General features: G+C 34.8%; 1 protein-coding gene and 1 non-coding gene across 2 annotated transcripts; one reads left to right on the forward strand and one right to left on the reverse strand.

Moving 5' to 3' along the window:
- Nucleotides 1-14,342: 14,342 nt before the first annotated feature.
- On the reverse strand, nucleotides 14,343-56,906 carry GC (GC vitamin D binding protein). Its single transcript, XM_049789916.1, has 13 exons — nucleotides 56,796-56,906; nucleotides 45,045-45,114; nucleotides 44,190-44,322; nucleotides 38,240-38,451; nucleotides 36,463-36,595; nucleotides 35,934-36,028; nucleotides 27,023-27,152; nucleotides 25,424-25,626; nucleotides 24,813-24,942; nucleotides 24,335-24,432; nucleotides 22,038-22,170; nucleotides 19,982-20,035; nucleotides 14,343-14,518 (listed from the first exon to the last, which is right to left on the reverse strand). Exons 1-12 carry the CDS (start codon nucleotides 56,851-56,853, stop codon nucleotides 20,000-20,002), a joined length of 1,431 nt encoding a protein of 476 aa, XP_049645873.1. The 5' UTR covers nucleotides 56,854-56,906; the 3' UTR covers nucleotides 14,343-14,518; nucleotides 19,982-19,999.
- Nucleotides 53,903-54,035, forward strand: LOC126032734 (small nucleolar RNA SNORA51). Its single transcript, XR_007503952.1, has one exon. It is a non-coding gene; the product is annotated as a small nucleolar RNA SNORA51 (small nucleolar RNA).
- Nucleotides 56,907-72,089: the final 15,183 nt, after the last annotated feature.

Consider the following 72,089-nt stretch of genomic DNA (forward strand, 5'->3'; position numbering starts at 1 on the left):
AGAAAAAGAATAGAACCCTCAAAAGTTAACAGTATAGGTTTAATAAAGCTAGACTTTGGGGTGCCAACAATCATTTTACATTTGTCATTGGTAGTGAGTGACTGTAATTTTTTAATTATGATCTACATTGAGAACAGAGAGAGGGGGCTCCTCCAAGAGCAGCTTGCTGGGGTGCAGTAATTAATAGGACAGCTAGAGGGAAACAGAGCTCCTCCTCTGTGTCCCGTAAAAGCTGAATAGAGGACTGAGAACCAGAAAGCTGCATACCAGGTGGTTGGATGGGATGCAGTGCTTGGTAACTCAACTCCTCTGTGTGCCCTAAAAGCTGAATCAGGACTGAGCAATGATGCCTGGAAGCTAAATGGGATGCGAAGTAAGAGGGGGGCAGATCACTCATCCCTGAAGCTGGAATAAGTTTCAGCATGCCGTATACTGGTGTATAAGAGGACCCCCACTTTTTTTTTAATATAATTTTTATTTGGATCATAGTGGTTTACATATTGTTGACAATAATATTTTAGGTACATATTTACATAAAATCAGGGGGGATTCCCATCACCAAATTGTCCTCCCTACACCTCCGTTTTTGTCCTACCTCCCATATCCTCTTCCCTCACCCCCAGGGTTGCTAGAATATGTGGTCTCCTCTGTATCTAGCCTTCTACTTAGTAGTCTTGCATCTGTTTGGGAGGACCCCCACTTTTAAGAAGTTTTTTATGGGTTAAAAAGTTGAACAGACAGGATCCAAACTTGCGTGGGAAGTCAGGGAGGAAGCTCACAGAAGAGGCCATCTAGGATGGCCCCTCGGTCTCTCAGCTCTGGGGAGAGGGTGAGTGTGGAACCAGGGAACAGACAGGACTGGGAAGCCAGGGACGGAGTTCACTGGAAATTCCATCTCGGTGCCTCAGTCTTAGTGGTTCTGGGGACACAGTGAGTAGTGCGGGAACCAGGGAATAGACAGAAAAAATCCGACCTAGCCAGGATAGGCACACGAAGGAACATTCAGATGCCACCATCACCGTGCCTCTGCCACTGCTCAGATGTACATACACACCTGGTCATTACGTGTCTGCCCCACAAACCCCGTTAACACTTAAGACTACACCAGACAGTCCTAGGCAGAGCAGGCCCAACTATTTTTTCCCTTTGAAAATATATACCCCAAAACCTAACTAACTAGACTCTAACATCTCTACCATATTGAGTTAACACGTATGCCCCAAGAAAATAAACCCTAAAATAGACCTACCTCCAACCACCTCCTACACAACATAAATGGACCATTTAAAAAAAAATCAAGCCTGAAAACCCAGTACCCTAACCCATCCTCTGAAAAGGACAGTAGGTAAACTAAGGAAGACACCAGCAGCTGGGGATATAGAGAGAAATCCTAATAGATTCCCAAGTCCTCCAAAACATATGAACTCTATCAGTATTTAATGTCCTGGCAATGGAATTCAAAGAATCACTAACTAAAGAATTTAAGAAATACATAGACAAACAGTTCATTCAAATCAAAGAAGAACTCTTATCAGAAAATGAGAGTCCATACAAACAGAACTGTGGTAACTAAAAAAACAAGCTAGCAAGACACAGTAGCAGAATTATACCCAGAGAATCATATGGAAGAACTTGAAGACAAAATACAAGCCAGAAACAATAAAGAAGTCAACAAAAAAAATAAGAGACAAAACATTGGAAAATAAAGTGACGTACTTATTGAACAAAGACTAAAGAAATAACTAACGAATTGTAGGAATACCAGAAGGGGAGGAAAAAGGGATAGGTGAAGAACAAGTAGTGAGGGGAATAATAGCAGAAAATTTTCCAACCCTCTGGAAAGAAACACTGGTAGAAATCCAGGAGGCAAAAAGAGTTCCCAATAAAATAGACTCTAATAGACCAACACTATGACATATAATAATCCGAATGGCTAAAAACAAGAGAAAGATGAATTCTTTAAAGCAATAAGGGAGAAAAATGACCTCAAGTACAAAGGAACATAAAAATCAAACCAGATCTCCCATTTGAAACAATTCAAGCAAGAAGACAGTGGAATGATATATTTAAACTATTGAATGAAAGGAACTTCCAACCTAGAGTCCACTACCCAGTAAAACTCTCATTCATGTGGGAGGGAAGACTAAAAACCTTCTCAGACAAAAAAGAACTCACATTATTTGTGCTAACCGAACTGTCTCTAAATGAACTATTCAGTGATAAATTACACAATTCAAACACCCAATGGTAATAACGATAACCCTAATCGATACAATTACACATCAACCCTTCTATCAATAATCTCATTAATGTCAGTGTGCTAATCTCCCCTATTAAAAGACACATAGTAGAGGGTTGGATCAGAAAACAAAAACTGAATTTCTGCTGCCTGCATGGAACATACCTAAAAGTACAGGATAGACACTGGCTTAGAATAAAAGGATGGAAATCAATTAATCAAGCCAATGGAAAACAATAAAAAGGGGGAGCCATCCTTATATCAGACCAAATTTCATTCAAACTCAAGAAAGTGATCAGAGACAAAGAGGGTCATTAATTACTGATCAGGGGAACAATAGATCAAGAAGTACTAACTCTAATCAACATTTATGCACCAAATGCGAGCCAGCAAAATATGTAAGGCATTTGCTTGCAAACCTGGAGAAACATATGAAAGGAAATGTGATAGTAATAGGAGAATTCAATACATCATTATCACCATTAGACAGATCCACTAGGCAGAAAACTAGCAAAGACATAGGAGCCCTAAGGAGAAACTAGAAGAACTAGGACTAATGGACTTATCGGGCCTTCCACCCCCATAAAGCAGAATACACATTCTTCTCAAGTGCACATGGAACCTTCTCTAGAATAGACCATACCTTAGTATATAAATCTAACTTGCACAAAGTCACAAATATAATGATTATTAGAAGCACCCTATCAGATCATTATGCAACAGAGATAAAATTGACTGTAAAAAGAAGCTGTGGAGGAAATCCAACACCTAGGGACTGAACAACATGCTGCTCAACAACAGCTGTATCAAAGAGGAAATCAAGGAAGAAATAAAAAGATTTCATGAGACGAATGATAATGACGAGACAAACTGTCAGAATCTGTGGGACACAGAAAAAGCAGTAATGAGGGGGAAACTCATAGCAATACAGGCCCATGTTAGGAAAGAGGAAAATGACAAAAATAACAATTTAAAGGGACACCTTAAGATTCTAGAAAAACAGTTGCAAATAAACCCAAACACAACCAGAAGACAAGAAATAATAAAAACCAGAGAAGAAATAAACAGTATAGTAACTAAGAAAACAATACCAAAAAAATCAATGAGATCAGGAGTTGGTTCTTTGAAAGAATAGACAAACTTCTGGCAAGACTCATAAAAAAAAAACAAAAACAACAACAACAAAAAACAAACAAAAACACACTGAAATAAATAGAATCACAAATGAATGGGGAAAGATTACAACAGAACCTCAAGAAATTAAAGATATCATGAAAACTTATTATGAACAAATGTACTCAGTTAGGCTAGAAAACCCAGAGCAAACTGACAGATTTCTGGAAAAATAACATCTTCCAAGACTCCATAAGGAGGACATAAAAAGCCTAAGTAGGCCAATCACATCTAAAGAAATTGAAACAGTAATTAAGAAACTCCCCAAGAACAAAAGTCCAGGTCCAGATTCTACAGGTGAACTCTATAAAAAATTCTGAGAATAATTACTACCATTGATCCTCAGGCTCTACCAAAGCATTAAAAAGGTGGGAATCCTTCATCATTCCTTTTATGAGACCAATATTACACTCATTCCCAAAGATGACAAAGACACCACCAAGAAAAAAAAAACTACATAATAATCTAACTAATGAACATAGATGCATAAATCCTCAACAAAATCTTAGCAAAGTGAATCCAATAATACATCAAAAATATTATACACCATGACCAAGTGGGTTTCATCCCGGGGATGCAAGGATGGTTCAACATATGCAAATCAGTCAACATCATACATCACATCAACAACAAGAAAAACAAAAATCACATGATTATATCAATCAATGCAGAGAAAGCATCCGACAAAATCCAACATCCATTTATGATGAAAACACTCAGCAAAATAGGGCTGGAAGATAGTTACAGCAATCTATAAAAAGCCCACAGCCAACATTATCCTTAATGGTGAAAAGCTGAAAGCATTTCCACTAAGGTCAGGAACTAGGTCAGGGTGTCTGTCTCCACTCTTATTCAACATAGTTTTAGAAGTTCTAGCAATAGCAATCAAACAAAAGAAGAAAATCCAAAGGAAATTCCAAAGGAATCCAAATAGGGAAAGAGGAAGTCAAACTATCTGATGATATACATTGAAAATCCTAAAGATTTCGCAGTAAAACTCCTAGAAACAATGACAAATACAGCAAAGTAGCCAACTACAAAGTCAATACACAAAAGACAGTAGCGCTCCTTTATACAAATAATGAAGTAGAGAAGAAAGAGATTAAGCAGTCAATTCCATTTAAAATAGCATCCAATGTGTATGGAATCTATTATGCTGAGTGAAATAAGTCAGAGGGAGAGACATAGATGCAAATAGTCTTCCTCATCTATGGGTTTTAAGAAAAATAAAAGAAATTCTTGCAATAATTCTCAGAGACAAAGAGAGGAGGGCTGGAAGGTTCAGCTCACAACAAGAAACTCACTGCAAAGAGTGGTGAGTGCATTTAGAGAAATAACTACACTGAGAACTATAATAACAATGCAAATGAATGAGGGAAGTAGAAAGCCTATCTAGAGTACAGGCAGGGGTGGGGTAGGGAGGAGGGAGATTTGGGACATTGGTGTTGGGAATGTTGCACTGGTGAAGGGTGGTATTCTTTACATGACTGAGATTCAACTACAATCATATTTGTAATCAAGGTGTTTAAATAAAGATATTAATAAAAGTATTCATGAAAAAATAATATCCAAAAATATTAAGTACCTAGGAATCACTCTTATAAGAGAAGTGAAAGACCTATACCATGAAAACCTCAAATAGCTTCAGAAAGAAATTGAAGAGGACCTGAGGAAATGGAAGAACATCCCATGCTCATGGGTAGGTGTGGCCTCCCTGCCCCTGCAGGAACACCACAAACATGGGTTAATTTCTTGGAGGGAGTATGGGTTTAAAACATACAGACAAAGAACACACAAGACACACAGACAAAGAAAATGGGAAAAGTAGTGAGAGCCAGTTAGCTTCCGTTTATTGCAAAGACGGCAGGTATATATTATACATGGCGGGGTGTGACAAAGAGCAGTAAAAAGAAGTGTAGAGCAAACACTTTGTCTGAGCAACTTCTCAAGGCCTTTGGTTACACAGATAACAGTCCAATTTTTCCCCCCTAAAATTCCTCAAGTCGTCTAGCTACATAATTAACAATGATCCCCTAACATAACTCCCACTAGCACCTGGCTATATAGATATCAAAAATTGCTTCTCCCAACCCATGGGATATGTCTGGAATATGTTCTTTCTATAATATGTTTTTCTCCCAAGGTAATTGGCATCAGTGTTTCCTTTGGCTTGGATATGTCTAGAATATGCCCTGTCTAAACTATATTTTTCTCCCAAGTTTACTGGCATCAGTGTTCCTTTTGGCTTGTCACAATAAGCTTTTAGATTTACCTTAATAAAGGCAGGCTGCATCCTTGTTCAGGCCTCTTGAGACTGCTAGAGACTGTTAGGCCTCAGGCATCTGCTAGAGACTTACTAGGCTTCAGCTTCCCACAGGTAGGTAGAATCAACATTGTCAAAATGTCTATCTTACCTAAGCTTCTATGTATAGATTCAACACAATCCTTATCCAAATTCAGACATCATTTTTTAAGGACTTAGAACAATCATTTATAAAATTCATCTGGAACCACAAAAGACCCACATTAGCCAAATACATACTGAAAAACAAAAAGCTGGGTGGCATCTCTTTACCTTACCTGAAGCTTTACTATAAAGCCATAATGATCAAAACAGTATGGTATTGGAACAAAGACAGAGTCTCAGACCAGTGGGTGAGAATAGAATATCCAAGAATATACCCCCAAAAATACTGACATTCAATATTTGACAAAAGAGCCAAGAACTTTAAATGGCACAAAGACAGTCTCTTTAACAAATGGGTTTGGAACAACTGAATAACCACCTGTAAGAAAATAAAGATTGATCTATAGCTCACACCTTACACAAAAGTCAACTCAAAATGAATTAAAGACCTTGAAATCAGACTCTAATCTATAAAGTTCATTGAGGAAAAACTGGCAGAAGACTTCAATATCTATATATCAAAAAGTCTTTGAGAATAGAATGTCAATGGCAATAATTTCAGCATCAAACCTAAATAAATGAAACTACATCAAACTAAAAAGTTTCTGCATCTTGAAAGAAACCCGGGTTAAAGCTAGAAGACAATGGAATAGGAAAAATTTTTTTTCACTCAATATATGAGATAAAGGGTTGATATCTAGGATATACAAAGCACTCAGAAAAGTGAGCTCCTAAAAATCTAATAAAGCTACAGTGAAATGAGGAGAAGAAATGAATAAACACTTCTCAGAAGACCAAAAGATGGCCAATAGACACATGAAAACATTGCTCACCATCACTCAGTGTTAGAGAAATCCAAATAAAGACAACAACGAGGTACCACCTTATACCAGTGAGAATGGCACACATCAAAAATAACAGGACCAATCTCTGTTGGCTGGGATGTGATAAGAAAGGAATTTCTCATCCATTGCTGGTGGAAATGCTGCCTGATCCAACCCTATGGTAAACAGTATGGATAGTGCTCAGTAAACTCAGAATTAAGCTGCCATATGACCCAGAAATTGAATTACTGGGAATCTATCCCCAAGACACAAAGTATGTATGCTCTCCACGATTTATCGCAGCACTCAGCACAATAGCCAAGGTTTGGAACCCACCTTTGTGCCCAAAAACAGATGAGTAGATCATGAAGATGTGGTACCTATACTACATAGCAGTTAGAAATTATACAATCATGAATTTTGTAGCAATATGGATGAATCTAGAACATATTATGTTGAATGAAGTAAGCCAGAAGAAGAAAAAATACAGAATGATGTCATTGCTCTGCGGGATCTAGAATATATACTATATATACATATAATACTCATGAACAAATACAATGGCCTAATAGGGTAGAAATTCCAAACACCATAGTTGCCAGCATTTAGAGAGGAGGCACGTACAAATCAAGTGGAATAGGAGCAACACAAAGTCTCGACTATCCATTATATCATAAAGATACCAACAACAATGGAAGCAGCCATTTAGAGTGAACAGGTATGTTATCATCCTCTAAATACAAAGGTCTATAATAATGGCTTAAGGTATTTATCTACAGAACCAGGTGAAGAATAGAATAAAAAGCCAGAGACTCTAGCTGCAGTGATTACTAACAATATGTTTTAATGCCCTAATTTTTCCAAGTATAAAATAACCCTTTAGCTTCTGAGTCCACAGTCATTCTTGGAAATGAAAGGTGAACATCCTAATCTTACACCTTGGTGCTCAATCATACCAGATACCATATACAGTGTTCATTATGATAATGTCTTGATAAAATAATTTACCCATTTCTTTTTGTTTATGTCTTCTAGTAGGATCTAAATCATATGATCTTTCAGACTATTGAAACAGTCAACAGTGTACCATAGACTTATGTTACAGGTCCTATTCATCAAATACATCTTTACAAATCACCATTTCCTCTCTCTCTCTCTCTCTCTCTCTCTCTCTCTCTCCCTACTTCTTTTTCTCTTGTCCCCTTTTTTCTTCTTATTCTATATTAACTCAATTTAGGTTAAATAAAACCCACGCTGCCAGTTTCTCTTTAAGAAAGGAACCACTATACCTAAGATGCCTGAACAATCCTACATAGGGTAGCCACCTCTTATAGTCTGCACTACCACATTGCTTAGTATTCTAGATATGAAAACTATGCATATCCTAAAATGCTTTAGCCACTATCTAACCCTGAAACCTTCATTTAGCAATGAAGTGCCTAGCAACTGAAAACCTTCCAACTCCAATGCAACGGCCAACTTTTTTAAATTTTAACTTATTTCTACTGTATCTACTCATTTTTTTCTCTTCTCTCTTATCTTTTGTTCTTCCTTTCTTTCTCTTCTAAACTATATCTAAACTAATTATTTATATTTACTTAATTCAATTATTTCTTTTAAAAAAGATAATATTTTCACTTATCTGTGACATATGGAATGAAATGACAAAGGAAAGGAAAATATCAAAGGTGGGAACAATTCTTGTCATAGATTACAGAATGTATAGAAGAAAAACTTAAAGCTAGAAGTTGAGGATCTGAGAAATCATGTTCAGTTTCCTTCCCAAGTACCCCCCCCCCCCCGAGCAAAAAAAAACAAACAAAAAAACTCAAAAGCAAAGGAAAGGGCAAAAAAGTAATGCTTTACAAAACATAGTCCAGATAAGTCTGGTATTTTATTTAAAAACAGAATAAAAGAAATATAAATATTTACTCTTCTGTTTTTAATTTGATATTTATGTTAATATCAAAATACTCATTAAATTTTAAATTATATTAAGTTACTAATTTTAATAGAAAATAAATAAATATAGAGGTAAAGAACATACAGTATAGAAATTTGTTTGTTTTGGGGTCACATCAGGCAGCGCTCAGAGGTTACTCCTGGCTCTACACTCAGAAATCGCTTCTGGCAAGCTTGGAGACCATATGAAATGCCGGGATTCAAACCACCATCCTTCTGCATGCAAGACAAATGCCCTACCTTCATGCTATCTCACCGGCCCACAGTATAGAAATTTTTAAAAGTAACATGTAGTAGAGAGTCTAGAATTAAACCATCTAAATTCAAATTATAACACTATACACTAGTTGTGTTTATAGGTTATAACATTATAAACTAGTTTATTTTACTACACGCTCCCTCAATTTCCCAACTGGAAAATGTGGATAATAGTACATGAAAGTTAACATTTAAAAGATGATGGTTTTAAGATATCTATAAATCTTTTTTATTCATTTAATCCAAAAGTTTATCTAACCTTGAACCTAGGTGAATCTTTTAGTAATTTGTTCAGCAGAATATGTTGGAAAAGATGTGTTCTGCCCTATAAGGATTGATTAGAAGGAATACCTTCTGCTATTATAGCTTGGGAATCTCACTTTGTCAGCTTTTTTTTTTAATATCTTTATTTAAACACCTGATTACAAACATGATTGTGGTTGGGTTTCAATCATGTAAAGAACACCCCCTTCACCAGTGCAACATTCCCATCACAAATGTCCCAAATCTCCCTCCTCCCCACCCCACGCCTGCCTGTACTCTACTTCCCTCACTCATTCACATTGTTAGGATAGTTCTCAATGTAGTTATTTCTCTAACTTCACTCATCACTCTTTGTGGTGAGCTTCATGAAGTGAGCTGGAACTTCCAGCCCTCCTCTCTTTTGTCTCTGAAAATTATTGCAAGAATGTCTTTCGTTTTTCTTAAAGCCCATAGATGAGTGAGACTATTCTGCATCTTTCTCTGTCCCTCTGACCACCACAGGCAAAATCTGGCTGTTCTGAGGCTTCCTTTTGGAACCTTCTTTTGTTTGTTTGTTTTTGGGCCACACCTGACAGTGATCCTGGTTCTCCACTCACTCAGAATACTTTAAGGGTTGCTAAGGATTGAGCCTAGGTCAGCTGCCTGTAAGGTAAGCACATTACCTACTGTACTATCATTCTGGCCCCAATACATCTTTAATTGACTTCTGATAGATGCTGTGTGTGTGTGTGTGTGTGTGTGTGTGTGTGTGTGTGTTTCTGTTCAGCTCAGATGCCAGCTCTGGGATCAGTTTTCAAGATCTCCCCACCCTTAGCAGCAGTCTAACACATCTTTTTTTTTTTTTTTTTTTTGGGCCACACCCATTTGACGCTCAGGGGTTACTCCTGGCTATGTGCTCAGAAGTTGCTCCTGGCTTGGGGGACCATATGGGACACCGGGGGATCGAACCGCGGTCCGTCCAAGGCTAGCGCAGGCAAGGCAGGCACCTTACCAAACAAGTTTTTTTTTTTTTTGGGGGGGGGGTTTGGTTTTTGGGTCACACCCAGTGGTGCTCAGGGGTTCCTCCTGGCAGTCTAACACATCTTCATGAGAAACATTAGATCCATTTAACTCTCCGGTTCTTGACTAATTTGCATGTTCATACTGTTTTCAATAATCTTATCAGCAATGTTATCAGTCTTGCAGTTAGCTTTTATTTAGTGTGGTTATCTTAATGAGCTTATTTTATCTGCCAATTAGATAAAATAGAGCCTCAGTTATCATTCATATGTAATTTTGGTGGGGCCTTCCCAAGATGTTCTTTAGTTCAGCCTCTCCAGCCCATGTTTCTGGGCCAACTGGACCAGTGACTCAAAGCATAATCAAAAGGATCTGGGTGACTACAAGAAAGCACTCAACAGTGCTTGGAGGAACCATATGGTGTTGAAAATTGAGCTTGGTTAGGTGCATACTGAATATGCTCTCTAAGCTCTGTACCATCTCCCAGCTCCCTACCTGTGATTTAGAAGCAAGCTAGATGCAGGCTATCACTTTTAAAAAAGTGATAAAGTTCATTAAAGATGTAGTATTTTATTTTTATTAGTTTGCATCATTTATTAATATTATCAGGAATTTATTACTTGAAGCAATTACAGTGTTAATTATTTTTGTTGATGTTGATTATTTTTTCTGATCATTTGGCCTTTGTATAAAAAATTAGAAAATGAACATGATTAAAAATGTTCTGCCTTGGGCCCGGAGAGATAGCACAGTGGTGTTTGCCTTGCAAGCAGCCGATCCAGGACCAAAGGTGGTTGGTTCGAACCCGGTGTCCCATATGGTCCCCCGTGCCTGCCAGGAGCTATTTCTGAGCAGACATCCAGGAGTAACCCCTGAGCATTGCTGGGTGTGGCCCAAAAACCAAAAACCAAAAAAAATAAATAAATTTTCTGCCTTGCTTATTTACCTCCAAAATTTTTGTGTTGTTCTCACCAGAAAATAAGCATAGTCATATCAATAAATATTCTATCAACAAAATAAGCATAATATTATCAATTTTATAAAGATCTGATTTCAGTATCATCATCTGCATATAGACTTAATAGCCACCAGATGGAGACAAAGACTTTTAATTGAAATAGTAGGCCTTGGGGTGCAGATTGAAGAGACTATTTCTAATATTGAAGAGTGAGGACATCAACCTAATTTATTGATGAAACTTTCTTATTAGAGTTGAAGCAATTTAGTAATCCTAAATTCTTTCATTAAGTAAGTAAAGTAGGTACTATCCATTATATATGAATGATTAATTATGCCATAATTTATGCCATGATTCATAAATTATAAAACTGGGAGCCATCAGATGTTATGTGGGTGGCAGAAGAAATGATTACAATTTGTTACTTAATTACATGACATACTTAAAACACTCTTGATGGGTTTAAGTTAAAAATAATGGGGCTATAGTGGGTAAGATACTTGCATCGCATATAGCCAATTAATTATGCTGTAATTAATTATGCTGTAATAAATTATTACTCCTACATCTCATATAGTTTTCTGAACACTTTTAAGAGTTATTCCTGAGTGTAGAGCCAAGATTATCCCCTGATCTGCTGAGTATTGCCCAACTCCCCATAAATACATAAAAAGTTTGGTTTTCAAGAATTTTTAATCAGGTATAACATGAAAATACTATGAAAACTGCCATAGGATTCTAAAATCATTTAGATTGTAGGTATGATTTTGAAATTGCTTGTTGAATGTCTTAGCAAACAGAAAGATATGGGAAATTAGTAATGTAATTTGACAGATTTTATTTTTATTTGGGGGGGTGTAGGGCCACACCTGGCTGCACTCAGGGTTTACTCCTGGCTCTGCATTCAGAAATAACTTCAGGAAGGCTCAGAAGACCATATCGGATGCCAGGAATTGAACCGGAGTCTGTTTGGAGTTGGTTGTATACAAGGCAAATGCATATGCTATCACTGTGCTATTGCTCAGGCTCCAATTCGAAAGATTTTAAACTTGCAAAAGGCAACCAACTTGATAAAAGGACTAGGAGATGACTAAATGTTATGTTTTACTTTGGTTGCCTATAAATGCCCAGTGGTTTAGTCATACATTACTTTATAATATCTTGTAGATGTACTTAATATCTACCACTATTCAGCTTAGTTCTACTACAGAAGAGTAACCCTATTGATATGCATAGATTTCAACCATGAGTGGAAGGCCTTAAAAACAGGTTTTCCAGAGAAAACTTAGAAAATTCTGTCTCCATTACAGCATAGAAGCTGCTCTAGGCTATTGGTCTGTTTTATAAAACTGAAACCTGACAGCTCCATAATTATAATATTATTGGGTTCATCATTTTCTTTTCTTATTTTTTTGGTTTTTCGGGCCACACCCATTTGATGCTCAGGGGTTACTCCTGGCTAAGTGCTCAGAAATTGCCCCTGGCTTGGGGGAACCATATGGGATGCCGGGGGATCGAACCGCGATCGCGATCTTTCCTTGGCCAGCGCTTGCAAGGCAGACACCTTACCTCTAGTGCCACCTCGCCAGCCCCGGGTTTATTATTTTCTTAAAAACTATATATATAAAATATATTATATATATTGAAGAAATATTATATATAATATATATAATATATACATGAATGCTAGAATTATGAAATATTTCAGCCCAAAAAAATACCACAAAGAAGTGGTAAAAGTGGAACTGGAGTGATAGCATAAAAGGTAGGGTGCTTGCCTTACACACAATCAATTCTTGATCTCAGCATTCCATATGGTCTCCTGAGCACTGTTAGGAGTAATAACTGAGCAGAGATCTGGGAGTAACACCTGAGCATTGATTACTGGTTAAAATGATTCAGTTTATTATAAAATATAATATATAATAATATATAATATAATAATAACAGAGATCACTGAAATGATGCCATTCATGGAATATATATTTGATTATGTAGTATTAATAAATGCCTGATCCTCTATGGTCAGGGTTAAAAATACCTGACTGAATTGAACCAGTTTGTAGTACTGTGTAAATATAATTTGTGAATGTATTTTTTTAAATACTTTTGTGAATGTATTTTTGAGATAAATATATTTTTGAGAAACAGGCAATTGTTTAAACAAAAATTTAAAGTAATTTAAAAAAATAAACGAGAATCAAAGAATTTTAAATGGTGTGTGTGTGTGTGTGCGTGTGCGTGCGTGGTGCGTGCGCGCGCGCGCGAGCGCCAGTCACTGAATATGTTGTTACTTATTTCTTTTACTTCAGAGTATCTGAAGATTTTATTTGAGGGTCATTTTCCATTGTGGGTCTTTGTAGGAGACAGAACTCCATCTTTTATTACAGAAGTTGAGAGAGAACAGGACTTTTCTTTTTTTCCCTGTTCTGAGCAGCCTTGTTACTTCCTTATTATTTCTCAGCCATGTTCCCAGAAGTCTTGTTAGTTCCTTGACTTGAATATTGAAATGTTCCAGATGGTATTTCTCTTGAGAAATGACCAGAAGTGATTTTAATTCACATGACTCTATTTAGATTTTACATAAAATATGCTCCATTTCAATCATGTAATTTTATATATACTGAGGTAATTTAATTTTCTTGAAGCAACTAATAATTTAGTATGTCTTCCTTGATTTGTATTTATTTCAGAGGTATTTATTTTGAAAATATCTTTTTAGGGAAAAAAAGATTGTTAGTATACTTTCACATTTCATGAGAATTGAAAGTTTATAGAATATTGTATAGGATGAACACATGGTAAATTAAATTAAGCTAAAATCATAAAAATTTTAGGAATAAATTAATAACTTGTTGTGAGAAGCCATTTTTAGCAAAAGTAAATTGTTTGGGCTACAGAAACTTTTTTTTGCAAGATAGGTGCTACTTAATTAATGTTATATTATTCGTAGCTGTTAGCAAGAACATATTTTGATGTGTTTTGTTTCTCTTCAAGTGTGCTTTCACAAGCTATTTACAGAAGACTGGCTGACCTTTTCCTCAATGGTGTCTATAAAGAATGAGAAGCAATTAAGGAATAGAAATTAGTGTAGGGGTATTGTAACATGAAAATGTATTTTTAGGAATCATTAAATTCACAAAAAAAATCTAGAAAAATAGATGGAGCATGAAGGTTGTGGTTACCTACTGTGGCATCTTTGTAAAATTAAAGAAATAATGTTGAAAAATCAGTAAGATAATATCATCTGAAATAGCATTTATGGTTTTTATTGTATTTGTTTATTTCTATCACAAATCACCATCCTTATCATTGTGTGAAAATATTGTAGTAGAAAAAAAAGCAGGGATTATTCTAGTTGTCTATACAGAAGTTCTGGTTTGGCTTTGGCTAGGCCATAAGATGTCATTCGTAGGGTGGTTCCAACTTTAGATCTATGAGAATAATAAAAACAAGTGTTAGAAAAGCACAACAGAGGAAATAGGTAATAACCATAAAACTGTCTAATAAATATGTTTAATATTGTTTTTTTTTTCTGTTTATGCCAAAGAAGCTTATCTACCATGACAATAACTTCATATATCAACTTTTGGAGTCATTCACATATCTAACAAATGAAAAAAAAATCACAAGGCATGATAGTCTTTCTGAGTCCAAGTTTACAAATACAAACAATTATGTAAAATTTAGAAATGAAAGAGAATCAAAAAATTTCCTATTTCCTATTCCTATTTACTTCTTCCCTTTCTTTCTCCCTCCAATTTTTCCCTCTCTTCTCTCCTTTCCCTCTCTCTTCCCACACTCTTTCTTCTTATACCCCCATTACCTCCTCTACTCTTTTTTTTTTATAATTTTAAAACAATTTTTAGTAAGTTGACATGTATAAAATAATATTAAAGTTATGGTCTTGATGACACCTCTCCAGCACAGAAGTACCTAACATTCAGCATCATCGTCCTTATGTTTCTTCTAGTTCACCGCTTAATTCCTTTCTCCTCTACCTCCTGCTTAGAAATCTCAGCTTCATAATAAATGGCCAAAGTTTTGCAATTTCACTGCTCAATTCTTCACATCCTCTGGTTTTGTAAAACACTGAGATTTACAAAATTACCTTCTACTTTGTTTCATGGCAAATGAGAATCTCACTAGATATTTTTCTTCTTAAGATACTATGATTCTCAATAAATTTGTACGAGATTGGAATAAAATGGAAGATATAACTGTGTTTCCCTCACTCAGATTTCTGTTTTTCCTTCATACTATAATCACCTGGCTATGTTGAATATGATTTTAGTATTTAAAGTTCTTTTTTTTGATTTGCTTGTTTTTGTGTTGGGGCCACATCTAGCAGTGTTCAGGATTTATTCCTAATTCTGCACTCAGGAATTACTCCTGGGAAGCTTGTAGCATAAAGAATGCTGGAAATCCAACCTGGGTCAGCCACATGCAAGACAAATGCCCTACCCACTGTACAATCACTCCAGCCCCCCTTTTAATATACTCTTATTCTATAATATAATTTAATTCCTATCTAAGTTGACAATTCAGGAAACTTTGTTTCCAAAGCTTTTTTGCTTTTGTAGAGTTTATATAGACATTAATTCTCTTTCCCAGGGGGACATTCAAGTTAGCCTCTCTCAATTTGGGACTTGGATAAATTGGTTAATGGAACCAGGAATTATTAAGATGAAACTCAAAATTTTAATTAAGAATGAAGTGTCTTCAAAATGTTCCATAGCAAAGAGAATTGTAGATATAGCTAAGGATAAGAACAGTTGAAAGTTTTTATCTCAAAAAGGTCTTGTAACTATGCATGATCAACATATTATTAGCTAGATTTGATGTAATGGTCATTCATAATTCAAACAAATGGATCATTGTGCGCTACATCTAAACTATTTGAAACTAATATTATGCAAATTACACCTCTATAAAACAGTTTAGAAACTTCTTCACATTAAAATATTCCATTTATTATTTTTCTTTTGGGGGACAATTTGGGGTGCTGAGTATCTTATCTATGTCAACCATGTACAAAGCAAGGGTCTTAGCCACTGTACTACTAGTCTAGCCCTACACGTTATTTTCCTCAGTAAAAGAAAAAGTAGGAGAACATGAATAGCACCTAAAGCAATTTAAAATACGATGGAAAGATGGATGGGGAGTAGGAGAGATGGTATATTCAGTACTTAGTTTAAAATTAAGTCGTAGGTCCAGAGAAGTCTTTGTCCATTACTTGAACTAGGGCAGTTCTACTGAGAATTGAAAGAATCCAGAATTATTTTACAGAGTGTAAGAAAATTCTCCATGAAATCCAAAACTATAATCTTCTGGAAGTATTCTGATAAACTATTGAAACATTAGGTTAAAATATCATTTCTGCATAGATAGGTGCTCAGGTTACATGGGCAAGGTATAATTTATTCTTTCAGAGTCATAACTATTTCTAAAACAATATTATTTTAATCTTAATTTGCCTTAATGAATAGCACATAAAATAAAATCGAGTCAAAAAGCACGTTTTTAGAGAAGCACGTTGTTAATTCACATTAATATGTAAATAAACTTACAACTTGGTTCCAGATAAATATATTTGGGGGGATACAGAAAATGAATTTTTAAATAATGCTTAATAAAATTAGTATGGGATAAATAACTAAAAATTTACAGGAGACAAATACTATTTGTGAACCAGAATAATCATTACATATATTGAATACTTATTAAGTAGATATTGAAAAAAGTTAGTTCATCTGTTGACTTAGTACTTTTATTGAGGGGGTCTCAGGGGTTACTCCTGGCTCTGTACTCAAAAATCACTCCTGGAAAGCATGGGGACCTTATGGGATGCTGAGAGGTTGGTGCTGTACATGACAAACGCCCTACCACTGTGCTATTGCTCCAGCCCCTGTTGACTTGGTATTAAAAATATTTATGAACATTGTTAAATTTTAAATAAGTCTCTTTATTTCTACAAAATTTAGTGTTGCCTACCTTTCCTAGAATATTTTCTTTTATTTCAAGTTATTTTCTAAGAACTTGAAAGATTATAGATGAATGCCCATCCCACAAGATCCCTTCTGAGTTTCTAATTAACATAGAAAAACACAGTCAAAATGACCATACAGCTTTTCAAATGGTTCTAAATATTTTTCTTAAATTTTCTTAAAATTTCTTAAATTTTCTTAAATATTGAATCTTAAGATATATTAAAAGATGGGAGTCAGTTAACCCTGGTTAAATGGGATTTTATTTATTTATTTTGGGAGGTTTGGGGCCACACCTGGTGGTACTCAAGGATTACACCTGGTTCTGCAGTTAGGGATCATTCCTGGCAGGCTCAGTGGACCATATGGGCTGAGTGCAAAACAATTGCCCTACCTCTATACTGTCACTCTGGCCCTGATATATTGGGATTTTAGCTCTAAAGTTTGCATTTTTAATTATGATAAATGTATATTTAATTAATTTAAGAATTATATTGGAGCAGAGATTACAATAAAAGACAGAAAGTACTTTACCTGTAGAATATTTACAGTAAAAGAAATAATTTAGTATTTTTCTCAGAAATGTTTCAAAGAATTTTTTGTATTTGACACAGCAACTCTGATAAAGTATAAAAGTACATTGGCAGAGAAACGTTTTCTAGCTTAGATTCATTTATCAGTAGAAGTAGCAGCAGTATTAAGAAATTTGTCAACATTTTTGCTTTCCATTTAAAAACAAAACAACAGTTTAATATACGTTTTCTATGCTGCACAATTTCCCTCATCACAGCAGTGATGGGAGGTATATTGTGTGGTTATTTTACAAAAAATCTTAACCTTAGTGGAATAGAAATAATTTTCTCAAGTTCAAAAAGCTATCTGAAGTAGGATTTTAATTCATATTAGGTAATTCAAAATGAGTTTCTATTACTACTTCATTTGTACTGCATCTTAGACTAAATTTCTTTCATTTTTCTCTTTTAGTGTCACAGATGATTGAACTAGTTGCTAGCTGAAAACATGAATAAAAACGGTCTTGTTTCCATATAATTTCAGAAAAAATTTCAGTAAATCAATAAAATTTAGTTTCTTTTTTGTTTTATTGGGTTTTTTTTTCTTGTTTGTTTGTTTTGGGCCACACCTGGTGGCACTCAAAGGTGAAAATTGGCTCTGCGCTCAGAAATCCCACCTGCCAGGCTTGGAGGACTATATAGGATGCCAAGGATTGAATCTTGGGCAGCCGCATGCAAAGCAACTGCCCTACCCAATCCAGTCCCTCAAAATATTTTTTTTTCTTTTTTGGAATTTGAGCTATACCCAATGGTACTCAGGGCTTACTCCTGACTCTGTGCTCAGGAATCATTCTTGGTGTTTCTCAGGGGACGATTAAAGGTCCTAGGAATCAAACCTCAATCAGCTTTGCAAGAGGCAAACACCATACCCACTGAAGATATTTATCATTAAAAATATCAAGTTTCCGCGGTTCGATCCCCCGGTGTCCCATATGGTCCCCCAAGCCAGGGGTGATTTCTGAGCGCGTAGCCAGGAGTAACCCCTGAGCGTCAAATGGGTGTGGCCCAAAAACTAAAAAAAAAAAAATATCAAGTTTAATTAGGCTCTTAAAGAAAAAAATAATTGTTTTCATTATCTATTTTAATATCATAAGTAATATCTTTAAAATTAATGTAGTTATATGTAGATGAAAATAATTTTGTTGAAATGTGTAGAGTTAATGTCACCTCCAGCTTAAGGTAAAGTGTAAAATTATTGTTACTAATATTTTCATAGAATTTTAATGAGTCAAAATGGCTAAATGAAAGAAGCAAGTGAAATTTTATGTGTTATTTTAATTTGATAAAGAATGCTTTTTCTAAGGACTATGCTGATTTTTCTTTATTGTCATTTTTTATTTATTAAAGTCAGTCAGAAGGAAAGGAATGTGTATATATATATACATACACACACACATACACACATATATATATATAATGATATCTTTCAAAAAAGCGTCTGCCATAGAGGCAGGCAAGGGGAAGACCAGGAGGAGGGTGGGAAGTAAACTGGGAACTTTGGTGGTGGAAAATGTGCACTGGTGAAGGGATGGATGTTGGACATTGCATTACTGAAAATCAATCATAAACAACTTTGTAAGGGTAAAAGAATTCCAAATGAAAAAAATTATTTTAAAGTTAAAAAAAATGATCTCTCTCCTATATGGAACCCAAAGACATATAGAAAGGTAGTAATAAAGGGCCAATAGCAACATAGATATACTTATGTTTTGTGTGTGTTTTTGTGACTTTTGGGTTACATCAGGCAATGCTCAGGGTTTATGCATGGTTGAGCACTCAGGAATTACTCCTAGAGGGGCATAGGGAACCATATGAGAAGCAGGGATCCAGCCCAGGTTGGCCACATGAAAGGCAAACAACTTACCCATTGTTTTATTTCTCCAGCCACCAATATTTAATTATTTATTTTTTAAATAATTTTATTTAGTCACTGTGAAATTACAAAGTTATTCATGAAGGGTTTCAGGCATATGATGTTTTTAATAATTGACAGTCCCTGTGTATAAACTCATATTATTTTATTGAATTTATTAGAATGCCTCTAGTGATTTTTGTGCATTCTGTTTGTTTATATATATATATTGTCTTAGATGTGAGATTACAATTTACAATGTACCAGTGGCGAACTGGATTCTATTCTAAATATATCAGATATTTATTATGTATATTTCTATAAGCTCTTTAGTTTTATTCAAATGCTTCAATTTAATGTTCTTTTATCTTTAAAATAAATTTGAGTTAGTTATAGAATAAGTAATGTGTGCAATGATCTCAATCTCTGATTTGTATAGTATAATGTAAGAGCCAATTTTTTTCTGCTTTTAAAAACAATACTTACTAAGCCAACATACATGCATCAAGAACTCTGGAATAATTTCATCTCAGCATCAATCTAAAACAAATAAAATGTTATTTATTGACTATTAGATTATATATAGACAAAATTAAAATCTTGAGAGGAAAAGATTCTTGTCAAAATGCGGGTATTATTTTTATTTTTTGTCTGTTTTTTGGGTCACACCCGGTAGTGCTCAGGGGTTACTCCTGGCTCTATGCTCAGAAATGGCTCGTGGCAGGCTTGGGGAATCATATGGGATGTCGGGATTGGAACTACTGTCCTTCTGCATGTAAGGCAAATGTCCTACTTCCATGCTGCCTCTTCGCCCCTCCCCTGTGGTTTTTATTTTAAACTTTTTATTGACTTCTTTACATTTATTTTGTATTATACTCTTTCTTTTCTTGAAAAATTTATTGTGATGTGGTAAAGGAAAAAGAAAAATGACAATAGAATGTAGTAAGTATTCATTGTTGTACATGAGTTAGATGCTAATTGACAACAAAAGAGCATGAATGCCATGGGAGAATTCCCACAGAAATTTTTTCTAAATTAGAAACATTTCCAGATTTTAGAGTGAGAATAGAGCATTCTAGAATAAGTCACTATGTGCAGAAATTCTACGATTAAAGTTATTTTAATGTACTTGGAAAAAATACAAGTTGCTTAGTAGGTATTTGCTCTATGCAAAAACCAAAATAGCTAACTACAGGAGACTGACTTAGACAAACAAGGTCTGAACAGAACTTATCATGGGACCAATGAGAAAGGTCCTAGCTTAGGCCTCTATTCATACAAAAACCAAGATCTCTAATGCCAGACATCTGACTTTGACAACTGCGACTGAGCAGAACTTCTGGAACAGCATTGAAAGACTCTGTCCGAAGCTCTGTCCAAGAATCTGAGCAAAAACCAAGACCACTAATTGAAGAAGACCAATTACAACAATTAATGATGGAACAGAACCTCTACGACGGTAAAGAAAATCTCTCTCCTAGCCTTTGTCCTATGACCTACACAAATACCATGATCTCTGGCTACAGAGACCTGATGTTTTCCCTTAAGTAGGATTTCGAAAATGATAATTTCTTTTTACTATGAAGAAGTTTAATAGAATCCCATTGAATGGTATCTCTAAAGATACATTAAAACTAATAATATAGAATATTTTGCCTATTTTTTCTTCAGTTTCACTCTAGAACCAAATCCTCAATCCATTTATGTTAACTTTTGAGAGTCTTATTATATAATGCTTCAGTTTCATTCCTTGCATATAGTTACTACTTACTTTTTTTCTACAACATTTATTGAAGAAATGGTTTTTCATTTTGTGTTGTGGCTCCTTTATTATGTTACCTGGCAACATATGTGAGGGTTTATATCTTGTACTATAAATTCTATTTAATTGAACTGTGTGCCTATTTTTATTTTAATACCATACTTTTTATTAACAGCACTTTGGAATAGTATAGTTTGAAATTGAAGAATGTGGTTCTCAATGTTTCCTTGATTCTTTGGCACTTTTAAGTAATAGACTGAAACTTCTGGCTTTAAAGATTGCTCCCCTATAATTTGTTGCCAGTGTTCATAAACTATTTTGTTAACAAAACTTTCACAAGTTTTTTTTTTTATAAAATTTACAATGACTTTAGTCTGCTTTTAAATTGATATGGCTTTTAAATTGTTTTTAAATTGGTATGGCTCATAGGCTGAAGACATTCACATTTTACTTTTGTTGGAAAAACAATGAAGTTATATATTATCAGGAAAAGTTTGCACATATCACAGTTCAATTTAAAAAAAGTCAAAATGAGAGCTGGAGCAAAAGCACAGAGTGTAGTGCATTTGCCTTATATTTGATCAACTCAGGTTCAATTCCTACTATCCCATATGGTCCCCTGGGCCTACCAGGAATAATTGGCTGAGTACAGAACCAGGAATAACTGCTGAGCACTGCCAGGTATGACCCCCAAACAAAAAAATTAAAAAGTAAATTAATATGAGTGAATATGTGCTTAAAGTAAGGTACATTCACATATCAAGAGTTAAATTTTCTTACCTCTGAATCACAGTAGAGAGGAGGTGAATTCATGGAACAGCATTTGCTGGCAAAATCTGAATGTTTATCAACCAATTCTTCAAGTTCTGAATCGGTGACATCAGGCAATTTTGCCCTTAATCTCTCAGACAATCTGAAAGACCATTTTTAAATAGTTTTACTAGATGAATTTTAAACATGTTTTCCAGTGAAAAATAACAGCTACTTTAGCTCTTTTATAAATACAATGACATTAAAAGTACTAGTCCTTTACAAGAAGAACCTATATGTGTGGAATGATTGTTGTGTGTGTGTTTGTAAGATTCAGTTTAAGATAAAGAAGTTACATACTTTTATAATTTAACTTTAGTTTATAATTTAGTTTATAATTTATAAATAAAATGTTAGATACTTTTATAATTTAATCTTAGTTTATAATTTAGGTTATAATTTAACTTTTAAAAAGTTAAATTGCTGCTGAATTTGAGTTCTTAACTTTCCTATTAATTCACTTACTCAATTATTTCAATGTAGTAAGTACATCTTTATTTTTTTATTTTGTTTTTGAGCCATTTGCAGAGGTGCTTAGGAGTTACTCCTGGCTCTACACTCAGAAATTGCTCCTGGCAGACTCAGGGGACCACAAGTGATGCGGGGATCGAACCTGGATCTATCCCTGATCAGCTGTGTACAAGGCAAATGCACTACCTCTGTGCTATCACTCTAGCCCCAATTTTGAGAACTTCTTTTTGCCTGGACTTTCCAGCTTTCCTCTAGCTCTAGAGTCAAAGCTTTTTAAATAATATTTATACTTTATGGAACTTAATGTCATGTTAATGCTTTTCTCTCTATCATATTATATATTTTCCCTCAACTGTGCTAGTTCTTACCTATTTATGATTAAGGGCATTAAATTAATTAAAATAATTATTAGAAAATTCTTAGCACTAGCATTTACTATTAATTTTTCATCTCACTTTTTTTTTTCTTTGGTTTTTGGGCTACACCCGGCGGTGCTCAGGGGTTACTCCTGGCTGTCTGCTCAGAAATAGCTCCTGGCAGGTACAGGGAACCATATGGGACACGGGGATTTGAACCAACCACCTTTGGTCCTGGATTGGCTGCTTGCAAGGCAAACGCCACTGTGCTATCTCTCCAGGCCCGTCATCTCACTTTCAAAATGGCACTATAGCTTGATTTCTTTTAAATCTTATCATTTGACTTAGTAACTGTTTCTTTTGAATCTTTTATAATTTGAATTAGTAACATTATGCTCAATTAGATTTTACTGTATTTAAGAAATAATTTCCAGAACAGTCATAAATAATGGGAGATAGAGGAGACCCAAATGTATCTTGATTTGACATTGACCTTCTGAAGGTGGAATTCTAAGAAAGGAGTTTATGGGGACTTATCTTGCTTTAAAGCATTATGGAATTGTTTCAGGTCCTAGTTAAAAGGGGAGGAAAGTCAGAAGTAACAGACTAGAGGTAACTCAGAGAATAAGGGGCAAGGGGAATAAATAGGTATGTAAATTCCTAGATAAAGTCGTCTGTCGTCTCCATTTTCTGTAATTTCATTAACCTAAACGCCAATTTTAATATATATTCTTCTCAATTGATTTTTTTGTGGGGCCACACCCATTGACGCTCAGATATTGCTCCTGGCCTGCGGGGACCATATGGGATGTGGGGGGATCTAACCGCTGTGTGTCCTAGGCTAGCGCTTGCAAGGCAGATGCCTTAACTCTAGCGCCACCGCTCCGGCCCCTCGATTGAGATTATTTTAAATTTTACTAATACATATAAATGACTTTCCTATTTGAGAAAAATGACAAGTATAGAACATTGATTATTTAGACAAATCACATATAATGTTGAGTGAAATTACTCATTGATGATAGGCAATACTATACTTAAAAGTTTGAGTCTTTTAATGAAACTATATGTAATGAGGTTAGACATCATATCTTAGTAGTTTGATAGTAAATCATTTATAGCAATATTTACATAGTTAGGCCAAGAAGATGAATAATTGTGTAATATTTTAATCTTTTTAAAGTCAAGTCTCTGAGATTTTGTAACATATACATGTGATTATGACTTAGTAGATCTTAGATACATATTTTACTTCAGAAGATAACCCAATTTCTCTTTAGAGATATTAAATTCTTAAATGAAATACTCTTGCTAAAATCTTTTGTTGGCCCCTTATCTATTTTATTGTTCACTTAGCACATTTAAAATTCTCAAATGATTTCAAATCACATTCTACTAATATTGATAAAATTGGATGATACAGAATAAACGGACCCTTACTTTTTCTTGTACTCAGTAAATGTGTTTTCTGAATAATCTGCACATAATGCTTGTCCCTTATCGATGAAAGAAGATAGTTCTCTCTTAAGTTGAGGACTCTGTAAGAAAATAATTACATAGTAGATTTATAACTTAAAATACAATTTAAGCATTCCTTAAATGAGCATTCCACACACCAGCATTAAAGCTTGTTATTCTTATCAGACATGGGCAAACATTTTCTGCAAAATATGATAATTTAACAATTTTAGACCTTCTTGGTTATTTGACCTGTACTGAAACTACCAGACTCTACCATAATGGCATAAAAGCAGATGTAAACAAACCAATACGGCTTGTTCTAAATGAAAATTTTAGAATACTAAAATGTAGGCGAAACAATCTTTTTGTTGTGAATTATATTAATATTTATAAAGGTATGAACCTTGTATAAATAATAAAAAAGACTGGTAAGGAAAATGTAATAGATAGATCTTACCTTTGTTTTAAAACAGGAAGCAGAGTCTTCAGAGTAGCAACATTCACCAAGATTTTTCAGGGTTGGAGCAAGTATTTTAGTGAGAAATACTTCTGGAATCTGAGTCTTTCTACTTACTTCAAAGGTGTACCTGGCATGGGAAAAATAAAGAAGATAATATGATTTTATGTGCCCTGAGTAGTCTACATATCATATTTTAAAATTAAATATTTATTTACAAGACAGTGTATATAAAATTGCATCTGGCAGTGTGCTAAGTATTTTTTAATCCATATTTGGAACTACTCAGGACCTACTCCTGACAATTTTTTCATATGAAGCAGTAATGTTGGTCACTACTGTGGTACTCAGGATTGAGTCTGAGCCCACTGCTTGCAAAACATGCATATTAGTTCTTTGAACTCTCTCCAATTGTGAAATATTTTTATGTCACATAGTCTGCATGTGCTCATGGAGTGTGTCACTGATGCTGCATTCAACCATACATAGTATATTTAATTTTTAGTTGGATAAAAATAAAAAGGGTCATTATTTTTCTCAATTTAATTTTCTTTTAATGCTAGTGATACTAATACTGCTAAAAAAAAGTTACTGATATGAATGCTACTTACTGGTCCATGGCTTTAGTGTTTCCTTTACCACAAATATCTTTCTCTGTGGGCATCTGAACATCTGACAGTTCTGGTGGTTGGGCAGCTGGCATGAAGTAAACACACACAAACACATCTGTAGGTGTTTTTTCTTGACAACAGTCTTGAAACTTAGAATTCTTGTTGGATAAATAGTTGCATAATTTTACAGTGTATTCAGGTAACTGTAAGAGTAATTTGAGATTGCATAGTGTTAGCTTTTTGGTTGGAATAATTAAAAATAAGAAAAAGACACTTAGGTTTATGAGTCTTATGTTATATATAAAAATTAAATGAATACTCATTAAATGGGTAAAATGATTTAAATATATTATTTGATTTTTCAAGAATTTACCCTCAAGAACAAATCTTAGTAACAAAGAATTTAGTTTTAAGGTTTATTACAGCAGCATTCTTAAGTCATTAAAAAATAGAAATTAAATCCAATGATAGCAGCTTAAAATTTTTTGTATGGCTATATAGTAAATATAATAGACATAATAAATAATAATAATTTATTGTATAATAGATTCTTAAAAAATCTATTCTTAAAAAATCTATATATATGTTAGATATATATTAGTGAATAAAATACCAGTAACTTTAGTCCTAAGTAAAACTTAGAGACTTTGAGTAGAAAAACTTAGAGACTTTGAGTAGATATTATCTAAAGCAACTGATGAAATTGATTTCTAATTGAAAAATTATGTATGTAAAAATATGTGAAGACAATTGAGGTTATCATCAAATTATAATTATAATAGCTATAATAAAAGAATATGTTTATTTTTTTATTTTTTTATTTTTTGGTTTTTGGGCCAACCCGGTCAAGCTCAAGAGTTACTCCTGGCTATGTGCTCAGAAATTGCTCCTGGCTTGGGGGACCATATGGGATGCCGGGAGATCAAACTGATGTCCATCCTAGGTCAGCTGCGTGCAAGGCAAATGCCCTTCTACTGTGCCACTGTTCTGGCCCCTAGGAGTCTGTTTCTAGAGTACATACATTTTATTGTCTACGTAAGTTGTATGTAATGATGATGATGATGATGATTCCTATCTATACTATTCAGTACTATTGAACATTTGAAATATAGTTAATATGACTAAACTAAATAGCTTTTTGGGGAAGGGGCACTATATTTGACATTGTTTTGGGGCTACTCCTGACTCTGCTCATCAGTTCCCAGTAGTGCTTAGGCAAACATTTGTAGTCCAAGGATGGAACCACAACTAACCACATGCAAGGCAAGCAATTTAGTCTCTGTGCTTTCTCTCAGGCAGAAATATTAGTAATTTTAGTTATATTAAACTTAGATAGTCAAAGTATTACAATTGTATTGGAGAATGCAGATAAAATCAAGTCTTTAAAATCAGAACCTTGTCTTTAAGTGTGTACTTTGCGCTTTGCTAATTAGTGATTTTTAAATTATTAATCGTTGGTTATTTGTTTCACATCTGCAAAATATAATTAATATATTTAATCTTTAAAAACAATGTGAGATTACATTGAGATAATGCATGTTAGAAACAAAATGCCAGTTAATACTGGCTGCTGCTGCTCAGAAGGACATTGAGTTTTACCTCCTTGGCCAAACAGTCCTCAGATGTAGAATCACAGCATTTGGAGAGGATTGTGGTAATGTCTTCGGCAATTGGCAAAACATCCTTCAGCTCAGCAGTTGGAGCCTTTTGGGCCAGTTTTATGAGATGGCTAAATAGTTGAGAATAAATTTGGTTAGCATATGCACATCTTTAGATTTTTGGTTTTATTATGAACATACTGTAGAGAGCAGAGAATTTCAAATTTATTTGGTGTATCAATCCCTTTTCAGGAGAAAGGGAAATCTACTTTGTTTATGGAAAGTAAACATAAACACTTACCAATTGTATCTGAGACTACTAGCCCAATTTCCATCAATACAGCATCCCCACTCCAGGGACCATATAATGTTACCACTTTGGGAAATATTGATCTAGAAAAATAGTATTATAGTTCTATCTCTATGCTCAACTGAGTGGAGCATATATACTATGTGATGGAGCTTATGTTACAAAGCTACTACTCAACAATGAATATATTCAGTATCAATATACAGATTTTAGTCAGATCTACATAGTTGAAGTATTAAAAACATTAGAAAATTTTCCCCCAGGGACCCCTGTGTGCCGGCTGGAGAGGCGTGAGTGAGTTTCTGTCCCTTTGCGCGCATTTGGACCGGCCCCTCCCCCCAGGGACCCCTGCGTGCCGGCCGAAGAGGCTTGGGCGACCCCCTGTTCCCTTGCACAGCGTTTGGGCCAGCTCCTTCCCCCAGGGACCCCTGCGTGCCAGCCGGAGAGGGTTAAGTGACTCCCTTCCCCCAGGTGGGTGCCTAGAAAGGCAAGTTGAGCGACCCGAATAGACGGGGGAAATAGGGCCAGCCATCTGGACTCGCAGGTGACCTAGAGCAGTCCACCCCCTTGGACCCTGGAGTGGAACAGGGACTCCCCAAGGGCGAGGACAGAGCCTGCAGGGTCGGACTGAAGGAACTCATTCAAGGGAGGCTTGGAGGGGGCGGAGCTCCATTGTCTCACAGAGAAAGGAGGGTGGATTGAGAGCTAGGCTCAACAGCGCCAGTAACCATTGTGGCCAGGAGTGGAACTGCACCGCTGACAGAAATAAGGAACAGAAAAGGGACAAGACCCACTGCAGGAAGGCTGAACTCTAGGTAGCAAAGGGGAGGAGAAAGGGCTAGGTTCAACAAACTCACCCAACAGGCCCCTCTAGAAACACCTTCAGGAAGGGGACCAAAGCAGGCCGAAATTAGAAGCCACAGCACTCCAAAACACACCATTAAATACAAAGAATTATGCGTAAATCAAGGAGATCCCTAATAACTGGAGACACCATGACAAACCCTATCAAGTTTCCAAGTTCACCAAAATGCACAGACCCATGGGAAGAAGACCTAAAAGCGGTCATGAGGAAGGAAATGCAAGAATTACTAAAACAAATGAAAGAAACCCTAGCAACCGAGTATAAGAAATCCATGGATGAACGAATCAGCCAAATTAAAGAAGAAATGTCAAATAACATGAGAGATTCCATACAAAAAGAAGTGAAGGATTTAAAAGACAAAGTAACAAGCCTTACGAGCAGAAACACAGAGTTTAAGAAGCACATCGAAGAACTCGAAGGAAAACTGCAATCAAAAAATGATAAAGAAACCAACAAAGAAATAAAAGGCAAAGCACTGGAAGGAAAAATCCAATATCTAATGAACAAGGACAAAAGAAACAATCTAAGAATTGTGGGTATACCAGAAAGGGAGGAAATAGGGAAGGGGGAAGAACAGGTAGTCAGGGAGATAATAACAGAGAACTTTCCCACCCTCTGTAAAGACAATTCAGGACAAATCCAAGAAGTCAAGAGAGTCCCTAATAAAATAGACCCTAATAAACCCACACCAAGACAGATAATAATCCAAATGGCAAAAAACAAAGAGAAAGAGGAACTCCTGAAAGCAATAAGGGAGAAAAAAAAACCTCAAGTACAAAGGAAAGGACATAAGAATCAAACCAGATATCCCATTTGAAATAATTCAAGCAAGAAGACAGTGGAATGACATATTTAAACGACTGAATAAAAGAAACTTTCAACACAGGGTCCAGTACCCAGCAAAACTATCATTCATATGGGAGGGCAGACTAAAAACATTCTCAAACATGAACGAACTTGAACTATTTGTGCAAAATAAGCCGATCCTAAGCGACTTACTCAGAGACGAATTACACAATCCAAACCCCCGATTGTAACAACAACCATTCCACACAATACAACTGCACAACAGTACTCTCTATCAATAATTTCCCTAAATGTTAACGGACTAAACTCTCCAATTAAAAGACACATAGTAGAGAACTGGGTTAGGAAAATTAAACCGGACTTCTGCTGTTTGCAAGAAACACACCTACAGTTACAGGATAAGCACAGGCTTAGAATAAAAGGATGGAAAGTAATTATTCAGGCCAATGGCAAACAAAAAAGAGCAGGGATAGCCATTCTTATATCAGACCAAATTGTATTCAACCTCAAGAAAGTGATCAGAGACAAAGAGGGGCACTACTTACTGATCAGGGGAACATTAGATCAAGAAACACTAACCCTGGTCAATATCTATGCACCTAATGTAGAGTCACCAAAATATGTGAGGCAACTACTGGCAAACCTGGAGAAACACATGAAGGGAATTGTGATAATAGTAGGGGACCTCAATACTCCACTATCACCACTGGACAGATCCTCCAAACAAAAAAATAGCAAAGAAATAAGAGCTCTTAATGAAAAATTAGAAGATTTAGGGCTAATAGACTTATATAGAGCCCTCCATCCCCAGAAAGCAGAATACACATTCTTCTCAAACCCACATGGAACCTTCTCCAGAATAGACCATGTCTTAGGATACAAAGCCAACCTATATAAGACCACAAAGGTAAGGATCATTAGAAGTACCCTTTCAGATCACTATACAACAGAGCTTAAAATTGATGTCAAGAAGAAGCAATGGAGGAAAACTAATACCTGGAGATTAAACAACATGCTGCTTAACAACAGCTGGATCAAAGAACAACTCAAGGAAGAAATAAAAAGATTCCTTGAGACAAATGACAATGAAGAGACAACATGTCAAAATTTATGGGACACAGCAAAAGCAGTAATTAGGGGGAAACTCATAGCAATACAGACCTATGTCAAGAAACAGGAAAATAACAAAACCAACAGTTTAAAAGATCACCTCAAAGAATTGGAACAACAGCAACAGAGAAATCCAACCACAACCAGAAGGCAAGAAATAATAAAAACCAGAGCAGAAATAAACAACATCGAAACTAAGAAAACAATACAAAAAATCAATGAGACCAGGAGTTGGTTTTTCGAAAAAATAAACAAGATAGACAAACCATTGGCAAAACTCACCAAAAAAAAGAGGGAAAACACCCAAATCACTAGGATCACAAATGAAAGGGGAGAGATTACAACAGAACCACAAGAAATACAACATATCATGAGATCATATTATGAACAACTATACTCAACTAGGCTATAGAACCCAGTAGAAATCGACAGATTCTTGGACAAACACCCTCTTCCAAGACTGGAAAAGGAAGGTATAAAAAGTCTAAACAGACCAATCACTTCAGAGGAAATTGAAGATGTAATTAAAAAACTCCCTAAGAACAAATGCCCAGGCCCAGATGGATTTACAGGTGAATTCTATCAAACATTTCAAGAAGACTTATTACCACTGTTCCATAGGCTTTTCCAAACCATAGAAAAAACAGGAATCCTCCCCAACTCCTTTTATGAGGCTAATATCACACTCATTCCCAAAGAAGGCAAAGACACCACCAAAAAAGAAAGCTACAGACCAATCTCACTAATAAACATAGATGCAAAGATACTCAACAAAATCTTAGCAAACCGAATCCAACACTTCATCAAAAAGATCATACATCACGACCAAGTGGGATTCATACCAGGAATGCAAGGTTGCTTCAACATACACAAATCAATAAACATGATACATCACATCAACAACATGAAAGACAAAAACAACATGATCATATCAATCGATGCCGAGAAGGCGTTTGACAAAATCCAACATCCTTTCATGTTAAAGACACTCAGCAAAATAGGGTTAGAAGGAACCTTCCTCAAGATAGTTACAACTATTTATGAAAAGCCTACAGCCAACATTATACTTAATGGCGAGAAACTAGAAGCATTCCCACTAAGGTCAGGAACTAGGCAAGGCTGTCCACTCTCTCCACTCTTATTCAAAATAACCTTAGAAGTCCTAACAATAGCAATCCGACAAGAGAAGGGAATCAAAGTAATTCAAGTAGAGAAAGAGGAACACACGCTAGCTCTATTTGCCGACGATATGATGATATACATCAAAAACCCTAAAGAGTCCACAGTAAAACTCCTAGAAACAATCAACCAATACAGCAAAGTGGCTGGATACAAAGTCAATACACAAAAGACAGTAGCGTTTCTATATATAAACAATGAAGTTGAGGAGAGAGAGATTAAAAATACAATCCCATTTAAGATAGTATCAAAAAATATCAAGTATCTAGGAATCAACCTTACAAGAGAAGTGAAAGACCTATACCAGGGAAACTTCAAAACACTTCAGAAAGAAATTGAAGCCGATCTAAAGAAATGGAAGAACATCCCATCCTCATGGATAGGTATAATTAACATTGTCAAAATGACTATCTTACCCAAACTTCTATATAGATTTAATGCAATCCCTATCCAAATCCAGACACAATTCTTTAAAGAAATAGAACAATCAATCACAAAATTCATCTGGAACCACAAAAGACCCAGGATAGCCAAACACATACTGAAAAACAAGAAGCTGGGAGGCATCTCCTTACCTAACTTGAAACTATACTATAAAGCCATAGTAATTAAAACAGCATGGTACTGGAACAGAGACAGGACCTCAGACCAGTGGATCAGAACAGAATTCCCAGACATAAAGCCCCAGATATACAACCAACTAATATTTGATAAAAGAGGCAAGAATCTGAAATGGAACAAAGAAAGCCTATTCAACAAATGGTGTTGGTACAACTGGAAAACCACATGTACGAAAGTGAAAATCGACCCATATCTCACTCCTTATACAAAAGTCAACTCAAAATAGATCAAAGACCTTGAAATCAGACCTGAATCTATAAAGTTTATCGAGAATAAAATAGGCAGAACACTCGAAGATCTATATATCAAAAAGGTCTTCGAGAATGGAGCACCAATGTCAAGAACGTTAGCATCAAATATAAACAAATGGGACTACATCAAACTAAAAAGCTTCTGCATGGCAAAAGAAACCCTGCTTAACGCAAGAAGACAGCTAACAGAATGGGAAAAAATCTTTTCACTTGACATATCAGATAAAGGGCTGATATCTAGAACATACAAAGCACTCAGAAAGCTGAGCCCCTCAAAACCAAATAAAGCCATAAAAAAATGGGGAGATGAAATGTATAGACACTTCTCTGAGGAAGACAGAAGGATGGCCAACAAACACATGAAAACATGCTCACCTTCACTCATCATCAGTCAGACCACCGTAGCAGTACCTGCGACGTACAGACTTAAACTACAGGCTCTATTCTTCGAACACATTCAATCAAACCAGCATTCCCTGGCTATTCTCTCCTCTCTTCTCACTACTTTTTTTTTCTATTCTGCTCATTACTTTTTTCCCTTTCTCTTCCCCTTTTCTCTCTAAGGTATTTTCTCTTTTCTCTTCCTTCATACCCTTCCCATATACCTTCCCCTTTCTCCCCTCCAGAAATCCAACTATCCCTTCACCCCTCAATCCCATCCAGATCTCCCACCATATTAAAACTCTTCACCCTCAGTCCTTATTCTATTAGGCATCAAGATCGACCTCCTACCCAATGAACCAGTACCCAGCACCCAGGCGAGGTTACACCCAGATAAACCCACACCTCGTCTCCTGCAAGAAAAGACAGCCAACTCCCCTGTGGACTCATGCTGCAAGGCCCTCCCTATCAACTCCCCCTATCGCGGACTGTTCCTTGAAACCGGGCCTAGGTCCAAAAGTATCCCCAATGCAAGAACTCTTCCAAGACCTCCCTGCCGCAAATTTTTACCAATCTGAAGAAGGTTAGGGTGTGTGTTAGGAAGATGCCTGGGAACCCACACACCACAAGAAAAACCCAAAAGACAATGGAAAAAACTGTACTTCCAACATAGGCATAAGACCTGTAATACACCAGCTCTTTACCTGCTCTCCCCCAAATGTAAGGTAGTCCTCTGCACCACTTTTGTCCCTCAAAAACTTCGCTAACTCATTTTATTTCTTTTTTTTGATTGTATATTTTTTCTTTTTTTAAATTTATTTATTTATCTTTTTTAAATGTTTGTCCTACATATATATTTGTGAGCACATACATTTTTAATTCCTTTTTTTTTTTCTCTTCGTTTTTGGTATGTGACCTGTTTCTGTTATCCCATCAGTCTACCCACAAATACACAGACATTATAATGTAGCACCACTTCCCCCTGCAAAGGCACACTAAGTAAAGGGGTAATCTTACATATATAAAAAAAAGAGCTCTTATCTACTAGAGATAGGAACTCATAGTTGTTACAATATAGGGATATCTCCTGCCTTGAAAATATGTCATGTGGAATCAACTTAGACCTCAGGTGATTAGATACCATTCATCCAGCCTTGAACCCTGGATCCCAGACATAGAAACAGCACAGCTCTTCACAACAGCTGCAGGAAACAAACTCCATCCAGGACAGCCTTAATACGGCAGGACCAACAACAAGGCCCAGCTCTAACATGATATCCTGACAACGAGGAAAATGATTTACCTATCTATTTTGGTCGATTTCTCTGTTTGGGTGTGATTATTGAAAGTGTTGTCCCCAATTATACTTATTTTTTTTCTCTTTCTTTCTTCTCTTTCGTTATGTGCTATGCCATGTTTCTCAATTCAAGACCATGGCGTGATTTTTGTTTGTCTTTTTTTGTTTTTGTTTTTTTTGTTTTTGTTTGTTTGTTTATTTGTTTGTTTTGTCTGTTCTTTGTGGTGCTTATCGATATAGCTGGAGCCCTCACTGGATATCTGACACTTCTTTTGGTACTAGTGGAGTGTTTCACCTTCTTTTTCTCCATCTCCCAAATTGATGATGAGAGCCTTTAGAAGGACTCTGCACATTTTCGGGGTATTGGACTCTTACCCCAGTTTATTACTTTTCTCTTTTTCAAACAAAACCACTCAACTTGAACTAGCTAGTCCTGACTCCAGTTAGAGGGGGAAATAAGGGAGGCATCAAGACCAAACAGGTGCAAGACTACTAAGTAGTGGGTTAGATACAGAAGGGACCACATATTGTAGCCGCCCTGGGGTGAGGGAAAAGGAAATGGGAGGTAGGACAGAAACGGAGGTGTAGGGAGGACAATTTGGCGATGGGAATCCCCCCTGATTTTATGTAAATATGTACCTAAAATATTATTGTCAACAATATGTAAGCCACTATGATTAAAATAAAAATTATATTAAAAAACATTAGAAAATTTTAATTTTTTAACCATATAAAATTGCAATCACACAATATGTATTTCTAGCTGATTTCATTAGCGCAATGCTCTCAAGTTCCATGTAAGATGCTAAAATGACAAGATTTTGTTTTTATGACGAAAACTATTCAGTTGTGTCTACTCAAAACACAATGTCTTTATTCACTTGTCTGTTGATGGTATCTTCAGTTATTACTATATCTTGGCTATTGAAAATAAGTTTTAAACAAACATTGGAATGTATATATGTTTTTGAGTTAATGCCTTTGTATTCTATGGCTGAATACCTAGAATTAGAATTGTTGGATCAAAGGGTAGATGATTTGGGAGTTGGAGTACTCCCAAGCAGTACTCAGGAGGCCTGGGGCTCCTCTGGGATATTTCTTGGCCAGGTAGGAAGATAATTCAATGAAAAGGTCTAAGGATGGTGTGTTCCCCAAGCACTGAGATACCACAACTGCCTAGCCCATCCTGGTGTTGTCATCCAAATCTGCACCTGAAGATACTGAGATTGTCATGTGGTGTTGGGGGATGAAAATAAAGTAAATAATTGGAAGCACAAATCTTAAAATATTAAAAATAATTTGGATATTTTTATATTAAGCAAACAGTGAGCAAAGCAACTAGCAGGTAAAGAACAAAATAACATCTTGTTTTCACTTTTGTATTTTGTAAGAATAAAAATATTGTGTTATATAAGAATAGCGAACATTGGGGTTGGAAAGTAATATAGCCTTTTCATGGCTAACTTGGATTTGACTTCTAAAACCATGCATGATTCTCTAGGAGTGATCCCTAAACACAAAAATAGACAGGAGTAATCCCTGAACACAACCAGGTGACAGCCAGGTATGGAGAAAGTAATTTTTAGTGATTTTATAGCCTTCATATATAATGAATAAACATAGAAAAATTAAATTAAAGGAAATCTCAAGTCATAATTCAGTCATGATCCTATTGTTCATATTCTATATAGAAAAGAGAAACTGGGCTATAATTTGGAGTATCATGTCAAAAAATTGAAGCTATTATATCTTAACAACACTAGATGAATTTAATTAAAGTTAAAAACTAAAAGGTAGAGAAATAACTACGTTTTGAACTATCCTAATAATGAGAATGTATGAGGAAAATAGAAAGCCTGTCTAGAGTACAGGTGGGGGTTGGGTGTGGAGGAGGAAGATTTGGGACATTGGTGATGGGAATGTTGCACTGGTGATGGGTGGTGTTCTTTACATGACTGAAACCCAAATACAATCATGTATGTAATAAATTTGTTTAAATAAAAAAGAAAGAAATAAAGATTTCTAAGTCCATAAATCAACCAAAAAAAAAAAAACCCTAAAGGTATACATGCAGATTGTGCTTAATTTTACCTGAGTCTTGATTTCTCCCTTCCATAAGCAACATGTTGTGAACAAAGTCTATTTGACATGATAGTGAGAAGTGATAAGTGTTTGTTCTGCATTCTCTGTCCAAAGAAAAACAATATTTTTATTAGAAAACTTAATTTACACCAAATGGTTACATTGATATTTTCTAGAGGCAGTATACTTATTCTTCCAATTAACAACAACAACAACAACAACAAAATAGACCTTTTAGAAACATACTGATGACAGAATCTGATCTATCATTATTTAAAAGGAATAAGGGCCAGAGCAGTGGTGCAAGCGGTAAGTCATCTGCCTGGTATGCGCTACCCTAGGATGGACAGTGGTTCAATCCCCCAACATCTCATATGATCCCCCATGCCAGGAGTGATTTCTGAGTGCATAGCCAGGAGTGACCCCTAAGCGTCATTTGGTGTGGCCCCACAAAACCAAAAATAATAAAAATAAAAGGAATAGCATTAATTGAAGAAAAATTGAGAATAAAGTAGAAAATAAATAAAATGATACCTACCTCTTTCAAAAAGCATATATCTGGGTTTAATGAGGTACAGCAGGACCCTACCATGGAGAGATAATTCTTTTCATAACTAGCTAAAAGTGACAGAGGAGCTTGTCCATAGTTAATAGAATATTCATACATAAATCTGTAGGAAATGAGAATAGAATTGATTAAAACATTTTTCAGATACTTAAGCATTTTAATGATGATAGGTTTTCTGTTAATTGATAATTATGTTAATATGTAAATTGATAGCATTGCTATACATAAATATTAATGTAAAATATTATTATCTAAAACATTAAAGATTTAGAGAAAGAAATTTAATACTAGTCACTTCCAATCAACAATGTCATTAAATACTGTGTCTTTTAATGCCTGGTGGCTTCTGTAAGTATGTCATTTTGCATCTTTATTCATTTAGTACTTCCTAGTTGTATGACTCACAGTACATGATCATGTAATAGAACACATGAAAGTAAATTTGATAGATTTACCTTCTCTTACCTCACTTAATTATTTCAGATAATTAGTAATATTTATAATTATTGATATTTGGGTCCACACCCAGCAGTGCTCAGGGATTACTCTTGGCTCTGCACTCAATAACCACTCCTCAAAGACGTCATGGACTATTATGGTAAATTGGGTATCAAATCTGGGTCAGACATGTGGAACACAAATGCCCTACCCACAGAAAGCATATGTTTAATTGTTATTCCTAATTTATTCTTCCCAATCCTTGTGAGAGTCTGAGAAACTAAACTCTCAGAAAAATTCTGTGAAAATTCACAAGAATCATAAGCCAGCCAATTTTTACTCAAATCATTAATTTCATACTAATAAAGTCAGCTTGAAAAACATTGTTCTTTTTCTTTTTCTATTTTTTATTATAATGGATGCATTTTATTTTATAAAAGTGATAATATTAAAAACTAATATATGAGGGCATGACAGGTGGCGCAAGTGGTGGGGCATTTGACTTGCATGCGCTAACCTAGGACAGCCTGCGGTTCTAACCCCTGGCATCCCATATGGTCCCCCAAGCCAGGAGCGATTTCTGAGAACATAGCCAGGAGTGACCCCTGAACGTCACCAGGTGTGGCCTTCCCAAAATAAAAGAAACTAATATATATAATTTTATAATCTGATTCCTGTGAATCTACCTCCTCATAAATATTATATTTCTTCATGAATTTGATTCACAATTTTATATAATTTTATCTCATTTATAATCTGACTACTCAAATTTTAAACAATAAGACCAAAACAATTGTTAATTTATGTCATACAATTTGTATCATATTCTCAAACATTTCTAAGAGTGAACTGAGAAATGAGGAAAAACACCATTTCTTATGCTTCACCGGAAACTAGAATTTTGTTGTTGTGCCCTTTATAAATATCATGTGGAGCATGCAAGATTCTTGGCATAAGGAGAATTATAATAGCTGCTGTCAAATATTTGGAAATACTATATGGATAGAGGATTAAAGTGATTCTGTGTCAAATAACATGAGTGCGTTGAAATTTAGGAAATTTGATTTAGTTTAAGAAAAGCAGTTATAATAATCTGTAATGACGGACATAGACTATGTTGAATGAGTCAAATTTTTGTTTGAAAGTTATCCAAATTGTTGGTGTTATGTATATATGTGTATTTATATGTATGTATATATATATATATATATATATATAAAGAGAGGGGTGTGTATATGTGTGTGGGTGCATATTTTGATATTTTTACTTCTGATGCATATTTGATATTTTAATTCTGATGAAAGCTTACTGCTCAGCAAATCCTTTGGGATCTTTCCTGAATGCCTCACAGATTTCATCATTTGTTGGTTCCACATAAGTGGGAAATTCTTGTGGTGGGTGCCTCAGTGTAGCCATGCACAGCTTTCGTTCCAGGCCCTGACTAGCACAGCACTCAGAAGTTCCTGGGTGTACTGGAAATGGAGAATCACTTTCACAGGACTTTTCGGACAAAGCTGATGTCTAGAAGGGGAGAAGAAAAATCAAGTCCACTCACATCAAATTTCTAGCCTATTTAATATAGTATCTTAGTCATTACTTTTTATTACAGTACTATTATTGACTCATACAACATTGATTTCAGAATATGGGATTAAAAATAAATTCTGTAAAAACTGCATTGTTTGCCACCAAAAGTCTAATTTATGTCCATCACCATGTATTTATATCCATATATTAATCTATATATTATACTATAATATATTATCATATAATTATTTTAATATAACATATCATATTATAATATTATTGATCATATATTATTATATAACACATTAACAATTAGACAATTATTTATATCACATATAATATATAAATAATTATATAAATAATGTGATATAATTATAATGTATAATATATATTATTATGTTATTATTAATATATATTAATTTATATCCATCACCATGTAAATATCACTTTATTTTAAAATTCCTATCAGCAACTAACACAAACTCCATGAGGATTTGTCATCAGGACATGCTGCTTAATTGTAATTATAAACGAAGTAGGGTCTTATGCTAATACAATCTCCTTAGAGTAGAATAAAAACAGAACTTTATTAATATCTAGACATTGTTATAACCCTTAGAAGCTAATTCTTCCAGTCCAGTATTTATCCAAGAGGATGTTAGCATCTATGAGAGTAAGAGGTTATTTGAAAAAACAAACACACTTGTCTATATGTACCACAGTTTCTTTAACCATTCATCTGTTGAAGGGTATGTTGGTTGTTTCCAGAGTCTTGCTATGGTAAATAGTGTTGCAATGAATATAGGTGTAAGGAAGGGTTTTTTGTAGTGTATTTTTGTGTTCCTAGGGTATATTCCTAGGAGTGGTATAGCTGGATTGTATGGGAGCTCGATTTCCAGTTTTTGGAGGACTCTCCATATCGCTTTCCATAAAGGTTGGACTAGACGACATTGAGAGATGACTTCATGAAATTTTCCTATACATGGATGTACATGGAATCTATTATGCTGAGTGAAATAAGTGAGAGACAGACAGAGAGAGAGAGAGAGAGAGAGAGAGAGAGAGAGAGAGAGAGAGAGAGAAAGAGAGAGAGAGAGAGAGAGAGAGATATGCAGAATAGTCTCACTCATCTATGGGTTTTACGTAAAATGAAAGATATTTTTGCAATAATAATTTTCAGAGACAAAAAAGAGGGGGGCTGGAAGTTACAACTCACCTCATGAAGCTCACCACAAAGAGTGATGAGTTTAGTTAAAGAAATAATTACATTGTGAACTATCCTAACAATGAGAATGCATGAGGAAAATAGAAAGCCTGTGTAGAGTACAGGCAGGGTGGGGTGGGTAGGAGGGAGATTTAGGACATTGGTGATGGGAATGTTGCACTGGTGATGGGGGGGGGGTGTTCTTTACATGACTGAAACTCAACCACAATCATATTTGTAATCAAGGTGTTTAAATAAAATATTTTTAAAAAATAAAAAAAAAGAAAAAAGAAACACACAAGCAAACAAAACCAACAAAGCTCCATGATCTTTTGCTTCCTGCTACAAACCTCCCACTGAAGCAGAGAACTTCCTTGATGCTACCCTTCAGAGACAGGTTTAGACTGAATTGAGATTGCTACTCTAGCAGGGAAGATTCTCACACCCGCCAAACAGAGTGCAAGAAGGCACCCTGTAGACCAAGACCAGGGGAGAGGGAGATATGCGCTTGATAGAGCAAACACCTGGTATTTTATAATGGAGTCTACCTCCTGTGCTCTCCAGGTCACATAAGTTACGCGCCCCCCCCCCCCCCCATGTCACTAATGTCATGTTCCCTAAGTTACTTAGGTCATGTTCCCCAGGTCACATAGTCATGTCCTCCTGGTCAGATCTGACGTGCTGCAGGTATATTTGGCCAATGAGGCCCTTCCATTCCCTTTGTTAGAGCTTCCCATGTAGGTAAATATTAACTATGTGACTGTTTAAATACTCCTGCTCTCATTTAATAGCGTCATTGCCTATAGAGACATACTAGAGACATTGTCTCAATGTCTCAATGCAGTGAAGAACTTTCTTACAACACTTCCGACTGCTGCTTCCATCCCACTTTTTGGAGGGGGATTGGTGTTTGGGTCACACCCGGTGTCGCTCAGGGCTTACTGCTGCCTCTGCACTCAGAAATCTCTCCTGGCAGGCTCGGGGGACCATATGGAATGCTGGGGATCGAACCCGGGACCTTCCATGGCTGAATGCAAGGCAAACACTCTACTGCTGTCCTATCGCGTCAGCCCCTCCACTACACTTTAGTTCAGCCAGAGCAGCTTGTCTTGAGAACTTGCTTAGGATATAACACCACACACCTATATCCATTACACTGATAACACTTCCTTTCATTTGATTAGAAGACTTCATTCTTGTGGGATTTAGTATTCTCTATATTTGTTTACTCAAGTATGCTTTAGTCTACTTTTGCATAATAGGTTGGAAAAAATAAAGAAATGCCTTGGCTACACAATGAATAAGTTAACACAGTAGTCAAATGTGATATTCTCCAAAATTCCTAAGTTTCAGAAGAGAAGCTTTGAAACAAACAGTGGCACAGTTTAATTCTCTGCCCCAAGGTTGATACAAGATTAGATAAGAGAAGGAAAGAGCACTTAAGTTCATCATCAAAGCTATTGGGACAACAAAATGCTTTTGGGTGTAATTTTCTAATGAAAAATATTAAAAGATTGGCTAGAAACAGTTATGGAAAATCTGGCTTTAATAAATGTAACAGGAGAGAAAGTATCTTGACATTTTCACACTTAAGTTTACATAATTGTTTTTTTTAAGTTAAGTTCTTTTATTTCCAAAATGGTGCTCAGGGGTTGGGGCAGGAATCCCTTGCAGCAATTCCTGGTTACATGAGCTGAGCATTCACTGCTATGGCTCAAGGATGCTCCTTTGCTCTTATCTAATAGTCCTGGTGAACACCAGGTTCACCCAAGAGGTGCTAAGGGGCCTCTGGGGCTGCACCCATCTATACTTGGGGTCATGGATTGAATCAGAGTCAGATAGTAGCCCTGTACTATCTTTCCAGTTCCTACATAAATTATTGTTTTTTCCAAGACAAACATCTGAAGATAGTTTTTTTCAGTGAAAGAAAGCCTGATATAAAAGTCCTCATTTTCTCATCTGGGCTACTGCCTATCTTCTATCGGTGTCTCAGAATATGGCAATTCTTAGAACTCTTATTATAATCCTCCTTGGTCCTTTCAGAAAATCTTTTCTCCTATTTCTTTACTTAGCAATAATTTTATTTTTATTTTATTAGAAATGTATTTTCAGTGTGTTTTATTAAAAATGTATTTTCAGGGGTCAGAGTGATAGCACAGTGAGTGGGTAGGGTGTTTGCCTTGCACGTGGCCAACCTAAGTTTGATCCCTGACATCCCATATGATCGTCTAAGCCTGCCAGAAGTGATTTTTGAGCACACAGCTAGAAGTAATCCCTGAATGTGTGACCCAAAAGCAAACAAAATAAATTGTATTTTCAAATACAACTTTTAAAGTAATGTCACATGTTTTTAAAAATTGCTTTGAACAATAAGGAAAGATCAAACCAAAAATATAACAGTGCCATGTATGTTCTTTTATGATCTCTTGTAACTTATTTCTGGTCATAGGATGAATTAGTAAATATATGAAATAAACTAGAAATAAATAATAGTATGCTCTATTAACTGTGCCTGTTTGATGTATGTTGTTTTAAGTAGAATTTTTAAGATTTTAGTTATGGGGAAATTACAAAATTACTTATGACTACATTTCAGGCAAATTTTCAACACTAATCTCTTCACCAGTGTCAGTTCCCTCTACCAATGCCCTTGATCCCTATTTGCCTCCCATTTACCAGTCTGCCTCTATAAGAATTTATATATATATATATTATATTATATGCTATATATTATAATGTTTATATTATATGTTATTATATTAAAAATAATATGAAATAAATTACAATAAAATTATTACATTTACTATTATATATTATATAATAATATTTATTATTATTATTTGCACTGTGGTTTACAGTACTATTGCTCACTACCTCCTCCTCTTGGTTGAATGCTTCCCTCTACCATAGTCCCTATCTCCTCCCTATCCTATCCCCCAGCCCTCTTACATGGAATATATCCTACTGACTACCAGCTTCTTTGTTTGCATTGTCTTTGGGTATTGTTATTTCATCCTAAAGCTTCTTTTCTTTCTCTGTTTCTTTGATTTTTATTTTTGTTTCTTTCTTTTCTTTGTTTCGTTTTGCTTTTGGATCAGACCTGGTGGTGCTCAGAGCTAACTCCTAATTGTGCTCAGACATTACACCTAGAGGGCACATACGAGTGCCTGAGATTCAACCCAGGTTGGCTATGTGCAAGTCAAATATCCTACTAGCTCTACTACTGCTCAGTCCCACAAGCTACCATTATGTTTTTTTATATCTCGTATATGAGAGAGATCATTCTGTGTCAATCTCTCTCTGACTTACTTCACTCAGCATCTGCAAAAGATTAAGTTCTTACTAATTTCATTTAAAATACCTGCAGATGGTTAGGTTGAAATGATTGTTTTTTTTTATAGATTTGGTGATGGGAGAAAATAATTATAAAAAGTATAATGTTCCATACGATCCAGCTATACCACTCCTAGGAATATACACGAGGAACACAAAAATACAATACAAAAACCCCTTCCTTACTCCTATATTCATTTGCAGCGCTATTTACAATAGCCAGACTCTGGAAACAACCAAGATGCCCTTCAACAGATGAGTGGCTAAAGAAATTGTGGTATATATACACAATGGAATGCTATGCAGCTGTCAGGAGAGATGAAGTCATGAAATTTTCCTATACATGGATGTACATGGAATCTATTATGCTGAGTGAAGGAAGTCAGAGGGAGAGAGAAAGACGCAGAATGGTTTCACTCATCTATGGGCTTTAAGAAAAATGAAAGACATTTTTAACAGTATCTCAGAGACAAGAGAGATGAGGGCTGGTAGGTGCAGCTCATGACATGAAGCTCATCACATAGAGTGATGAGTGCAGTTAGAGAGATGACTATACTGAAAACTATCATAACAATGTGAATGAATGAGGGAAGTAGAAAGCCTGTCTCGAGTACAGGTGTAGGGGGGTGGGGAGGAAGGAGATCTGGGAAATTGGTGGTGGGAATGTTGCCCTGGTGAAGGGGGGTGCTCTTTACATGACTGTAATCATACAAATATAATCATGTTTGTTATCACAGTGTTTAAATAAAGATAATTATAAAAAAGTATAATGTTCATTAAGCTAATATAAAATAAAAGAATAATTGGATAGAACTTGTACCCTGTCAGATCTCCAAAACACATTTTTAGGCTAACTGCTACAGATTTGAGCAAGGAAAATTATTTTTCTATTAAAAGCCTCTACCAAGATGCAACTATCATTTTCTTCACCATTTTTACTCATGTGATTGTCAATTGTCATATTATTGTCAGTTTAGTTTTCATTTCCTTAATTGTCACTGAATCATGAATCATTTTTCATGTTCCTGTTGACCCTTTGTGTGCCTCAGGGTTCACTCCTAATGGTGCTCAGAGGGCTTTGTAGGGTTCATGGGATTGAATTTGGGTTGCTCTCTCATGCAAGGCAAGTACTATCTCTGCCTCTTCATCTTCCTATAATGGCCTACTAAAGACATGACCACTCATATAAACCTACACGTTTGTCATAGCAGTCAGGGTCAGCTCCTTCAGCACAGCAAGCTTCTGTCAAGGAGACAACTTCGTTTATCAGATGCTTGATTTGTTCAAATGTGCCACTGGGAAATTTTCTGCTGTATAGGATTATTGATCTGAGAAAAAAACAAAGTCAGTTGTAATTAGTTGATCATTTTTCCACATTTTCTAATAGAAAACAGAGTTTGTTTATTCTTTTAAAATAATTTCTTTTATGGGTTGGCACAGCCAACCCAGGGGTTACTCCTGGCTATGTGCTCAAAAAATCGCTCCTGTCTTGGGGTATCATATGGGGTGCTGGGGGATAAAATTGCTGTCAGTCCTAGGCTAGCATGGGCAAGGCAGACATCTTACCGCTTGAGCCCATTGCTTCAGACTCTTTTTTAAAATAATTTCAAAGAATTTCTGCATAAATGAAGGTGACTTTAGATAGATTACTTTACTTGTAATGATGTAGAAGTTGATTTTGAAGGTTCTTTATCTAAGCATCCTAATATTCTTTTTTATTCTCTTTCTTCATCCCTTAAATTCTTCAGTCTTGTGTTTATTTAACCTCACCGAAGTCCTAGCTTTTGTTTTTACCTTCAAAGAATATAATTACTTATTTTCTTATCAACAAAGTTATTGATAAGAGTCTTATGCAATAGTACTAATAATTTCACTAATAAAAGTAATATTTGAATGATTTCTATTTTAAGACAGTGCTGACCACAGAGACTTGGGGTCTCCCTCTTCTTCGCAGAATCCATTACACCTTCCATACCTTACACAGTTTAATTCAAACTCATTCAAACACAGATTCATTCAATCAAGAGAAAGATAGAGGACCAGTACTTACAAAGATGTAAAGCCATCTTTTCCCAGATTGGCAAATTCCTTGCAAACTTTTTCTTTTTCATAATCTTTGCCTAGGAAGCAGTAATAAAAGAAAATTTTCTTATCTTTTTTAAACAAATTTTACAGTAAATATGCATGTATAGGGCTGGAGAGACAGTACAGTTATTAAGAAACTTTTCTTGTCAAGCTCTATTCTTGATACCCATATAGTCCCCTAAACTTCTCCAGGAAAGATCATTTCTGAATATAAAGTCAGGAGTAAGCCCTAAATACCACCAGGTATAGCCTTCATACTCCCTGTGAATGGTTCTTTGCATCTTTGCATGTATATATTTCTTTTTGGTTTTTGGGTCATACCCGGCAGCGCTCAGGGGTTACTCCTGGCTCTATGCTCAGAAATAGCTCCTGGCAGGCTTGGGGGACCATATGGGATGCTGGGATTCGAACCACCGACCTTCTGCATGCAAGGCAAATACATTACCTCCATGCTATCTCTCCGGCCCCATGTTTCATATTTTTACAGTATCAATTCTTACTGTATATTTAAGTTTTTGATAAAATTTACTTTGGGGTGCATTTCTAGCTTTCACATGATTGATAGAATAATGTGACATATTTATACACATCTACTTATGTTATGAATATTTCTGTGGTGCTAGTGATCACATCCAGAGTTTCTCATATGCACAGTATGTGTTCTACCACAGAATTAGACTTCCAGCCCCTGCCATATTCTAGCAACAGAAATCTGATTTAATACTGAGTGTAGCTGTTAGCTGATATACCAAGTAGGAGTCATTACCTATTAATATGGCAATCTTTCTTAGTTCCCATCTTTATAATAGTGCTAAAATGTAACTTTTAAAGTTTATTTTATTTAAATAGAATGTATCACATTGTTGACAGTGCTGATGGTAATACATTTGTTTTCAGATAAGTGGGAGTGAAATTATTTTAAAAAATAAAAGAAAGAAAAATAAGAAGGAAGAGAAGTAAAAGGGAAAAAAAGTATAATGAGAATCAAATTTGTGAAAATGAATGTATGTCCAATGAAGCCATCAAGTCATTGTCGAAAGGTTTAGTAAGCTATTGTTGCTAGCTGACCATTTTGTTACATCATTTGTTTCTGAACATTAGGCGACTTCAGCTACACATTGGCATCTAAAATGGTATGTTCCTAGGGGTTGACAGAATTAAACAGAAATGCAATTGTTGCATTGTCAAGGATTTTCAAGCACAATTGCTGTTTCTGTGGCGTTTGTGGGTCTTATTTTCTACTGCCAAGTCTTCCACAAGTATGAGAAGGCAGGGGGAAGGTTCCTGCACTCACTTCAAAAAAAGTCCTGGTGATATCAGCCCAAATACTGGCAAACCTGTCGTTTTGGTCAGATTATGTCACTGCAAACAGTAATAGAGGACTGATGATTCAGGGCTATAGGAAAAGCAGCAATTTTTAGTAAGGGGTGAAGAAAGCATGGTTTCAGTAGGAAGGTGGCTTGGTCTGCCTTCTCCTTCTGAGATTGGCAGTTTTCAGCTGTGTGGCCAGTGTATCCAGGGAACACTGTGTGACCAGTGCACAGCATGGTTTATATCTCTTTCAAGAACAGAGTGAATCTGTAGAGCTGGCTGGGTATAGACTTGGTGACTACACATGGAGGCCTAAAATGTAATTTTTAAATTTCATCCTCCTTTCTATGCTTCAGTTTTTAAAAAAAGACAACTTTGTAACATGGTGCTTAAATAATAAAATCATTAATAAAAAATAAGGACAAAAAATAGAGCTGGAGGGATAATATAGCAGGTAGGGTGCTTGTCTTTCACGTGACTGACCTGGGTTCAATCTGAGGCACCCTATGTAGTCCCTAGTCCCCTCCAGGAGTAATTTGTGAACAGAGTCAGGAACAATTTCCGAACATCTCTAGGTGCGCCCCCCTCCAAAAAAAAAAAAAAAAAGGAACAAAATAATAAGTGAAATAATAGACTAAATTCTGTTAATGGTGTGTAAGTGTTACCAATTTTGTTTCATTATCCAGCTGAGACAAAAGATAAAAAAATTATGGAAAGACTGGCAGTATGACAGTTCTGGTAGAAAAATTGTAAGTGCAACTCCTCAATTCAAGCAGCATGGGCCACTGTTTTTCCCATCCTCCAATACCACTGGGTGTTCAAACAGCATTAAATTCTGGTTCCCTTGCACTGAACTGCCAATTCTTGAACAAGAATCTCAGTGAGGCCTTGAACCTCCAGTACACTGATTGGGTTGAATCCCCCTCCAAAAATAATAGCCTGATCCAACAAAAGAAGGGACGATGGCTAAGAAGCTGTGCTGTGGTCAGTTGACTTGATATCTAGATAAAAAGAAAAAAGTAAAAGATCAAGCTGACTTGGTGCTATTCTTAAACATGTGGTGTGTTTGTGAGTGTGTGTGTGTGTGTTTTCTCCTCAAAATATGTAGTCTAGAGAGGAATGGTCTACCAATGGTGGGTAGTACTGTGCAATGTCAGATAATTTGAAAACCATTGGACCAAAGAGGGGGAGTCTGAGGGAGCAACGGAATGTGAGAGTTTCCCAAAGTGCTGCAAATATAGTGACATATTAAATTACCAAAGAACGAACAAATGGAGAATGTAAGCAAAGATATATCACTACTGAGAAAATGCTAGTAGCTCACCAAGGTGCCCTTTGATTTATTTTTTATTGTTGCTTAATATCTTATGGTTGTCTCTTCTTTCCCTGTTTTGAAGATATCAAAAGCAGAAGATGAAATAGATAGAGGAAAAGAGAGAAATTTTACATGTTTTTTCCTCCATAGTCAAGTCAATAGATCCAAATAGGCCTATTTTGGGAAATAGCTTCCACTTTAAATGTATTTACCATTTGATTACATATAAACAAATGAAATAGTTCCAAAGTAGTTGTAAGGTGGTGTTTATTTCAAATCTCTGAGGGGGGTGGAGAGTGATAGCACAGTGGTAGGGTGTTTGCTTTGTAGGAAGCCGACCCATGAAGAACAGATCCTCGTTCTAGCCCTGGCATCCCATATATGGTCTCCATATGAGGCTGCCAGGAGTAATTTCTGAACACAGAACCAGGAGTAACCCCTGAGTACCACCGGGTGTAGCCCCAAAACAAAAACAAAGTACAAAAAATCCCACAAGCAAACAAGTCTCAAAGACCTTATTTTTTAAAGCGAACAAAAGACTTCATTACTCTACACTTACATTCTTTCAAATGGCAGGCAAAAACTAGTTTTCACAGGAGGTAAGTGTGTGTGTGTGTGTGTGTGTGTGTGTGTGTGTGTGTGTGTGTGTGTGTGTGTGTATAAGAGAGAAAGAACTGCTTGCTCAATATACTTACTATATTACTTGTAAATAAAAACATGGACAGTAGACTAGTGTCTGTATTCCCTGATTCATAATTTATACAAATTAAATCTAGGAAACTGACTTTTTGGCATTATATTATTTAAAAAGAAGGTCATGAATATATAATAAATGATTCAATTCCTGTTTTGAGAGTTAATTTTTTTTATTAAAAGTTAAAATTTAGAATTCATTTCTTAGATGTAATGGCAAAAAGCTCATAGTGATAAAATAACCTTTATGGCATAAAACTTTTTCTATTTCTTTGAGACTACTGAAAGTATATTATTGAGGTGAGAATCAAAATAGAAGGAACAAAAAACATTCTTGAAAACGTCTTATAATTAGCCAATTCAAAAGAATGCTATTAAAGTCACACAGAAATTTTCACTCTTTTCTGTGAAGTAAACTGAGAGAGGATTCATCTAAAATCTACGAGTCAATGGAATATGCAGATTCACTGCAGTAAATCTGTCAAATCTGAGGACCTCCACCTCCGCATTGAATACATTTTCGAAATGTATTGGCTAATTTGCAAGCTTGGACATTGTAACAACTTCAGAAGGTCAAAGTAAGACAGATATTTTCCATTAATCATTAAGAGTATTCTATGAGACTGAAGATAGGGCTTGGTGGAAAATTCAGGATAAAAGTATCCTCTAGTTTAAAGAATTATAACATTATCATACCAATTGTGTTATAACTGTGACTAATTCAAAACGGAAATATTCATCTTTTTGAAAGGAAAGTATTTTGTTTTAAATATTTTAATAGTTTAAATATTCAAATAGTTTAGATTACTATAAGTAAAGAAAATATTTCTTTTGGGGGGTATTTGGGCCACACCGGTAATGGTCAGGGATTACTCCTGGCTCTGTGCTCAGAGCCATTGCTCAGAGCGATTGCTCCTAGCTTGGAGGGACTATATGGGACACTGGGGATCAAACCCAGGTTCGTTCTGGGTCAGCAGTGTTCAAGGCAAATGCCCTTCTGCTGTGCTATCGCTCTGGCCCCAAGAAAATAATTCTAAATTAAATATAATACTGCTTATAACTCTTAAGACATGAGGAATAATACAATATTCTTAGAAATATAGAAAGAAATTATGTAGCTTTCCTCACAGTTTACTGTTTTAAGACAAAAGAACTCTAATAAGTACTTGAGAATTTAATTCATAAAAATTAATCTAGCTTAATAATATCTTTCAATAAAATTGAAGATTTTTGTTGATAGTCTTTCTCTCTGGATAAAAGAGGAGTTCCTAAGCAGTGTTCAGGTGCTAAGGGGAGCATTCTCAACCAAAACCAGCCTTGCTGTGATGGTTCAATACTTTGTTCTGGCCCAGCATTTTTGGGAAGAATTGCTGGGTCAGGCTATGTAGTGTTAGGAACAAAACTCAGTGCCTAGAGGATAAAAAAAAACATGGTCTTCAGATCTTTCAGTTATCACCCAGACCCCTTGTTGAATCTTTTATTGTCACTAGTCAATAAATCACAATGTAAAATCCTGTGTTTAAAATGAGACATTGCAGTTAAACACTGAGAAATATTATTTCTAGCCTTTAAGCTTCATATTTCTCACTTCATCAAAGTTTCACTCAGTGTGTTCTGGGAACATTATGTATGCATGTGGAGTAAATGAAGACTTCAGATTATCTCCGAAAACTTTTGTCAACTCTTTGTATTTGTATAACACATTAGAATTCAAAGGTGTTACATTTTATTTAGAATGCAAAAAGAATCAGAAAATAGTGGGAAAGGACTGCATAAGACTTCAAGTAATTTTAGGAACATTTTGTTAAAATAATCATTCTTGGCAAAACAAAAGGAGTAAAACTCAAATGGGGAGATTTGATAAAGTTATGAAGTAATATATGAGTAAAATTGGCCATATAAAAATAGCCAATAGAGGAAGCTATTGTCCTATGTTTCTCTCAAATGGATAACTAGGATATATTTCTTAATAAAAGATGATATATTCAAAGAGAAGGGTACAATTTGTAAGACTAATTAAACATATTACCAATGTTCTCATCTTCCAAGAGAAAAACAAATTATGAAAAATAGATGCAATATGATAATCATGAATTGGTTTCTTATTCTACAGACATTTGCTTAATGTTTCTCTTTAACATCAGTTGAGGTCACTTTGATTTGTACAATTCTATCTCAAGTGATGTGTAAACTACATACCCTGTTCCTTAATGAGTTAGTCAGTTGTTATTAAGACATGATCTGGACTTTGTTTACAACCCCGGTAAATATTGACATAATCTTGTGACACTGATGAAATTTTTCACAATCAAATGCCCCATTAGCACCAAATGCTTACACAATTTTTGAGAATTTCTTTGTTATTTTTTTCCAGGAGATTGTCCTGTTTCTACCTACATTGTGAAATATCTCTGGAAAGTCATAGATATTTTGAGCTTTTGAGACCAAATTTATTTACTTTTTTGGAAACTTTTAATGGCTCATGCTTTTCACCCTTCTTAAACACATATGAGTAATTACAGTTTACATCTATAAATAGATGATTGAATTGATGATTGAATTATATTTTGCATTTCCATGCTTCATTTAATTTCTTGTTATCCACTTTCTCCCTCCCTCTCTCCTTCCTTCCTTCTTATCCTTTCTTCTTTCCTTCCCTCTCCTCCCTCATCTTTGTCTTTCTCTTTCTTTCCTTCTTTCTTCTCTTTCCTTCTTTCTTCTTTCCTTCTTTCTTTCCTTCTTTCTTTCTTTCTTCTCTTTCTTCTTTCTTTCTTTCTTTCTTTCTTTCTTTCTTTCTTTCTTTCTTCTTTTCTTTCTTTCTTTCTTTCTTTCTTTCTTTCTTTCTTTCTTTCTTTCTTTCTTCTTTCCTTTCTTTTCTTTCTTTTTCTTCTTTTTCTTTCTTTCTTTCTCCCCGCAAATTAAATGTTTGTAATATTATAATCTTTAATTTATTAAATTCTTTATTTATTTTTATTTACCAAATCTTGGTTGGTATTTGTAGCTTACTCCTGGCTCTCTACTCAAGTAGCAAATTCTGGAGGATCTTGGGGGCTCATATGCAGTATTGGGAATAGAACTGGGGCTAGCCATGTGTGGAGATAAGTACTACCTGTACTATCTCTTTTCTCCCAAACCCTTTTGAAGACTATGGATTGAACTGTTTATTCAAAAAGGCTCTGTTAATATATTTTTATCATTTTGCTTCACAAATTAAACATTGCTAGGCTAATTTAAAAACCTCGTTTAATTAATTGATAAGATTACTGATATATTACTAAATCTCTGTCACTAATCATCACTTAAAAACATATAATTTTTCAAACTTTATTTATCTTTATTAACATTTTTAATTATATTAAGCACCATGACTTTTCATGTTGATTTTTGGGAGGCATGATGCATTTCTCAGTGTTTGAATTCATGGACTGAAATATAATACTTTACTAAACCTAGAGATCTACAGATCATCTGAGAAGCACAAAATTTATCTTAGTAGATGAAAAACATCAAAAAGAAATTAAATGAACCTCTTTCATCAATGAAATAAGAAAAATTTTATTTTTAGATTCTTTTTTAAAGCACTGTGATTTTTTTATTATGAGAACAAAGATGCAAAGAAAGAGGACAAGTTCAAAGTTACAGTGGGGAAGACAATCATACGTAAACAGAATTCTCAGAAGAAACCCCCTGATGACATCTTAATTTTGAACTTTCAGCCAAAAAAAAATTTAAGAAAAATAAAACAAAACACATGAAAATTGCTTTGTCCCGCAAGCCCCCAGATTGTAATACATTACTGTATAACATTTTTTTTTTTGTTTTTTTTTGGGCCACACCCATTTGATGCTCAGGGGTTACTCCTGGCTAAGCGCTCAGAAATTGCCCCTGGCTTGGCGGGGACCATGTGGGATGCCAGGAGATCGAACAGCAGTCACGATATTTCCTTGGCTAGTGCTTGCAAGGCAGACACCTTACCTCTAGTGCCACCTCACCGGCCCCACTGTATAACATTTCTTAGTAGTACACAAAGCAATCTAAAGCCACAAAATTTATGGAATTCCTTTAACATTGAAGGCATAGTATTTAATTTTTACAGTTCCATGCACATGCATATTAATTTAATTTAACCTTAAAAGTTTAAGTGTTTTTTTTAAGGATTAGAGTCAAAGGAGCACAGCAAAAATGGTGTTAGAGTGGCAATTGTTGTTTGCATAGGCCCAGCAAAATATGAAAAACAGCAAAAATTCATTTTAGATTCTTAAACTAAAGCAAAATAAATACAATAGAAGACATATTTAATGGTTGTAGAGAAATAATAATTGTGATGGCCTTATAGACTCAAACTAATGTCCTGTGCTCACAATAGGTGTTGGTAACCCATACATATAAATATTATAACTTTAACTTTAACGGAGGCACTCTGCTACACTCTTTTAATTACATCTCTACAGATATAAGAATCTTATCTCTAACATTTTTACAAAGTGAATATAGGGGATCAGGATTATCTTTTCCACCTTCTGGATAATAGAGTCTGATCCTCTGTATCCTGACATGGATGCATTGCTGGAGTGAGTTTTAAAGCAACACATCATGGTAGTTTTTTCCTTTTTTGGTGGGAGACACATACACATATTTAAATATATATATTTGTGTCAGGTTTAAGAACTTTGTTTTTACATATAAATTGTTTTTATGAGAAAGTATCTGTTAATTTCTAAATAATGAAAATTAACTTCATGCATATATTGTCATAGATTTGAGATTAATGGAGTTTAGAATCATACTTAATGACATGCAAAATTTAGTCCTGCATTTCTAAAGCCTTAAATTATAACTGTGAGTTAGGGAAAACTTTATTCTTTCTTTTCATATCCTTCCTTCCTTTTTTTTTTTTTTTGCAAGTACAAAGGCAAGTGAATGGACTGAATCTCAGCCAAGTGCTTTGGTATCAAAATAGAAAACTAAATATAAATAAAAATGCAGCCATCAGAAGAGATAAAGTCATGAAATTTTCCTATACATGGATGTATATGGAATCTATTATGCTGAGTGAAATAAGTCAGAGAGAGAGAGATAAACAGAATGGTCTCACTCATCTATGGGTTTTGAGAAAAATAAAAAAACATTTGTGTAATGATTCTCAGAGACAAAATAGAGGAGGACTGGAGGGTTCAGCTCTTGACATGAAGCTCACCACATGGATCGTTTAGTGCAGTCACAGAAATAATTACACTGAGAACTATCATAACAAAATGTGACTGAATGAGGGAAATAGAAAGCCTGTCTAGAGTACAGGCCTGTGTGGGGTGGGGAGGAAGGACATTTGGGATATTGGTCAAGGGAATGTTGTACTGGTGAAGGATTTTATATATATATATATATATATATATATATATATATATATATATATATGTGTGTGTGTGTGTGTGTGTGTGTGTGTGTGTGTGTGTGTGTGTGTGTGTGTGTGTATTATAAAATCAAAAAAAAAAAAGAAAAGATAAGGCCTCCCAATTCTTACCACAGGCTTTGTTCTTTACACTGACTGTATAGAAAGAGGAGGTACAGTAAATGCACCCCTTATATACCTCAACGTAGGTTCTTTGCCTGGTCTGTAGTGTGAATTAGGGGACAAAAAAGTAAATATAAATAATACTCATAGACATTTGCAAAAACATTTAGAAAACACGGTGAGACTATGTTCTCTTTAATCAAAAAATCTTTGTGCTTTAAAATCTTTTAGGAAAATATATCTAATTTTTATTTTAGGACTCAAGTAGCTGGTACAGTTCTAAATATTTGACTGTTCAAAGATAAAAACAGTTCATGAATATATATATATTCATGCAATATAAATTTGTGATGACTGAAATAACATGTTAAATAACAAGTTTATGACATCTCATATTTCTATAATTTATGTTTAAACATAAACTAGACATAGTGATATATTTTCAAAATTTAGCCATGCATGCCTATCTCTTTTTTTTTTTTTTTTTTTTTTGGTTTTTGGGCCACACCCGGTGACGCTCAGGGGTTACTCCTGGCTATGCGCTCAGAAGTCACTCCTGGCTTGGGGGACCATATGGGACCCCGGGGGATCGAACCGCGGTCCGTCCTAGGCTAGCGCAGGCAAGGCAGGCACCTTACCTCTAGCGCCACCGCCTGACCCCGCCTATCTCTTGATTATTTTGATCATTTTGTTAAATTCAGAACACTGATCCTGAATTTTATGACCAATCTTTTTTGACTTCACTAATCACATTTTTAAGTTTTATATTGTATTCTAATAACTTGGCTTGCAAAGAAGAAAGGGATTTGATTGGAGAGCTGTTACAATAGATAAGTAAAGGAAAACTAGTATATGGAATGTAATGGATATGTATATTTATAAAAATGTTTAGAGACCTTAAACTAGGTATTGTATAGGTAAATGAGAAAAAAGAAAAGATGTGAGATTCCATACAAATAAAATGGAAAGATCTAAAAAACATACCAACAAGTCATAATATCAGAATCTCACAGGGCAGAGAACTGCATAAAGACAAAATAGTAGTTGGCATTGATAAGGAAATTGAAAACAAAAAGAGAAGTAAAAGAATGAAAGAAAATATATAGTTCTTAATGAAAAATGTAAGAAAAATCTCCAAATTATAGGAATACCAGAATGTGAAGCTAAAGGGAAAGGGGATGAACAAAAAGAGGAACAGGTATTGGTGAGAACATGCATAAATTCACAAACATAAAAATTATGCCCAGCCTCCTATCAGGCCAATGTCACAGATAGAAATTAACCATAAATAAATGTGTAGAAATTCTGTTTGGAGACTGAAAAATATGCTGCTAAATAACAGCTGGAGTAAAGAGAAAATTAAAGAAGAAATAAAAAGATTCCTTGAGACTAATGATAATGAAGAGACAAGTCACCAAAATCTAAGGAATATAGAAAAGCAATACTTCAGTGAAAATTCATAACAATGCAGCCCTACATTAGAAAGAAAAAGATAAAACTGACAACCAAATGCACACATTAAATGTCTAGATAACCAAAAAAAAAATTAATTCTAATACTACTAAAATAAAACAAATAATAAAGAACAGAAATCAATGATATAGAAGCCAATGAAATACAAAAAATAAAATGAAATCAAGAGCTCCTGGTTTTTCAATATAATAAATAATATAGTTTTTATTCCTGATATGAGCCAATATTTATATTGAGCATTCTATTAAAGAACCCTATTTAAAACCCTATCTCTCTCTGAGGATTGGGCTCAGTTTATTTGGGGGGGCATAGTATCTTTTGAGGAAATACACTTTTATTAATTTGTTATTTATGTCAAATCCATAATATTCATAAGGATTCATAACTTCAGGACCTATAGATCAGCAAAAAAATATTTAAGCAACTAAAGTAAATAAGGGAAAACTTATATAAAAAGAATAATGCTATAAGTAAGATTATTAAAATTAATGTTAATAGCCTGAAATTTGATACATATTTCTTTTTACTGGTTATATATTATATATGTAAATTAATTATTTGAGTGAGATTTTTAAAATTTAGTCACTATGAGTTACAAAATTGTTCATGATTGATTGGATTTTTTCAGACCAGTATTTCAGTATCAATTCCTTTACTAGACACTACTGAGTGACATTATTAACTATACTTAATGAAAATTTTTATTAGTTTTAGCAGAAAAAAACTAGAATTTCTTATAAGCTTTCAAAAGTTCGTCAGAAAAGTGAATTGTAGCTCATTAAGAGAAAGTTCTAAGTTATAAAATTCATAAAATTGTATATAACATGTAATTTAAATTTATTATATTTAAATAAAAGATAGACACCTTAAAAACAATTTTAATTTATAATTTAGCTTAATTATCTTATTTCACTACTATTGCAGGTTATTTTGTCTGGTATATTTTAGAAACTATAACGTGATTTCAAATTGTTTATATTCAATATTCCTTGAAAATCAAAGAAAACTTTTTAAATCAACTTTATACATTAATACAGTTTTGTACAATTCTGCTACATTGGTTTGAATGGAAATAAAAATTTAAAATTTGAAAATGTTCACCAATGAACCATTCTCCACTTAAACGTCTTTATTTTTTAAGCAATTAAATCTAATATTCAGTGATTTTCTACATCCTGATTATCAAAGTCATGTGGAATAGAAAACAAGCATATTCATTTTCCTTTTTTTAGATCCCTGAATTATTTTTCTATTCAAAATAGCACACATATAATATGTGAGTTCAGGTTAATCCTTCTTAACTTTTCCTCCTTATTCAATATCTTCCCTATTTTCCACACTTTCTTTCAGTATTTTAAATAAATCAGAAGATAAAGCATTCCTGTCTATATATAGAGTACTGGAAGTCATACCTCTCTCTAGAGCATGAACACCTGCTAGAGCAAGCAAGAGAATTAGGACCCTCTTCATTCTCCTGCTGGCAAGTCCTGCTACAGTTATCCAGTAAAAAAAAATGCAGTTATAAAGAAGCTATTTCCCTTATTAAGATTCCCAACTATGAACTAATCAATTATTAATCTTTGTTCAGAAGCAAGGGTTGTCATCCTTGGCCTACAAAAGATGATTTCCTCAATCAAGGCAAATAGACATACTGAAATGATATGGTAGAATAGTCTAGGAGCTATTAATCATTAACTTTGTTAGACTGCAAAAAGGTTGTATGTAGATTATTTTATGCTGGTGTATTGTACTAAAAATCTCATGATTTCTCAGGCACATCTCTCTTTCTAGGCTTCTGAGTTATCTTTAGATTATTCTTTTCTCATGATAAATAAAGGAAGACTTAGAAATTGCCTCTCTTGTTCGGACTCTTAAAATCTCATATTAGGGCATTACAAAAAAAATGGAGAAATCAGCTCATCAAAATTTTTCAAAAATTCTTTTGCTTTGAAGCATACCAGGCAGTACACAGGAATCTGTGTACAAAGCAAGTACCTTAACTTCTGAGCTATCTCTCAAACCCTTCAAATACCCTCAATGCTACAAAAATAGTTTCACTGAAGATGATGGTGGCACAGTACTTTATATGCTACTTATTGTTTCTAAAAGTGGGGAAAGCATATACCTAACACAACACCTAGAAGGATGCTAAATGATTTTGAGAAAAAAAAGAGTCTCAGGTGCAACTTTTAGCTTTTTAATTTTAAGAATATAGATTTACTTACTGTGCCTATGCAAAAAAAAAAAAAGGGGGGGGAGCACAAAACTTTGCCACACCAGAACTCCTCCCTTTGTTTTCTTTTTATTTATTTATTTTCATTTTCTCTTTTTTCTTTCTTTTCTTTTTTTCTTTCTCTTTCACTCTTGTGGTTATTATTTGGTGATTATTTTTGTTGTTGTTGGGTGCTTTTTATTTTTTTTGGTAGTTACTGTTTGTTTGCTTGTTTTACTGTTGTTAGTTAGATTTTTTTAAATTTTTTTTATTTTTATTTTTTGTCTTCTCAGAGCAGAACCACACAACCTGAATCATCTTGTTCTGCTTCATGAATTGAGGGGGAAATAAAAATGAATGGGACCAGGATCAAATAGCCGTGAGAACATTGAATGGAAATAAAAAATAATCAGACTTAAACACCAAATCCAAAGTCAACAACAACAGAATCGATACCCCATCTACAACAAGCTAAACACAGAGGGAAAGTTACACCAGCATTCTGAGGGACAAAGGAGGGAGATATAGGACACATGCTGGAAAAAGGGGTGAGGGAGGAAAACCCTGATGGTGGGATGGCCCTAATCAATTGTCACTATATACCTCAATTATTACTGTGAAAGATTTGTTATTCACTTTTGGTCACAATAAAAACTATTAAAAAGAAAAAAGAAAATAGACTTTGGGGATGGGTGCTGAATAATTTTCTTAAAAAAGAAATAGTAGGACAAATAAGTTTGGCATTATACTTTCTGAAGTACAGCATAAGTTTAAAATAATTCTTGAACTGGTATGATAGTGATATATATTATATTTTACTTTTGAAAGCACTGACATAAAACATACATTAAGAATAATTTTTGAGGTCTAGAAAAATAGCGCAACAGGTAGGGCACTTGCTTTGAATGCTATTCACTTGGATTTGATCCTGGACAGAACTTATTCCTAAGTGCAGAAATAAGAGTAGGCCATGTGTGCCTCCAAAACAAAAAACAACACCACCAATATCAACATTTAATTAAAATAATCCTTGAAATGAAAAAGGTAACAAATGTAGAGTTAATGACTTGCTTCAGATTACAGAAGTTAGGGTCATATATTGTACAAGCTACAACTAGAAGGATTTCTGTACTGATACTATAACAGTATACTTTATGAAAGATTAGTATTGAAAGTCATTTATAAAAAGATTAAACCTGGGGTCGGCACGATAGAGCAGTGGTAGGGCATTTGCCTTGCACGCAGCAGACCCAGGACGACCTGGGGTCTATCGCCGGCTTCCCATAAGGTCCCCCGAGCTAGGGGCGATTTCTGAGCACATAACCAGGAATAACCCCTGAGCAATCACTGGCTGTGACCCAAAAACAAAAAACAAAACAAGAAGTTTAAACTCAACATTTCATTTTAAAATGGCATTGAGGGCCAAAGAGATAACTCAAAGCTTTGAGTATATATCTTGCATGTGGGAAGCCAGGGTCAATCCTAGCATAATTATGCATAATCCCTGACAGAACTGAGAGTAGATCCCAAGCACCACCAGGTGTAGCCCAACATTATTACTTTTCATTTCAATTAGTACTAAATCCCAGATTGTATGTGTGCAAAGTGTACTAGTTACTATCATTAACTGTAATCAGTAATAGTAATCAGTATAATGTTGTAACCATCATTTTAGGCAATAGGGTGAGGTCAAGGTTGGGATGCAAGCACTGAAATAAAGTCATTCTCCAATGTTATTGGCTATGTATCTTTGGAAATTAATTTGCTCACCTTAGCAAAGTGATGATAACTATAGTGCCTCTGTCACAAGATTGTTGCAAATTTAATTTAATCCAAGTGTAGGATTCAATAAGTTAATGATAAGTAATAAGCAACAATGCTATCTATTTTTAGTGGTAGTGTTTCACAAGCATTGTATAACATATAAAATGCTATCCTATGCTCTTTTGCTATAACCATTATACTGATTCTAGTTATCACTTTATTCATGGGCTTTCTAAACATAATGTATAAGGTCACTGAAATTATGAGGGATATAAAAATGAAAGTTAATCCACTATATGTATTTAAAATCGTCACAGATCTAGAATCTAATTATCAATTCAGTATCAAAGGTTTTACTCATGATCAGTACACTAAGCCAGTATATTATTTTCAGATATATGTATGGTAAAGATGTAAATGAGTGTTTACATCTTAAAAATATATGTTAGGTCTTGACAGTGAGCTTGTGTGTATGGGTATATACAGGCTGAGTTCAATCCTCTGCATCTGGCTGGCTTCCTGAACATTGAAGGAGCGAGTCCTGATTAACAAGTCAAATCTAATTCCAGAACACATACCAAGTATGGCTTAAAATGAAAAAAAGAAAGAAATTATTCTAGCTAGCTGGAAAAAATACAACTTTGAAATTAAATAAAAGATATTTTTATATGGTCAATATAAAATCCCCCCAAAACAAATTAGTAGATAAGTGAGATAAATTTTCTGGAAAGCAATATTGAAAGATATTTTTAGGTAATTTTAGGAATAACATTGTCTATTCCAAAGATCAATTTATTTATGTTAAAAATCTACTGTTAAACTTTTAGTTGACTTGTCAGGTAAATTAGAAAATGTGTTTTAGTTTTTTTAGTAAATTATTTGAAAATAAAGAAATTCTAAGCAAGTGTCAAAAAAAAACACAGAACTACTTTTCAAATAATGTCATATAGGTGCTTTTTTGTTTTCCTATAAAATATTTTATTTTCTGAATAGTTATTCAAAGATACAATTTTCTCTTGAATTTTATTACAAAATTAAAGATCAATCTGTTTTTAATGAATGAGAAAAAATTCTGACTGTATTCTGCTTTTTAAATAACATTGCCACTTTTGTTTAATGATAAACTAAATGCAGCAAATATTGCAACATTTCATTTAGGAATCCTCTTGAGAAATCTCCACACAACCTACCAAATACATTCTTTTGCCCAAGCTTATCTTTTTCTAACTAAAATTTGACATTCACATGCTTTTAAGTAACTAAATAAAAATTTTCCCTATTTTTATTTATGTAACTCTCTTTGTGCTTCAACTTTGTTGAAAAGTTTAATGATTCTAAATCTGGAAGAAACGATTATATTTGTAGTCTTTCTCTGCTAAATACTGATTTAGGCCATCTTAGAGTTGTTTTTTGTTGATTTATTTTTTTAATTATGTGTGGCAAATATTTGTAACTTTGCAAATGTATTTTTATTTATGCATTAGATATTATTGAATGCATGTCTAAGAAACTCTGCATTCCATAATGTTTCTGTAAAAGTTTCTGTTGTGCCTGACAAGTCTTTAACTTGAAAGGGTTTATCTTTCAAACTCTGCAAATTGTTCTTAAAATCAAATGGGTTTTACCTTCTATTAAACATAGTCCTCTAGAATGAGCTTTTCACTATATTCTAGAGAATAAAGTAGGTCTCTATTGTCAAAGTGCAATATTTTCAACATCTTAATAGATATTTGGGTGTTAAAAAGAGTGACTATTAAGGTTCCTAACTCTGCTGTGTATGATCCAAGGTCACTGGCACAGCTTATCTGGTCTCTCCTTTCTCAACCATGTGGTAGTCACTTTTGGGTAAACTTTATATAGATATGTAAGAGCAAAATTACATTACTTAAAACCCTAACCATTCACCGGAGTTGTAGAAATCTAGTATTTTTAGATATATTTATGAGTTGACAGTTTTCTAATTTTATAACAATTTTTATAACTCTAAAATAAGTTCAGTGGATTCCATCTTGACATAACAATGTGAAGGGTCAAGAAACTTCCAAGGTATATTAGTAAAATTAGTATAAATTATCATTTACAATCTCTGAAAAATAGTTCTATGGTTTATAGTAAATGAAGATACACTTAGCAAGAAAGTATCATCTTGGTTACAAAGTGAGACCATAGTAGGTATTTGAACTAAAACTCACTGATTCCCTACTCTCTCCTGAGTAAGTATAAGTAAATATGCAGGTACTTAATTTTTCTCCATCACCTCACATGTAGAGAATAAACGCCTGAAGGATTACTGGATAGGGCTGGACAGATAGCACAGCCATAGGAGATTGCCTTGCAAGCAACTGATCCAGGACCACCATAGTTCGAATCCCAACATCCCACATGATCCTCGTACCTGCCAGGAGCGATTTCTGATCTGAGCTCAGAGCCAAGAGTAACCCCTGAGCACCGCTGGGTGTGACCCCAAAACAAACAAGCAAACAAAAAAGAGTTACAGGCTATCTGCATTACTTCTCATATCTTTACATACATGTTGTTAAACCAAATTTCCAGTTAAATGTGCCAAAAAGTCAATACTTTTCTCTGCATATTTCAAACTCATATCAATGCTTCACTGAGAATTCTGGGACTCATATTGTTTTAGTTTGATCACAGGTCTAGGAAAAGTGAAGCAAGATAAGAAAACCTAGAGCTAAGATGTATTCCCTCCACTAAATGTTCAGCTAAATGTTCATCTTAGCTGAAACTTTATTCTCTGTTTTTACTATTAGTGTTATTTATTTTTACTTTTCAGAACTCACAGTGGTGCTCAGGATTCATTCCTCATATTCAACTATCACTTCTGGCTGTACTTAGGTACTGTATGTGGTGTCACCTACTGAACACAGATAAGCTGTATGCTTTACAGTATAAGAATATAGAATATAAAATAATAGAAAAATATAGAATATAAAATGACCTATATTCTATATCTCCATTCCAACTATTTCTTTTTTACAACTTAAGGAAAAATATAGAAGTAATCGGCACAGTTTAACACATGATAATAATCTTTAGATATGTATTAAAAAGAGGAACAAATGCAATTTGTCAATTTGTGGCTGAATCTGGAGAATATCATATTGAATGAAGTCAGCCAGAAAGAGAGGGACAACTATGGAATCATCTCTCTTGTATGTGCAACATAAATAAGCATAGTAAAAATAAAAGAAATAGCTACAGGCAATAGAACCTGAGAACTGTTGTATGGTACTGAATTAAAATGGTGGAGAGAGGGGTCAGTTTGATGTTGATAGGACACTGAAACAGTGGTGGAGAAAAGCAGACACACTGGAAGGTGTGGTGTTGGAAGGCTTATATGCATGGACAATAGCATTGTTTATCATAGTGAATAAACTTTCAAAATATGAATAAATGAACCTCATTAAAATTAAAACATATACTTCAAAATACTTTAAAGAGTAATAGGACAACTTGCAAAGTAGGGAGGGATACAGAATTTGCAAATATCTGGTGATCAAAGTATGGTATATAAAACTTTTTATATATTACATATATTTATATGCAAATAGTACTTACATATATTTATATTACATATTTCATAGTATATCTAAATATAAAATGACAATTCAATTAGAAAATACTACTGCCACAGATCGATCAGACATAATGCACATTCATTTTTAAAAATTAATTTCTGCTACCCCTTGGGGGAGCAGCACCCTAGTGGGAATGAGTCTCTGCTCCTTAGCTCAAAAAGCATTTATTAAACAAAGACAAAGGTGGTTATGTTTCAATTAAAAGTGGCAATGTGCAGGAATGAAAAAACAGCTATGCTAAAAATAATTTTAATAGTAATATGGAAGTGAATATTGGCACATTTCCAGAGGAGACTCAGGGTGTAGGCTGGCTGTGTGAATAATACTGTGGATACCACAGCCAATGAGACCCATTCTTGCATGTGGTCTCAGTTTCCTGAGCACAGTTGTGTGCTGCCAAATAGTCTATTGCTGCTTTGGCCATACCATGCCTCCAAAATGCTACCATTTAATAGGAGAGAAAATAAAATTCATGGGATCATAACAATAGAGACTGACAATAAGATAACCATTCATGATAGCAAAAAAGAAAGAAAAAAAAAAAAGCACTCCTGGCAGGCTTGGGGACATAGTTGGGATGCTGGAGATCAAACCTGGATGGGCAGCATGCAGATTAAATACCCTACCCACTGTGCTACTACTCTGGCCACAAACTCTTAATAAACATTATACTCAATGATGAATAACTGAAAGGCTTTTTCTCTAAGGGCAGGCATTAAACAACATTGCCCACACTTCCCACTATTATTCAAGATAGTATTGGAAGTCCTTTCCATAGTATTATTTAAAAAATATATATTAAGTGCATCCAGATTGACAAAGAAGTCAAACTATCATTATTTAAAGATGACATAATTCTAAACATAGACAACAATAAAATTTCTACAAAACCCCTAGAAACAATAAACATCTATACAAAATAAATGTACTATAATCTATGTTATATCTATAAGTAAGCAAAGAAGTTGAAGAAAGAAATGTTTTCTTTTTTTTTTTTTTTTGTATTTTTTGGGGTATCCACACCTGGTGTTGCTCAGGGATTACTCCTGGTTCTGCACTCAGGAATTACTCCTAAAAGTGCTCAGGAGACTATATGGTGCTAGAAATAGAACTGTGTTGGCCGCATGCAAAGGGAATGCTCAATCCACTATATAATATTTCTGGCTCTGAAGAGAGGGGAAAAAATCAAAAGTTAAAAATTTAAATATTAAAATTAGGACCCGAAGAGAGATAGCACAGTGGCTTTTGCCTTGCAAGCAGCTGATCCAGGACCTAAGGTGGTTGGTTCGAATCCCGGTGTCCCATATGGTCTCCCGTGCCTGCTAGGAGCTACTTCTGAGCAGACAGCCAGTAGTAATCCCTGAGCACCACTGGGTGTGGCCCAAAAATCAGAAAAAAATATTAAAATTAAATAGTTAAATGAACGGTGCCACAAAAATAATCACTGGGAATTAGCTTAATAAAAGTGATGAAAGAGATAGAGGAAATTATAAGTTATTACTAGAGTAAAAAGATACCTCACCGATTGGGAAAAATATTTGCATACCACTCCTCTGACAATCGGTTAATATCCAAGATAATGTAAAGCATTTACAACTTAACTAGAATAACTTCATTAAAAAATGTAGAAAGAGATGAACAGAATTTTCCAAAGAAGACATACAGATGGCCATTGGTATATTCAAAATATGTAGCATCACTGGTCATTAGAGCCATGAAAATCAAAACTAAAGTGAGATATCACCTAACATCAATGAGACTGATGCACATCACAAAGAATAAACTAAACTGCATCATAGGAGGCTTCCAAATCTGCTTGAAAGTGGCGATCTATCTGTTAACAGAAAGTGGCAAATGCAAATATCTGGTAGCTATGCAGTTCTAAGCTTTGCTTTTGGATACTTGTGACTGCACACCCTCAATTTCTATATATGCCTACTGGAATTATATTTTCTTAACCTTTTTTGGTGGTGCTTTGGTTCTAACCAAGGTCCTAAGATCTACAAGGCATGAGCTCCTGTTAAATGACATAGTCAGTAAATTTCTCATTTTTTCCCCTCTGTTGTCAGATATTGAACTCTAGGTCTTACTCGAGCAAACCATGTACGTACACTCCTACTGAGCTCCGTTCCCCAACCCCTGCCTTCTGGACTTTAATAATACGTCACTGCCAAACACTAACAACTGGCAATCTATGTTCTCATCTCTGACCACTTAGACCTTAGCACTTTCACTACTAAAAAGCAGTTATGAAGGAAAATTACCAGCAAGTAGATCTATACAAGCTGTACTGATAAAAAGTTTCCCTTTGAGAATGACCATCACAACTCCATCAGTCATAATATATCAATCATTAATAATTTTAGTAAGAATTCCATAATCCTTATTCATAACTTACAATTTTCTGCCTACAAACATATATAGTAATAAACAATAGTTCTTTCATAAAAACTCGTAAAATCTAATTCGAATTCTCAAGCAAAAGTACATCTTAGGTAATACATCATGAAGGTAATATGGAAAACAAAGAGGAAAACGTAAAAATAGGAAAAAGGTAACTTTTTCTGTCAGTCCACATAGAAAATAATTGTCTCATTTAACGTTTTTTGTAATTTTCATGCAATATTCCCTATTTACCAGGATATAAAGTTCATTTGGACTTTTATTATTTTTTGTTGCCCAGAGCTATTCATTCTAACTTTTTTACTTTATCACAAAATATTGACATATGGTAGGCAAGTTGGTATTTCCCTGAGGTGAAACCTCCACATGGGTGCTTTGTTATTAAAAGAGGGAATGGAAAATGCAAAGTGTTTATGGTTGTCCGAGTGTCTAGGTATGCTGTAGAAATAGTCTTTTAAGTCTATCACTTAAGTCTATCACTAAAGTCTATCACAGTCTTTAGGGATTGCCAGATTGTTGGGCACCCATAGAAATTAACATGGAGAAATTAACATTCATTAAGTCAATGAACAACTTTTTATCTCTTCATTATTCTATATAATTATTTGATTTACTGCCTCTGGGAATTAAGTTTTACATAGTTTATTTTTTTTTGTTTTGTTTTTGTCTTTGGGTCACATCAGGCAGTGCTCAGGGGTTCCTCCTGGCTCTATGCTCAGAAATCGCCCCTGGCAGGCACAATGGACCATATGGGATGCTGGGATTCGAACCACCATCCTTCTGCATGCAAGGCAAACGCCTTTCCTTCATAATATCTCTCCGGCCCCTACATAGTCTCTTAATACAATCAGAAAAAGTTTTAGTATTCAGTTTCATTCTGATTAAACTCATACCATTTTGTCAGTATTCTAAGACTATAAACAGTATAATATTGTACTTGTTAAAATGAAGCTCTTACCAGATGAAATCACCATCATAAAACCCTAACAATTATTAAATTTAATAAATTTAAATGATACTGTTTTAAATGCAAGTTCTCTGTTAAGATTTCAATGCACAGATTATGATCACATTTACAATGATTGTTTTTTCTTTTTTTAATTCTAATAAATTTTTTACATAACTTACACATAACAAAAATAGCATTTCATAAACTTCTCAGCTGCCAACTGTTATCACAAAATTAATGTCAAGATTTCGTACTGAGAATTGTGGATTAGCTTTTTGGTTGTTTTTTTTTTTTTTTTTTTTTGGATTTTGGGTAACACCCAGCAGCGCTCAGGGGTTACTCCTGGCTCACACTCAGAAATCGCTCCTGTTAGGCTCAGGGGATTATATGGGATGCTGAGATTCGAACCACCAACCTTTTGCATGCAAGGCAAATGCTGTACCTCTATGCTATCTCTCTGGCCCCAGATTAGCTTTTTTGTTAATTTGATGCTATTTTTTAGTCTTTATTTAAACATCATGATTACAAATATGATTGCAGTTGTATGATTTTAATTATGTAAAAACACCCCCCTTCACCAGTGCAACATCCCCATCACCAATGTCCCAAATCTCCCTCTTCCCACCCCACCCAGACCTGAACTCAAGACAGGCTTTTTACTTCCCCCATTCATTCACATTGTTAGGATAGTTCTCAATGTAGTTATTTTTCTAACAGCACTCAGCACTCTGTGTGGTGAGCTTCATGTCGTGAGCTGCATCTTCCAGCTCTCCTCTCTTTTGTCTCTGAAAATTATTGCAAGAATGCCTTTCATTTTTCTTAAAACCCATAGATAAGTGAGACCATTCTGCGTCTTTCTCTCTGGCTTATTTCTTTTTTTTTAATTTGTTTCACAATGAGATTTTTTTTTTATTTAAACACCTTGATTACATACATATTTGTGTTTGGTTTTCAGTCATGTAAAGAACACCACCCATCACCAGTGCAACATTCCCGTCACCAATGTCCCAAGTCTCCCTCCTCCCCACCCGACCCCCGCCTGTACTCTAAACAGGCTCTCCATTTCCCTCATACATTTTCATTATTAAGTCAGAGAGAGAGAGAAAAACGCAGAATGGTCTCACTCATCTATGGGTTTTAAGAAAAATGAAAGACATTCTTGCAATAATAATTTTCAGACACAAAAGAGAAAAGAGCTGGAAGTTCCAGTTCACCTCAGGAAGCTCACCACAAAGAGTGATGAGATTAGTTAGAGAAATAACTACATTTTGAACTGTCTCTGACTTATTTCACTCAGCATGATAGATTCCATGTACATCCATGTATAGGAAAATTTCATGACTTCATCTCTCCTGTGGCTGCATAATGTTTCATTGTGTATATGTGCCACAGTTTTTTTAGCCATTCGTCTGTTGAAGGGCATCTTGGTTGTTTCCAGAGTCTTGCTATGGTAAATAGTGCTGCAATAAATATAGGTGTAAGGAAGGGATTTTTGTATTGTATTTTTGTGTTCCTAGGGTATATTCCTAGGAGTGGTATAGCTGAATCGTATGAGAGCTCAATTTCCAGTTTTTGGAGAAATCTTCATATCGATTTCTATAAAGGTTGGACTAGCGGCATTCCACAAGCAGTGAAAAAGAGTTCCTTTCTCTCACATCTCACCCAGCACTATTGAGGAAATTAGAACCATAATCAAAAGTTTAAAAAAAAAAAAAAGTTTGCCCAAAAACGAAAGCCCAGGCCAGTATGGATTCACGAATGAATTCTTTCAAACCCTTCAAGATGAAATACTACCAATCCTGGCCAGGCTCTTTCATGAAATTGAAAAAACTGGAACACTTCCAAATAGCTTTTATGAAGCCAACATCACCTTAATACCAAAACCAGATAGAGATGCTGCCAAAAAAGAAAATTACAGAACAATGATTATTTTAAATTAAAAAAAAATTAAATAAAAAATAAGGGCTGCTTAGAGTTATTTTATCAAATAAATTATTATAAATTTGGGGGCCAGAGCGGTGGCACAAGCTGTAAGGCATATGCCTTGCCCGCGCTAGCCTAGTAAGAACTGCGGTTCGATCCTCCTCCTCCCCTGCATCCCATATGGCCCTCCAAGCCAGATGCGATTTCTGAGTGCAAAGCCTTGAGTAACCCTTGAGTGTCAGGGTGTGGCCCAAAATGCGAAAGAAAAAATTTATTAGCAATTTATTTTTTTGGCATCTTTTCTCTTTTAATGATTGTTTGGTCATGTTTTGTCTTTAAATTATATGATGTTTTATATGACCAAATTTATTTTTTGATGCATTTGGATTGGGGGAAGTTTTTCCTTTTGGGTTTGAGCTTATCCTATCTGTGATTTTATACCTAACTAAATTTTGTGGGGGATATTTAATCTTTATTTTAATTTTTTTTATTTATCCTTTTAAAATTTTATTATTTATTTATTTATTTTTGTTTTGTTTTGGGGCCACACCAGGTAACACTCAGGGTTACTCCCAGATCTGCTCAGAAATCACTCCTGGCAAGCTCTGGGGACCATATGGGATACAGGGAATAAAACCCAGTTTTATCCTGGGTCAGCCACGTGCAAGGCAAATGCCCTGTCGCTGTGCCTTTATTTATTTATTTATTTATTTTAAACATCATAATTACAAAGTTGTTCATAATTGAGTTTCAGTCTTACAATGTATGCTCCCTTCAACCATGAATGTTTCCCACCACTGATGCTCCTGGTTTTCCTCTAACCCTCCCCTTTCCTCTGTTCCTCTCTCTATATCTCTATCTATATATAATCTATCTACCCTCTGTCTTTCTGTTTCTTTTTTTTTCTTTTTAGACACTGCATTATTTTTAATGAAGGGATACCATGCATAACACTTTATCTCTATCCAGTACCATTATTGTCTTGAGTGATCAGTTTCAATTATCATTTTCATAGTGATCTATTCTTTGCCCTAACTGTACTGGTTCACTGTTGGTTTAGTTTCTTGGTTTCACCCCCCAAAAAAACGCAGGCAGACATTAGACTAACATAATAGTGGCCACCACACCTACAAACATGCACATTCATATATAGTTGATCTATCAAAACATTACAGCTGTATAACTGACCCATGTAGGGTGATAAATGTAAATAGGTCAAAGCACTTTATAAAATATAAAGCCAGCAAGAAAGGTGATGAGGGAATTTTAAGTCAGTTATTAGTGTCTCTAATTTCTAGGAATCACTGCTGGTGAGGGTAGACTTGGCAGTAAAAGCATCATAGGTTAGATTATGCATACATCATTTTCAAAATAATCAGCTTTTTAATATTCTATCAGAAAGCTTTTTTTTTATAATTTACTAAACAGTTTATTCTGTTTGTTTTTTCGGGCCACTCAAAAACCGCCAGTGCTCAGGGGTTTTTCTTGCACTCTGAAGTCATCTTTGGCAGGCTCAGGGGACCATATGGGATGTCAGAGATTGAACCTAGGACTTTCCTGGGTTGACCATGTGCAAGGCAAACTCACTACAACTGTGCTATCTCACTGACTCTTAATTTACTAAACATTCTTATATTGAGCACTGTAATAAGAGTCTAGAGCACTAAACATTGTAAAATGAGTCTAGAGTGTCCAAGTTCCCTTTCTATAGACTTCTATGAACAAGTATTAGAACATAGTATTAGAACATAGTATAAAATATAGTATTTGAACATATTAGAACATAGTATTGAAGACAAACTAAGACTGAAAATAAAAAAATAAATAAATCACTAAAATATTCTTGCAAATAGCCCCTATAACAAGAATTTAGAGAACTGAGAGCTGTAATGTAAGTCCATGGCATCCAAATTTCCTTTCCATAGACTTATGTGAATAAAAACATTAGAATATTATTGCAGACATATTTATTTTAAAAATAACTTGTGAAAATATTCTTATAATGAGTACTATAAGAGTTTAGAGCACTGAAGTTCCATCTCCATAGATTTCTGTAGACAAAAGCATGAAACATTATAGCAAACATATTTAATTTGAAAACAAGTTATGTGATTATATTAGTTGCACTTGATCCCATTGAAGTATAAAAGAGGATATAAACGACTGAGGATTTCACAGAAGAGATGAGTGTATGCAAAACTTTATGGTCATCAACTTAAACTAGTGTTCTCTTGCTGCATTTTTACAATAGGCAGTATAGTGGTCTCAGTCCAGTCCACCATAGTGGGTTGGAACATAAAATAAATGATATTGTTTTGAATTGTTCTTTGGATCAATAACATACTGTAACAGTTCAAAATTTTCTTAGGAAAAGTCCACATATGTCTGTAATTGTTGTTTTTACCTGCCATCATGGGAAAAATGTTTCAGATGCATTAAAATTCAGGAGGTAACATCAAAATTTCTTTTTCTTCTTTTTTTTTTAAGAAAAGCCTAGTTAGCTCTGCAGTAACTGCAGTAAAACCTATTTTTATCTGTCAGTTTGTCTTCTTTGGAAAGTAATGTAAGACAATCCTATAATATAGATTTACCTGTGAGTGCTAGTAGCAGAGATAGATGCATAAAAGCCTCAATGTGTGAGACATTTTGTGACAGATGAGGTCATAGGCTGTGGATTTAAACTGACCCTAAAAAAATGAGACAATAATAGACTAAATAATTTCTAATCTAGCTTTGTTAGATTTTGGAATTGCATATAATCATTTGAATATTTTTTTCTGATTTGCTAGTGGCTTCAAAGTTATAATAACTAAATTCTTTTTTTCAGTACTGCAATACCTAAAATAAAATGAAAGAACAGACAGGAAGGCAGAGTATAGGAATGTTTTATTCAATATAGTTCACTCAAACTGCTCAGATCCATATATGACTTCCATTAGGTACAGTATTGCCAATGAGAAACAAGCTAAGTTCCCCACCAATGAAAGTCATTCAATGGCTATCAGTTGTATTCATATGTTTTTCTCTTCACATTTTAGCTATCCCTAATCTTGAGATAGGTAATCTGAAGCAATTCAAGATTTCTTGCAAAGTAGCATAATTTAGATCTCTAGGAGCAGTTAAAAAGCTTTTAAATAAAAAATAAAAAAGTTTTATTTCATCTTATTACTTAACTTTTATTTATACCTGTAATCTACTGAAGTAGAAGCACCATGACAATGTCTTAGAACCTATTTGTACTCCTTGTCTCCATTGTATAACATTCCTAGCACTTACAAACAAGAAATCATTTTCATGCATCAGTGTTTGGGAATTAGAATAATGCAAATTAGCCTTAGACCAGCAATAATTATCAAAACAGCATAGCATTAAAATAAAGACAAACCCTCAGATCAGTGGAATAGGCTTGAGTTCTTAGAGAACGTTCCTCAGACATACAATTACCTAATTTTTGACAAAGGAGCAAGAAATTCTAAGTGGAGCAGAGAAAATCTCTTCAACAAGTGGTGCTGGCAGAACTGGTTAGCCACTTGCAAAAAAGCAAACATAGACCCCAGTTAACATCATGTATGAAGGTAAAATACAAATGGATTAAAGACCTTGATATCAGACCGGATACCATAAGGTATATAGAACAACACGTCGGTAAAACACTCCATGACATTGAGACTAAAGGCATCTTCAAGGAGGAAACTGCACTTTCCAAACAAGTAGAAGCAGAGATCAACAGATGGGAATACATTAAACTGAGAAGCTTCTGCACCTCAAAAGAAATAGTGTCCAGGATACAAGAGTCACCCCCCGAGTGGGAGAAACTATTCACCCAACATCCTTCAGATAAGGGGCTAATATCCAA

Source organism: Suncus etruscus, chromosome 16 (assembly GCF_024139225.1).
Source record: "Suncus etruscus isolate mSunEtr1 chromosome 16, mSunEtr1.pri.cur, whole genome shotgun sequence".
NCBI classification, from domain to species: Eukaryota; Metazoa; Chordata; class Mammalia; order Eulipotyphla; family Soricidae; genus Suncus; species Suncus etruscus.

Bases quoted from the DNA above. Each gene is read 5' to 3' on its own strand.
- GC (XM_049789916.1), bottom strand. From the start codon at position 56,853: ATGAAGAGGGTCCTAATTCTCTTGCTTGCTCTAGCAGGTGTTCATGCT. The intron at 44,323-45,044 runs GTAAGTACTGGT...TTTTTTTCTCAG, and splicing joins AAAGATGGCTTTACATCTTT to ATCAATAATCCTATACAGCA. The intron at 38,452-44,189 runs GTAGGTTTATAT...CTCCCCTTCTAG, and splicing joins CTGACTGCTATGACAAACGT to ACATCAGCTTTGTCCGAAAA.